The 71420-nt window shown below is 52.3% G+C and overlaps 5 protein-coding genes across 5 annotated transcripts; 2 read left to right on the top strand and 3 right to left on the bottom strand.

The window, feature by feature from the left end:
* Positions 1 to 39130: 39130 nt before the first annotated feature.
* On the bottom strand, positions 39131 to 40457 carry IUM83_15680 (endonuclease exonuclease phosphatase family protein; the record flags this gene model as incomplete). Its single annotated transcript, XM_067940514.1, has 2 exons — positions 39131 to 39517; positions 39579 to 40457. The coding sequence occupies 2 exons, from the start codon at positions 40455 to 40457 to the stop codon at positions 39131 to 39133; spliced, it is 1266 nt and encodes a 421-aa protein (XP_067790621.1).
* Positions 40458 to 43115: 2658 nt separating this feature from the next.
* Positions 43116 to 47150, bottom strand: IUM83_15679 (Pleiotropic drug resistance protein ABC Superfamily; the record flags this gene model as incomplete). Its single annotated transcript, XM_067940513.1, has 1 exon — positions 43116 to 47150. One exon carries the CDS (start codon positions 47148 to 47150, stop codon positions 43116 to 43118), a length of 4035 nt encoding a protein of 1344 aa, XP_067790670.1.
* Positions 47151 to 48508: 1358 nt separating this feature from the next.
* IUM83_15678 (Pleiotropic drug resistance protein ABC Superfamily) lies at positions 48509 to 50664 on the top strand (the record flags this gene model as incomplete). The annotated part of the gene is made up of 2 exons (XM_067940512.1): positions 48509 to 49333; positions 49402 to 50664. The coding sequence occupies 2 exons, from the start codon at positions 48509 to 48511 to the stop codon at positions 50662 to 50664; spliced, it is 2088 nt and encodes a 695-aa protein (XP_067790588.1).
* Positions 50665 to 51070: 406 nt separating this feature from the next.
* On the bottom strand, positions 51071 to 53525 carry IUM83_15677 (Pol protein; the record flags this gene model as incomplete). Its single annotated transcript, XM_067940511.1, has 4 exons — positions 51071 to 51746; positions 51927 to 52557; positions 52628 to 52774; positions 53342 to 53525. The coding sequence occupies 4 exons, from the start codon at positions 53523 to 53525 to the stop codon at positions 51071 to 51073; spliced, it is 1638 nt and encodes a 545-aa protein (XP_067790666.1).
* A 419-nt stretch (positions 53526 to 53944) lies between these two features.
* Positions 53945 to 54286, top strand: IUM83_15676 (pleiotropic drug resistance protein ABC superfamily; the record flags this gene model as incomplete). The annotated part of the gene is made up of 1 exon (XM_067940510.1): positions 53945 to 54286. One exon carries the CDS (start codon positions 53945 to 53947, stop codon positions 54284 to 54286), a length of 342 nt encoding a protein of 113 aa, XP_067790587.1.
* Positions 54287 to 71420: the final 17134 nt, after the last annotated feature.

Genomic DNA, 71420 nt, shown 5'->3' with positions numbered 1-71420 from the left:
TACCGTCCTGGGACCTACAGCCATTAACAAGCCGAAATACACGACTTGTTCCAGAAAGTGCAAAAGGCGCTGGGACTGTTGTGAGATACCCTAACAGCTACACAATCCGTTCCTGCCGAAAATCTGTCAAAATCATCCAAAATGGATCGAGATGCTGCTCTCAGACCAGCTCGCGTCGCGAACAACAATTCTTAAGGTAATCGTCATGTGGTGAGCTGTTTTCCGCCTGCCCGTGCATTCTTACGATGTCTGCAAGAATCAGCATCGAGGTGCCCAAAGTACGGCCTCTGCACACTATCTCCATCTACGCTCGAAGACCTACGATGGTTTCAAACCGTTTTACGAAACCCAAACACTTCAACTCTATACCCGTCGTTCATTTCGCAGAGCTATCGGAGCTCAATTCCACGTATTCATGGACGCTAGTGGGGACGGTCACTGTGTGCTAGAACCAGCTCTAAAATGCTACATCCGACAACAATTCTCCGAAGGCGAGATACAAGCAGATTCCACTAACATTCGAAAACTTCGCAGTGCCGTTCTCGCAGCACTACATTGGAGGCCCTGCTGGGCTTCGTTCGGTGGATCGACACGCACGCACGTCCAATTTCACATTGATAATATGAGTGCAGTGTCGCGTTGGGCCCGAAGAGTGTTTGTCGTTGAAGTGGGTGCGAGTGTTGGTCCTGTCGAGAAGCGCGGTAGTTGTGGTCGATGTGCGGGGTAGACGGTTTATTTAATACTGAATTGCTACTGCTAGCCTAACATGCATGCCTCGCTGTGCTCCTACGCGAGCACAGGGCTCTCTTTGCGTATTTCTGGGGTTTTCCTTGACTGTGTACTACCCTGCGTCTTTTTGTTTTCTTTTCATTTCTTTTCTACTAAATGCATGTTCCATGTTTCTTTTTCATGTTTTTCCTACAAAATGCATGTTCACTGTGACGGCTGACCCTCTCGGGTAGCTGCCACAGGAACTTCAAGCCTCTGGCCGCGAGCAAGCAAGCCAGAGTCTTTGCGCCGCATTGCTCTGGCTTGCTTGCTCAGGGGCCAGAGGTGGGCCTGACATGCAGTCTCTTGGGCAAATCGCCGATCGAGCTGCAATATCGTGGCAAAAATGTACAACGTGCTGCTTTCGTTCGCCGAATTCCAGTACAACACATTGCCAGGAAACTCAATGTGATGGTCGATGACGGGTCTCGTGTGTGGACTGCTGACCACTCTCTCTCCGACGTATGGACTATCATGCCGTCGTCATGGACACAGGTTCCACTAGAAGAGCCCTTCAACGATCTATCGGTCGTCTGGGATCTATGCTCCGTCAAAATGCCTTGGCAGACACTACCTCTACCGCGTACACTAGACACTGGGACCAATGGTGTCGATTCGTAAGACAGATGAACAGGTCCAAATGGTTAGAACCATCGACTGCATCAAGACGCCTGGGATACTTCGCGACTTACTGCTGGGCGGCAGGATGGAACTCCCACCGCATCGGAGGCAATCACTCCACAGTCAAGTTAAAACTCGCCAGCATCCGCTCGTAACATCGCCGCTACAAGAATGTATTACTTCCAACGATACCAAAACTCGAACTACTCCTGCAAGGGATTAAACGTCATTCGTCGCCTCGTCGAAAGAAGCAACCGCTGACGCCTCCATTCTTACGCTTGCTTTACCGATCCTTGGATCTCTCAAAACCAATACAGCGCCTTCTCTGGGGAAGCATCATCATCGGCTACTTCTTCCTCCAGCGTCGATCGGAATTTCTCATGGTCGGCAAGACCCGTCGCTTCTTCTGCCTCAAAACCGCTAATACATTCTTCTCGTACAACAACGGCAGGCGCGTAACGCGGAACAAAGCGACCTCCGTAACTATTGGTCTCGAAGGAGCAAAGAATGACCAATTTGGTCAAGGGGCCTGGTCCACCAAGAATGCATCCGGGGAGAAACTACTCTGCCCATTCAAAGGCCTGCATCACGTCCTACGGGCAAGGAAACTACTAAGTAGTGAAGACCATCAACACTTGTGCGCATCACTCACCGCCCGCGAAGTGGTGAAAGCAATCAAGAATACAGCTCGAAGGATCGGTGTTCCACCGTCCAGCTATCCATCACATTCAATCAGAAGTGGGGGGGGGTCACGTGATCTGTAGAACGGAGTCTTGCGGAGGACTTGAGATAGAGTAGGAAAATTGAAGACTGATCGATTGAATGAAGCAAATGAAAGGAGCTCTGGGCTACGGCTGTTACCTGGCTCCAGAGGGAGCTTGCGTGTGCCTGTCAGTCCGTTGGGAAACGGACGCTGCTAGTGTTGGTTTCAGGTTGCTGGATGCAGGTTGTTGCAAGTTGGTAGGCAGACTGGCGATGCATCATCGTCACAGTTCCTCCCTTAGACGCGCAGTAGCGCGAGTTTTCGGTAATGTGTCGAGGTAGCGGCGAATAAGCCCGATGACTTGACTCAGATTTTGAACCGGATCCCATGAAGGGCTGATCGTAGAATCCTGCCATCGTACGAAGTATTGCGTCTGGCCGTGGCGCCTCCGATGCTTGGTGATCGCGGCAACGAGGTGACCCACGGCTCCATCAGCTGTAAGCACGGGTTGAACTCGGTTGATCCTACTGGCGGAGGCGTCATGATGATATGGCCGAAGCATGGAGACGTGAAATTCGGGAAAAAGTCGGAGCCCGGGTGGTAAATCGAGTTTATAGCGATCGGGGCCCGTGATGCTTGTCACGCGGTAGGGTCCGATGAATCTTGCGTCAAATTTTCGCGCACCATCCGTACCGACGTGGTCCAATTCGAGGTTGCGAGTGTTTAGTAGTACATCATCGCCAACGCTGTAGGTGGTGTGAGGTCGGTTTTTGTCGTAGTTACGCTGCCAATTGGCCTGAGCCGCAGCAATAGCGTCGCGAGCTTGACCGAGAATTGTCTGTTGATGCTCGAGAAATGAAGTTGCCTGCCGCTGCTTCGGGGTTGGACGTGGGATGACGCAGTCTGCCACCGACCGAGGTTAGTAGCCTAAATCCGCCATGAATGGTGACATCCCGATAGACTCGTGGTTGCGGGAGTTGTAGGCGAATTCAGCAAGAGGTAGTAGCTCGTCCCAATTGCTCTGATGCGGGTTCACGAAGTGGCGAAGATATTCAGACAGCACCTTATTGGTGACCTCCGACTGCCCATCGGTGGAGGATTTAAATGCTGTACTGAGGTTCAGCCTGGTACTTTGAAGGTCCATGATGTTTTTCCACAGGCTAGAAGTAAATTTTGCGTCACGATCAGAGACGATAGACATGGGTAATCCGTGGAGCCGCTGGTAAAAGTCTCGAAAGAGCTTTGCCGTCTCGCGAGTTGTCGCGTTTGATTTGGTAGGCAGGAAGTGAGCCCTCTTCGTAAGTCGGTCCACAATAACGAAAATTGCATCGAAACCCGTATCGGTCTGGGGCAAATTCGTCATGAAATCCATGCTGATGTCGGTCCAGCGCTGCTCGGGAACCTCCAAAGGGTGAAGATGCCCGGTTGGTTTGCCGCGAATGTACTTGTTCCGCTGACAAAGTTCGCATGTCTCGACATAGGAGCGGATAGACTTCACCATGCCAGGCCAATAGTATTTAGACGCGACGAGTAGTTGTGTCTTGGCCTGTCCAGGATGACCGCGAGTCGGTGTGTCATGCTCTTCGTGTATGATGGTATTTATCAGCGCAGTGTCGGCTGGAACACACACTCGAGCCGGCGCGCCAGGTCGAATCCGAAAGAAAAGCAGACCATCTAAGAGCTCGAAGCGCTGATATTTGCGCGGCCGAGTTGAATTCGTCGTGAGTGAACTCCAAATTGGCCCAAAATATTTGTCCGAAGGGTAAAGGCGACTGCATTCCGCCGAGATATCGACCGGTGTTGAAGTTGAGTGGGCAAATAGTGCTTCTTCGTCGGTTGGTTCTGGACCAGTAAGCGACTTTAACAAAGCCGAAAGGCTAACTGCTCGGCTGGTACCGTCGTTCCAGCTCGGATTTCGCGAGATTGTGTCAGCCACCACGTTTGTTGCACCCGGGACCCACTTGAATTGAGGTTGAAAAAGTGCGAGCTCGTTCAGCCATCTAGCAAGTCTCTGAGAGCACGTCTGCTGTTGTAAGATGCCTTCGATCGTGCGGTGGTCAGTATTTATGAAGAATGGTCGGTCGATCAGATAGACCTTCCAAACTCGCATCGCGTGTAGCGCAGCTAACAATTCCTTTTCGCGAGTAGGATAAATGAGTTCCGCCCTTGAAAGCTTACGCCCATTGAAAGCGATGATCCGCTCGCGACCGGAATCGTCGTACTGGAAAAGGTACCCCCCGATTGCGAAGTCTGAAGCGTCCATACTGACGTGAAATGGTTTTGAGAAATCTGGGTGCGCGAGGACTGGTGGGGAAGCCAGCTTACGCTTGAGCTCATCAAATGCGTGCTGCTCCTTCTCGCCGAAGGTGATTGGGTCGCGGCGGCTCTTGCCTTTTGTCAGTTCGGTGAGCGGGGCCATCAGGTCGCCGAAGCCATCGCAGTACTTCATCACATAGACGCAGGTACCGAGAAAAGACTGCAGCTCTTGCTTCGTGCGAGGTGTCGGCCAGTCTTTTATCACTTGAATTTTGCTGGGGTCCATTCGAATGCCATCCTTTCCGACAAAATCACCGAGACATGGGATCTCAGTGGCACAAAATGTGCACTTCTCGATCTTGATGTAGAGATGTTGCTCAGCGCACCTTGTTAGCACTTTCTCCAAGGCGACGAGGTGGTCATCGATCGAGTCGGAGGAGGTGAACACGAAAAGGTCGTCGAAGTACGTCTGGCAGCAGGACTGGAGATCCGAGAATACCGCTTGCACGAGGCGGTTAAACGATGACGGGCTGCTGGAAATGCCCATCGGAGTCACTAAGTACTCGAAGAGGCCGTCTGGGGTAGCGAATGCAGTAAAGGGTATCGATTCTTCGACCAGCTTGACTTGAAAAAATCCCCACAGCAAGTCCATTGCGGAAAACAGCTTGCCCTTGGCCATCGCGCGCAGAATATCGTCCTTCCGTGGGATTGGATTCGCTGGAACGCGAATTTTTGTGTTCAGCCCCCTGAAATCATGAACTATTCGCCATTCCCCGGTACGCTTCTTGACACAGAAGGTTGGGGCGCAGTACGGTGAAGTGGAGGGCCTGATCATCTTGGCGTCCAGCATCTCAGCCGTCCACGCACGGATAGCCTCACGTTGCTCGGCAGAAACCGGGAATTGTTTGCGGTGAATAGGAACGTCGTCTTCTAGCTCGATCTTGGCGTTCGTACCAGCTTGGTGGGTGGGGGGAACGGCTGGAAGATGACTGCGAAAAACTTTATCGCGGAATTTGATCACAAGCGGGTAAGCAGGAGACGTTTTCAGCTTTTCCCACGCCAGGTCTGCCTTGCTGGGTTCATCACTGGGGTTCACAAAGAAGCAGAACTCGTTGTCGCATTCACGAAGGAGGCGACGTAGGTGACGAGGTCGAACTAGCCTCGTAGTTCCAACATCCGAGTGATGCCCATGTAAATAGTAATAGTTGAGAAGTGCTTCGTCATCCGATTGGTCGGTACGTCGGGTGCTGCCGCGACGTTGCCCTGCAATACATCGCGCAGGCTGTACTGGGACGCACGGGTGAAAAGCAAGTGCAGATAGTCGGTCGCGTGGTCGGACAGTTTTGAGCTTCCAATCAATATCGGGGTTGGTGTCCACTAGCCACGGCATACCGAGGAGAATATCCTTTCCTTCAGGAATATCCAGTACAAAAGCTTTGGAGCTGTAAGGAGGGAATCCGTCCAAAGCAAACTTGAGCGTGACGACTCGTCTTGGAATAATCGTGGTTGAGCCGCTCCCCAAGCGAATTATAAGGGGTTTAGAGTAGTCTCGAACAGGCAACTGCAGAGACTCAACGAGTCGTGGTGATACCGCGTTGAACGAAGCACCACTATCGATAAATGTAGATGCAGCATGGCTACCGACACGGCCATGCTGCTCTAGGTAGCCATAAATTTTGTTGGAGGTCGATCTGAAGACCGCTTCGTCAGTGCCATAGTTGAAGCTCTGAGAGGCGATATGAGACCGAACCTTGGCTTGACGGCTTGCAGTCGCATGGCGGGCGGCTAAAAGCGTCAGACTCGGTGGGGCGCCAGCCCACCGAGTCACCTAGTTTTTTGGCTTGCCACCACCAACTTGCTGCCGATCTGGGCAGGCAGGTGCGATGTGGCCCTCCACACCGCAGTGGTGACAAATGGGTACAAAACCAGTCACTTTAGGTTGACTAGCCCCCGAGGCGGGTTTGCTCTTCCGGAAACTGGGCTTAGTCGAACCGGCAGCGTCAAGTCGAGTCGAAGCCGAAGTTGAAGTTGACCCCGAACCCTTCTGATTCTGATTCTGGGGTTGATTCTGGCGGAACTTCGAGGGCTTGCGCGCGTCTTCAAAGCGCTGCGCGTGGTCGATAGTTTCTTGCAGTGTCAACGGGATGTTCTGGGAGATGTGGCTCGAGGTATCTGGGCGCAGATTCTCTTGGTACAGCCAGCGCTTAACCATTTCTGGCAGTTCCAGCGATGATTGGGACAGCAGCAGCATGAATTTGGATGTATATTCGTGCTGCGTGCCCGTCACCTGGAGATCGTGCAATTTTGAGAGTAGTTTGAACTCGAAATCGCTTTCACGAAAGCGAACACGAATCTGCTGTTTAAAGAGGAACCAAGTCCGAGGCTGGTCACCGAGGATGTTCTTGAGCTCCCGGTACCAGGACATGGCATCCGGTCCCAGAAACGGGACGACCATGTCGACAAATCGCGAGTCGCAGCTGTCGCGCTCGACAGCAAAGCTGCTCAGGTGTTCTTCGATAGAAAAGAGCCATAGTTCTAGGTCCTCGCCAGCTCGCCCGTAGAACTTCTGAGGGTCGGTTTTGTGCTTCTGGCGAGTAGCACGAGACTGTTGCTCAAACATCTCGCGCTGAAAGTTGCTTTGTTGCTCCATGAAGGATTGAAATTGCTGTTGTTGCAGCTGCATGGCCTGTTGCTGCATGGTCATCATGTGCAGCAGCTGACCCAGAAATGCGTCACTAGTGCCCACCCCGGGCTGTGGCATGGCCGCACCGGGAAATGGCGGGGGTGGTGACGTTGAAGATGATGCACTCGGGCCTTGCGGCGCCGGTGTGCGAGTTGAATTAGTAGCAGGCTGCCCTGGCGTCGGAGATTGATCCATGTCGTTGTCGCCGGTCCTTGGTTGCTGGCGCGGTCTCAGGTTCGGCGATGTATCTTCAGTAGCGCGGGGAGTCTTGGGTCTTGGCATGCAGTTAAATCGCACTTAGTCGGGTATACACGGTAGTGCCTCGAATACGGTCGTACAGAGTTTTCACTCCTAATTTCGAAATTGTCACGTGATCTGTAGAACGGAGTCTTGCGGAGGACTTGAGATAGAGTAGGAAAATTGAAGACTGATCGATTGAATGAAGCAAATGAAAGGAGCTCTGGGCTACGGCTGTTACCTGGCTCCAGAGGGAGCTTGCGTGTGCCTGTCAGTCCGTTGGGAAACGGACGCTGCTAGTGTTGGTTTCAGGTTGCTGGATGCAGGTTGCTGCAAGTTGGTAGGCAGACTGGCGATGCATCATCGTCACAGGGGGGGGGGCACGGCTCTAGCAATAGACGGAGCGGATAAGTTATCCATAAAATTCCTCAGTCGATGGTTATCAACTGCTATGAAGAATATCCGAGGATGGCAGCTACGGAGTCAAAGGGTCTGTCTCGACAAATGGTGCAGTACACCAAGTCGTCACGCGCGGCGAACAAGTAATAATGGTATTGGAGCCGCTCACCACGCCCTCCGACTCAGCCCGCTCCAAACAACACGAATTTATTTGCCCCACGTGACTTGCGTGAAGGAAAGTGGAAGTGTCCTGGAAGGATACTCCTATTTCCGGGAGGATAAGGAACGGAAGACGTGCTGCTCGATCGCAGCCTGAGACAAGGTCGCTAGGTCTAGTTTAGGCAGAGCGGTAGCCGTCATAGCTCACTTTCGATTTTTCTCGATTCGAATCCGCCTCACCACGCCCTCGGACTCATCCCGCAGCAAACAACACGAATTTATTTACCCCATGTGACTTGCGTTGAAGGAAATCGCATTTGTTCAAAGCCGCGCAGTTACAAGAAACTCCGTATCGAGGAGCACGTAGCTGAAACCATGTGGTCGGCTATACTACATCACGGCAACCCTTGTGTATTGATTCCTGTCGACTTCGACAATTCTCGCTGGTGCAGTTTCATTGTCTTCACCGAGCTGGAGCGTATCTTTTACTACAATCCGCTCGGTATGAAGAGTTATTTGATGGAGCTACAGGAGATCACTGCGAGTGTTTTGTTACGTGCGCTCAAAGACAAAGAATTCATTGCGTTGGTGTTGAATAATCCAACCCAATTTGACTAGTTTAGTGGAATTTTCGTGTGGTGAAGTTTCATCCGCTATGTAGTCCCAGACGCCACACCCGACATGACAGCAACACCACTGACACGTCGACGTTTTGAGCTCTTCTTTACATATTTACCGAGTGCCGCGACATTTTGTCTCGCGGACAGGTAACCAGCTTGCCCGATCTTGTGTGGATTATCTAGTCCTTCACCTAAGCAATTCAAAGCAACGAACGTTTTCTCCGATATTACTTGCCTCTTGATACAGTGAATAGTGTCTTGATCCATCGGTTGGACTTTGGCGCACCATAATTAAAATGATGGGTGACCACCGGGTTGGATTTTTTGCAGCATCCTCAGATTCCTGGTTTACGCCTGGACCGCGAAGTGGACCTATTAGGTATCACAGACTATTAATTGTACCCCCTTCCGTTATTGACGCAGAATACTTCATCTTCTATGTTACACCGCAATTTACCTTCCTCTGGGTGGTTTTCCTTTTTCTCGCTCTCATCACCATGTCAGACTGTCACTCGTGCATGCCGCACCAGTTCGGTAGGTCGCGACCGTACTTTGTGTGCACCACGTACAAGCGTTTCTCGTAGTGTCTCGAGCACGTCTCCCTGAAAGCGACCGCGCTTCCACGCAGAGGCTCCGCGGCCTCACGGACGTGAGACGCCGTCTAAATCGCAGTCCGGCTAATTAAATGTCATGGTGGTTCTGCCCAAGCCGAGCTCCGTTTTCCCAGACTCCGCCAAGTAAATTGTAGTACAACAATCGAGACGTGTGGTAAGTTATGATGTTCATTGCTGTTACGCTATATCTAGTCTAACTTATATCGCTCCCTCTTGTTAAGCGCCACATTCCTGGTGGACAACGCATCCTATCCCCTGCCCGTCTGTGATGCGTGATTACCATGGCTGGACGGGTGGGGTCGATATCCACGATCAGCTCAGGCTACAACGCTACTCGTGTCAACGTGTTGTGCGTTGTCGCATGTTCTACAATACCATCTCCTTGGACCTGGTCGATATGGCCGTAACCAACCCTTTCATCGTCTATCGAGAAGTTCAAAAGCTGCGCCAAGAAGCTCCTGCGGATCACGCTGAATTTCTTACGGTGCCTCAAGCGCAGCTTCCGAAGACTACGGATGCTGACTTCGTCGACGAGGAATATACAACATGTTTACAGATGGACATGTCGTACATCAAATTGATGGTGTATATTCGCTAACGCATTGTTTGATTCACAGAACCCGTCACCCAGACAAAGAACACCAACAAGAGGGTCCACAAGGAATGCGGATGACCACAAGCTGATTGAACTCCCTGAGCGGGAGCAGATCCGCGAGGGTTTTTGGAAGATACCTAAACACCATTTGAACGTGTTCTCTATCCGGAAGACAAAAATTGGCCAGCCGAGTGCTACCCGGTTATACTGTGAGGCCTGCAGCAACGGCAGCAAGCGGTGCGTTCAAGTGCCATGTGCTGCATCCTCGCTTAATTCGATTCCATCTGAGCCGTAACAGCATGGTGCACCACGGTACGTCGTCTACCCTCCGCGTCGCCCAACACAAACTTCAATCGCATTGCTGTCCAGTGACCTCCGCGTAGATGGAATGAAATGAAATCAACGCCATGATATCGTAAGTATTCCCCTGCTTGATCATCACAGACCAGATAAGCACACGGGACCTATCTCAGGGCTATTCACTGATGAGCTGGACTACAGAACACTCCTGGATCCGTCTTCAGGTCGTGCTGGGTAAGCCTGGCTACACCTTCAGGTCAAACTCTCCAGACAGACAGCGACTTCCAACTGTACCAATCCTGTTAGTTTGTGCAATGTGTATTCAGTTGTCACCGCGAGTCTATCAAGCGACTGCATGTGACTTTCAACGGGAGATCTCCTCACTTGAGCTCTTTGACTACAATTCTCAACTAACGCGCCCTTGACTTCGTCGCGTAGCGACCCCTCACAGTCTCCTGCAACACGCTCGCCTCGATGGCGCCTGCACCAGTAGTTACTGCAACCTCGGGTCTTCGTGCGACCTAGCAAGGTCTTGTACCCACCGACTCCACGTTGGCGTTTTAAACAACTGCTCTGAGTAGCCATGCAGAACAGGCTTACTCGCCATTCCCGGAAGTGCCGTCCTCGGCACTTGACTTTGGTGATGCAAAAAAATAAGAGCGACTCCAAATTACCGGTTATTCGCCATTCTCATCAATGCCGGCACTAGCGAGCGGATCTGGTTCGTCGTCCTCAGGATCTTCGATATTATCGGCCACCCGCAGCTGCTGGTAATCCCGCGTGGACAGCCACCTGGTGTCGCGTACTTGCTTATTTCTGCCGAGAAAGTCAACCTCGAACTGTAGTACATTGGGACCAGTTCGCTTACGCCGCCGTCGTTCCCTCAATTTACAACCATGTGGAGTGATCCGTGTCCGCTGTCAAGGGGGTGCCGTGGCAATAGCAAGGGTGTATACGGTTTCATTCACGTCAACGGTTGTCGTAGTTTCATGATGCTGTAATCTTGGCCCCACCATCGTTCGTAATCGTTTGAGGTCATTGTCAGTGGACGACGAACACACACGCTTACGTCCGGCACGGCGGTTGCTGGGTACATTCTGCTGATTGGAGTGGCCTGAATGCTGGGCTACCTTTTTTGTATTTTTCATTTCGTCGGTGAGTACTTCTGGCGACGTCTAGCGACATTTGTACGTGTTCATGCTCCACTAACGAAAAACCACATGCTAAGCTGGCACGTTCCTCATCTAGTACGTCCTCCATGACTTGTTCAGCTGCTTCTCCCAATAAGTGTGTCGGGTAGAAATAACTTAACAAAAACGAGCACTGTGCAACTATTTCGGCACGCGTATTTAATCTAAGTGAAAGTTGTCGAATCCAGCATCCTCTAGCATTTTCGCCGGGCCTACTCATCGGTGACAGTTTGGTGATCCCCTTCCCTCTCGGAGGTTTGTATATCCATACTAACATTCCAACTTTGAAATGGTCGTTTCTGCGGACATGATTTTGTCGTAATACATAGCTTGGCGGGCCTGCACTTGAGCAATGACAACACCAGCTAATTTGCGAGCTCAAGCCATTTGCTCAACCAACGGCTTGTGGTAAGCATCATAATTGTCAATTGAGGTAACCCGATTTTGAGGAGCAACTCAATTGGTGAGCGAAACTGGCGGCCCATCATGATCTCGTTGGGGCTAAACTTGGTTGTCGAATGTTTCGATCCGTTGTAAGCATACAGCGCAGCGGGCAACTAATCGTCCCAGTCGTATTGCACTGCCTCACAGTATGTACGGACCATATCCTTCCATGTGCGATGCCACCTCTCAACTAGGCTGAACAATGCTGGTCGATATAGTACCGGAGTAATCAGTTCGGCCTCCAGTAACTCGGCTAATGCTCTTATTACACTGTCATTTAGTTCAGGGGAACTATCCATAACTAATTCACGACATGGACCAAACTTAAGACGACACTCTCCATGAGTAACCATGCAACATCTTTGACCGTGAGAGTTCCGACGGCACGCGCCACAGCATATCACTGCTGCGCGTTCCAAGTCGGTTGTGGAATACTTCAATCCTGCAAAACGGTTGACCTTACTGGCATATGCCACGGGTTTTAAACCCTTTCCAAAATCCTGCATTAAGACAGCTCCAAGTCCAATCATGTCCGCATCAGTCTCTAAAGTGAAGGACTTCGAGAAATCAGGGTAAGCGAGCAGAGGGCGCTCTGTTAAATCTCTCTTGATATTATCAAACGCGGAAATTTGCTCAGGACCCCAGTTCCATTGTATGGCCTTACGAAGCAGGCGGGTTAAATGCGACACCTTCGCTGCAAAATTTCTGATAAACCTCCTGTAATATCCGGCGAGATGAACAAACCTCACAGAATCAATATCACTAGGAGCAGGAAAATCACAAACAGCATTAACCATGCTTTCCATAGGTCGTGTGCCCTCTTTCGTTAGCTCATGACCCAAGTATTCGAGTCGGTGCTTGACAAACGAGCATTTTTGCGGGTTAAGGGTCATTCCCGCGTTTGCTAATCGCTTCAACGCCGCTGCGACTTCTAAAAGATGGCGCTCAAACGAACCTTTACTAAAAATGAGTATATCGTCAAGATAAGCCATGCAGCATTGCCAGTTTAAGCCACGTAGGACAGCATCCATAAGTCGTTGAAATGTACCCGGTGCATTTGCAAGACCAAACGGCATCCGCACGAATCGAAATAGCCCCTTCCGTGTGTAGAGTGGCGGTTTTATCTTTATCTTCGTCAGCGACGGGAACTGGCCCATAGCCAGAGTCCAAATCTAGCGTTGTAAAACCCTCAGTGCCTTTAAAATGATCCAATGTCTCATTAAGTCGAGGGAGGCGGTATACATCCTTCACCGTGAGTGCGTTCAGCGCGCGATAGTCTGCACAAAAACGAATAGATCCGTGTTATTTTTCCTTGACGAGAACAAATGGAAACCCCCAAGGATCGTTGTTCGGTTCGATGACGCCGCCACTTAACATTTTACCGATATGCTCATCAATAACAGCTAACCCCGAATGAGCGTAGCGACACGAACGACACCGAAACGCAGGATGAGTTCCAGTATTGATGTGATGCTGTACATTCGTTGTAGTCACAGGAGGAGATGACGGTCGTTTAGCCAAAAGTACCGAGTTGTTTATGAATAGCATTAGCATCATCTCGCGTTGATCCGGATTGAGTCCCTGCTCAATATCTAGCTCAGCTTCACCTTCGAGATGGTTATCAGCTCGATAGTTTGCAAATTCTTTCATCCAAGATTTTACCTTGTGTGGGTGGAGTGCTCCGCTCACTTCTAGAATCTCCATATCATTTTCTTCCGGGGTCCATGTTCCAAACGCGGTATGTTTTGGAAGCTTGCGCTTGTTTCCAAGGATGTTTATTACAGTGATTCGCACCACATCCTCGGCGACCTCCGTGACAGTAGAAGTTCCGACATCTTCGGAATCGTCTTGGGAATGAATACACACTCCGTTCCTTCTTTGGCAGCAACAGGCATGCTCAGCGTCCTTCGTGAGTGGGTGCGTAACTTTGCAGCACGCGCTAGCCTTACTTTACAGCTAGGCGGCCGATCACGAAGTACACGTTGCCTCTGGGGTCCAGCTCCTGTGAAGGGAATGATAACACGAGTATCACCATTGTAAATTACGAGTTCTGACGTAACTAAATCAAGTTTAGCTCCAACATCGTACATCCAGTCTTCTCCAATTAAGATTGGGGCCGATTTATCGCTAACGATCATTGCGTCCATCACAAGGTTTCGATTATATTTAGTGATCACCACGAAACACCACATTCCCGGCACTGTGGTTTCTCCTCGGCCATACCTTCGACAATATCAGCAGGCGGCAGCTGATCGAGCTTTGTGCCAAAACGACGCCAATTAGCACCGGCCACATCGAACCGAGTGCATGTGTCTAACTTCCCACGCCTTACTTCAGCTTTGCACCGCATCATTGCCGTTGGTAGATGGTCATTCTACAATGTAGCCCCAACAGCACGTAAAGCCAATACTCGTTGAGTCGGTTCTTGTTGCTGGTTTATGGTAGACAACGAGGGGGTATACATTAGAGGTTTGGTAATCCTCTACGCGCGGTCTTTCGATAGTGAGTCGTTGCTAGCATAACGGGCCCGCTGACATGCAATTGTTCATCGGAAGCTTCATCAATCTGTTGTGAGTGGTACTGTGAGCGCAAATTCATAGCTCGATCACGTAACTTTGAATTGTGCACACACATCCGGCGGTCGTTTCTTGGTCGAGGCATATCGTTCTCGTGTAAGTTGCGAATGACGAACCGCAGCCCGATGTCGGACTAATTCAAGTTGAGTAATCGTCTTGCGTTTAAGACACCTTGAATCCCGCGAGTCATCTAAAACGTGTAGACGATCAGTAAAATACTTGAGGAGGTTATTGCTGTTGCCGTGTCTCACAGTGTTGGGCTTGACTGTCAGCTAGGGTATTTGCAGAATCTGCAGCCACAGTATCGGAACAACACGACACGCCATTCCTAGATTTTGACGGTACCTGCAGTAGTGGCGGGGACGTAGCAATTACTAGGCTTTCTGGTGGAAAGGTTTGCGAAGCAGTAGAATCACCACGATCCGGCTGTAGAGCTGGAATAGTTGAGTCTGCCAGAGTTGTTCGAGTTCGTCTGCGCGCCATTACCAGCGACAGGGCCCGTAAAAAAATGGATTTAGCAGCAACTTTGTCGCGTTCACTCATATCAATATGTAGACATGATATGTGATATACTAGCGTGGGAACCAGTGGTGTTAGCTGGCGGTTGGTGTTGTCTCGCAGTTCGAAGGGATTCCCAATGCCATTCGCGCTCCATCGCCTTTGAAAATTTAGTTTCTTCGAGACCACGCTTGACTATTGGGTGGGATGTAGACGTAGACCCTTCCTCGATTGATTGCTCACTCAAAGAAGGATGGCTTCCAATCGAGATAGTGGTCTCTGGTAATTTGGTAAGCGCTTGGTATTTCGCGAGAAGAATAATTGTCCAAATGAAAAGAATCACACGGCGCGTATTTGTGTTTGTCGTTCGTAGCACATGGCGGCAGTGATCCACCACACATTTGTTGCTTGGGTTGAAAGTAATTTGAAATACACACGACAAACGAGCGTGTTCCATCGGCTCAGGCGCTGCCGCGTTCACCCCACCGCTCGTTCCAGCCTCGACTAAGCACCCCGCTAAGTTTCGGTCAGTGGAGCGTAGACCCGGGGTGACTACGGGCCGTTGGCGTTTCCCGCAGCCGGTGGAGCTTGCGTTGTAGCTGCAGCTTGGTCCTCCTTTCTCAACGCGCATTCATACACTAAATGCCCTTCGTAACCATAGTAAAAACAGCGTCGTGACTTATCAGTTCGTCGAGGTGGACGTTAGCGTTGGCGCTCCTCAAAACTTGTCTGATTAGCTAGTCGTTCTTCGCGAGTCGTCAGCGGATATTGCGGAGCAGTTCGAGGAGCGGATGTATTTGTGTTCCTGCTTTTTACGCTGTTGGACGCCTCAAGTTGTTAAGAGCCGTACGGTTTTGCAGCTGCCGCTGGTCATGACCGGTCATTGTAGCGTCCAGCGATTGAGGAATTTGTTGAACGCGTTGTTGAGAGTTGAGGTTTGTTGGAGGCGGTTGAATCGTCGAAGGCACTGTCGGTAACACTTGTTGCTGCGTGTTTGGAACGGAGGCTGGCGTCGGTTGAGGAATAATAGTACCAGTAAGAGGAGGTACTGGAAAATACTCTTGCTTCACCCCCGTCAGCATGTTGCCTCTGGGAAAACGACGGCACCGCCATCGTTGGTCAAACTACCCCTGCTGATGCAGGCGTGCGGAGCACTGTCGATGCGTTCGAGTAATCTAAGAGACATCGTCCTTCTGCGTCATACCGCGGTGGTCTGGAAGCACCAAGCGAAAAGTTGGCACAAACGTTCGCTTGGCAGCAACAGAAGGAGGTAGTAGCTGTGCACCACTAGATGCCAGCGGAGCTGAATCAGCCGGTATTGGAGTGGTTACTGGTCGGGGCACTCCCCCACCGCCAAAACTACGACTCATACCCGTGTTTCGTGAGTGTTGCGAGCATGCCTCCTCCCAGCCCACATGACTACCTTCGCCGTACGCCCCGCCATCTCGGATGGACATTTTCGTGGCTTGAAGGAGGTCGTGTGGATGTTGAGCTTTGATGAGCTGTGACATCGCCTGGTTATCCATGCCGTTGGGGAACGAGCTGACATACCAGGTATCATCAATGTGTTTATCACCGCCGAGTTCAAGTAACGCGCTAAAATAGTAAAGACAAACTTTCACCAGGCATTTGCTTCCGTTCAGGTATGTGGTTCATCACTTCCGTTGCATCGAGACGATTGCCGTACTTCGCTTGGAGTAAGGTGGTGAGATTCTCGAGAGTTTCTTCGTCGGGACGAGCAGTTCCGCTGATTCTGTGGAACCACTCGGCTGCTTCCTCATGTAGTTTTACCGATACTTCGAGATAGAGATCACTGGTGGACCATCTCCGCCCAAATTTTGTCTCACTGCGCCGAATAGCTAGATGCACTTGGGATAACCACGACGATAATGATATCCGCCCATCTCTCCCTCGGAACGCTTTGAGATCGAGTCGTTTTTTCTTCATTTTGAGATTCCGTTCGTCGGCATTTTATACGGGTATTGCCTCGGGGAAAATACGTATTGGACGGATTGTGGAGGCACATTTCCGAAGGTAGTTGCCATGAGGAGCAGACAGCCGTACTGAGAATGGTGTAGCTATACCATACGTAGGAAATTGTCCTTGTGCAAACGAATTGGGGTCATTGGGGCCACTGTGGCCTTGAACAGGAAGCTTAGAATGATTTCCGCTGTTTACACGAATTGCCGCGGTTTCCTGATTGTGTGTCGTCGCATCCATCCGTTGCTGGGTATCGGCCTCGTGCGAGTCCAGTTCATTTTCAGTTCGTGACCAATTGCCATCATTACTCGAAGGTACCTGTGGTACCATTACTTGTCGTGGCACGACCACCGGTGTTTCGGGCGCAGGAGCATCCGCGGCTTCTGCGCAGCCCTCCGAGAGTATTCCCCTGCTTGATCATCACAGACCAAATAAGTACACGTGACCAATCTCCAGGCTATTCACTGATGAGCTGGACTACAGAACACTCCTGGATCCGTCTTCAGGTCGTGCTGAGTAAGCCTGGCTACATCTTCAGGTCAAACTCTCCAGACAGACAGCGACTTCCAACTGTACCAATCCTGTTAGTTTGTGCAATGTGTATTCAGTTGTCACCGCGAGTCTATCAAGCGACTGCATGTGACTTTCAACGGGAGATCTCCTCACTTGAGCTCTTTGACTACAACTGGCCGATCGCCGCCGCTTCGCGGCGGTGTGTGTGTGGTTAGTCATAGACGGTTACGCTCGCTGTGCCAGCTCGCTCCACTATTTGCCATAGCCCCCTCTGCTTCGCTCCGGTGGGTGTACCGTTCGTCTCAACCCGTTCCGCTCGCTGTTTCAGCTCGCTCCACTACATGACCTACCGTTCGTCCTAACCAGTTGCGCTCGCTGTACCAGCTCGCTCCACTACTGAACATACCGTTCGTCTCAACTCGTTACGCTCGCTGTGCCAGCTCGCATCCCTACTTGGCCTACCGTTCGTTGCAACCCGTCCCGTTCGCTGTGTCAGCTCGATTCACTACGTTGCCTACCGTTCGTCCCAACCCGTTCCGCTCGCTGTGCCAGCTCGCTCCACTACTTGACTTCCTCTTGGTCGCAACCCGTTACGCTCGCTGTTCTAGCTCGCCTCACTACTGAATATACTGTTCATCCCAACCCGTTACGCTCGATGTCCCAGCTCGCTCCACTACTTGACTTCCTCTTGGTCGCAACCCGTTACGCTCGCTGTTCCGGCTCGCTCCACTACTGAACATACCGTTCGTTGCAACCCGTTGCCTACTATTCGTCCCAACCCGTTCCGCTCGCTGTTCCAGCTCGCTCCACTACTTGACATACCGGTCGTCGCAACCCGTTACGCTCGCTGTGCCAGCTCGCCCCAATACTGAATATACCGTTCATCCCAACCCGTTCCGCTCGCTGTGCCAGCTCGCTCTACCGTTCGTTGCAAACCGTTGCCTACTATTCGTCCCAACCCGTTCCGCTCGCTGTGCAAGTTCGCTCCACTATTTGACCTACAGTACATCGCAACCCGTTACGCTCGCTGTGCCAGCTCGCTTCACTACTTGCCATACCGTTCGTCCCAACCCGTTCCGCTCGCTGTGCCGGCTCGCTCCTCTACTTTGCCTACCGTTTGTCACAACCCGTTACGCTTGTTGTGACAGCTCGCTCCACTACTTAACTTCCTGTTGGTCGCAACCCGTTTCGCTCGCTGTGCCAGCTCGCTCCTCTACTTTGCCTACTATTCGTCCCAACCCGTTCCGCTCGCTGTGCCACCTCGCTCCACTACTGGACTTCCAGTTGGTCGCAACCCGTTACACTCGCTGTTCCAGCTCGCTCCACTACTTGACATACCGTTCGCTGCAACCCGTTACACTCGCTGTTCCAGCTCGCTCCACTACTTGACATACCGGTCGTCGCAACCCGTTACGCTCGCTGTGCCAGCTCGCTCCACTACTGGACTTCCTGTTGGTCGCAACCCGTTACGTTCGCTGTTCCAGCTCGCTCCACTACTGAATATACCGTTCGTCCCAACCCGTTACGCTCGCTGTTCCAGCTCGCTTCACTACTTGGTCTACCGTATGTCCCAACCCGTTCCGCTCGCTGTTCCAGCTCGCTCCACTACTATGCGATCGCGCGAGGTGCTTGAAGGTCCTGCGGGCTTGAAGGTCCGACGTGCTTGAAGGTCCGAAGTGCTTGAAGGCCCAGCGTTCTTGGAGGTCCGGCAGGTCGCGCTTGAAGGTCGGATGGATTTGAAGGTCGAGGGGAGGTGCTTGAAGTTCCTGTATGACGTGCTTGGAGGTATAGTATGAAGAGGTGCTTGAAGGTCCGGGTTCACCCCTGTCCAGCGCACGTCTTGTATTTCGCGCGCTGTATCGCGAAATGTGTGTGGCACCCCGAATAGCAATATATTCTAACAGGGAGGGTTTCGGCCAATCAGAGAGCAGTAATAATATATTATGTATTTATCAAGTCAACGCTCAGGCCCAGAAGGTTGTCGTCTATTAACTTTATTGACTTTAGGGCGCATGTACAGGCTACTATGTCGCGCACGCAGCGCACCGTCGTCGCTGTGCGGCGCTCGCGGACGGTGGGGCTCGCAGCGGCGCCCGACGTCCGAGCGCTGCGTCGCTTCGCCGCGCGCGAATTCGAATTCAAAAAAGAAATTTTAGCGCAGAGCCCAAATCGGCCAATCACAGGACGAATAGATATCACGCAAAAATAAGCCAGTCCGGAAGATGGTGAGATGCCATAGGGCAGGTTACTAATGCGTTAATGCAGGGCGGTAGGACGATGCTCTACGGTAGGCTAAGGCCCGAAGACAGAGAACGGACGGACTGACGGACAAACACACCGAAGACTCTGTTAGTTGTAGTAGACTAGCCGATAGCCGCCCCTTCGCGGCGGTGGGTATGTGGTTAGTCGGAGCCGGTTACGCTCGCTGTTCCAGCTCGCTCCACTATTTGCCATAGCCCCCTCTGCTTCGCTCCGGTGGGTGTACCGTTCGTCTCAACCCGTTCCGCTCGCTGTTCCAGCTCGCTCCACTACTTGACTTCCTGTTGGTCGCAACCCGTTACGTTCGCTGTTCCAGCTTGCTTCACTACTGGATATACCGTTCGTCCCAACCCGTTACGCTAGCTGTTCCAGCTCGCTCCACTACTACGCGATCGCGCTCGGTGCTTGAAGGTCCAGCGTGCTTGAAGGTCCGCCGTGCTGGAAGGTCGTGTGGGAGGTGCTTGAAGGTCTGAGTTCACCCCTGTCCAGCGCACGTCTTGTATTTCGCACGCTGTATCGCGAAATGTGTGTGGCACGCCGAATAGCAATATATTCTAACAGAGAGGTTTTCGGCCAATCACAGAGCAGTAATAATATAATATGTATTTAGCTCACGCACAGACGGTCGTCGTCTATTTACTTTATAGCGCTATCGCGCACATGCACAGGTTGCTATGTCGCGCACGCAGCGCACCGTCGTCGCTGTGCGGCGCTCGTGTCCTGTGGGGCTCGCAGCGGCGTCCGACGTCCGCGCGCTGCGTCGCTTCGCCGCACCCGAATTCGAATTCAAAAACGGAATTTTTAGCGGGGAGGCAAAATCGGCCAATCACAGGACGAATAGATATCACGCATGGCTATGCGTTGTAATTTCGGGCAAAGACAAGGCAGTCGGGAAGATGGTGAGATGCCATAGGGCAGGCTACTAATGCGCTAATGCAGGGCGGTAGGACGATGCTCTATGGCAGGCTGATGTCCCAAGGGCGGAATACGACGGACACCAGACAAACACACCGGAGACTCGGTTAGTTGTAGGGGACTAGCCGATCGCCGCCGCTTCGCGGCGGTGTGTGTGTGGTTAGTCATAGGCGGTTACGCTCGCTGTTCCAGCTCGCTCCACTATTTGTCATAGCCCCCTGCGCTACGCTCCGGCGAGTGTACAGTTCGTCTTAACCCGTTACGCTCGCTGTTCCAGCTCGCTCCACTACTGAACATACCATTCATCCCAACCCGTTACGCTCGCTGTTCCAGCTCGCTCCGCTAATTGTCATAGCCCCCCTCCGCTTCGCTCCGGCGGGTGTACAGTTCGGCGCAACCCGTTACGCTACTTGGCAAACCTTTCGTCTCAACCAGTTACGCTCGCTGTGCCAGCTTGCTCCACTACTGAATATACCGTTCGTCCAAATCTGTTACGCTCGCTGTGCCAGCTCGCTCCACTACTTGACTTCCTGTTGGTCGCAACCCGTTACGCTCGCTGTTCCAGCTCGCTCCACTACTACGCGATCGCGCTCGGTACTTGTAGGTCCTTGAAGGTCCTGCGGCCTTGCAGGTCCGACGTGCATGAAGGTCCGGCGTAGTTGAACGACCATTTATCGCAACCCGTTCCGCTCGCTGTTCCAGCTCTCGTCACTACTTGACTTCCTGTTCGTCGCAGCCCGTTACGCTCGCTGTTCCAGCTCGCTCCACTACTTGGCCTACTGTTTGTCTCAACCCGTTACGCTCGCTGTGCCAGCTCGCTCCACTACTTGCCATACCGTTCATCCCAACCCGTTACGCTCGCTGTTCCAGCTCGCTCCACTACTATGCGATCGCGCTCGGTGCTTGAAGGTCCAGCGGGCTTGGTCCAGCGTTCTCGAATCTCCGGCGTGCTTGAAGGTCCGGCAGGTCGCACTTGAAGGACCATTCATCGTAACCCGTTACGCTCGCTGTGCCAGCTCGCTCCACTTCTTGACCTACCGTTCGTCCTACCCCGTTACGCTCGCTGTGCCAGCTCGCTCCACTACTTGATATACTGTTCGTCCCAACCCGTTACGCTCGCTGTTCCAGCTCGCTTCACTACTGGATATACCGTTCGTCCCAACCCGTTCCGCTCGCTGTGCCAGCTCGCTCCACTACTTGACTTCCTGTTCGTCCCAACCCGTTACGCTCGCTGTGCCAGCTCGCTTCACTACTTGACTTCCTGTTCGTCCCAACCCGTTACGCTCGCTGTGCCAGCTCGCTCCACTACTACGCGATCGCGTTCGGTGCCTGAATGTCCAGCATGCTCGAACGTCGGGCGGGATGTGCTTGAAGGTCCTGCAAGTCGCGTTTGAAGGTCCGGACTTACCCCTGTCCAGCGCACGTCTTGTATTTCGCGCGCTGTATCGCGAAATGTGTGTGACACCCCCGAATAACAATGTATTCTAACAGGGAGGGTTTCGGCCAATCACAGAGCAGTAATAATATATTATGTATTTAGCTCACGCCCAGAAGGTCGTCGTCTATTTACGTTAGGGCGCATGTACGGGTTGCTATACCTTGTACGCAGCGCACCGTCGTCGCTGTGCGGCGCTCGCGTCCTGTGGGGCTCGCAGCGGCGCCCGCCGTCCGAGCGCTTCCTCGCTCCGCCGCGCGCGGAATTCAAAAAAGGAAATGTGAAAGCTGACGCAAAATCGGCCAATCACAGGACGAATAAAAATAACGCATGACTATGCGTTGTAATATCGGGCAAAGATAAGCCAGTCCGGAAGATGGTGGGATGCCATAGGGCAGGTTACTAATGCGTTAATGCAGGGCGGTAGGACGATGCGCTACGGCAGGCTGATGCCGCAAGGGCGGGATACGACGAACAGGAGACAGACACACCGAAGACTCTGTTAGTTGTAGGGGATTCTCAACTAACGCGCCCTTGACTTCGTCGCGTAGCGACCCCTCACAGTCTCCTGCAACACGCTCGCCTCGATGGCGCCTGCACCAGTAGTTACTGCAACCTCGGGTCTTCGTGCGACCTATCAAGGTCTTGTACCCACCGACTCCACGTTGGCGTTTTAAACAACTGCTCTGAGTAGCCATACAGAACAGGCTTTCTATATGCACGCTTTCGATACGCTGGGATATGATACAGAACGCGACTAGATGAACCTTGCAAGCGCGATCCGAAATGTGCATTACCAGAACTGGACAGCCGACTTGAGCAAGCGTAATTGTTTCGTCAGTGCGGAAAATAAAAGTGTCGAGGTCATGATCCAGACGCGTAAGCAATTTTGTAGTAGTGATCCCCACAGCAAAAAGTTCCTCGTCAGACCCATCTCCAACAATAAGTTGACTATCCATGGTCTTGCCATACGTAAATAAAATCGGTATCGAATCCTTTGCGCCAGCATTGTAGGCCATGCCACGTACGATGACTTCAATATTTGCGGCTCGTCATTGCAACCGAGTTGTGCCTCGGATTACTAGTTGACAAACGTTTGAAGTGTACGTAAGCGAAGAATCTTACCGCCTGGCAAACGAAACTCAACCCAAAGTGCGTTCCGGATCCGGGCAGGCTTCATACATTGTGTTGTGAACTCCTGGCAAAACCGTTTCTGTTGGCAGGTTAATCCGGCCTTGCGAGGAGATCTCACATTCGAAAAATGGCCACCTGTCTCAACGACAGCGACACGACGTGTCAAAGAATAGGTGAGCACTTTTCCCCGCCACCCACAGCTCCGTTGATGACATGCATCCATGCACGACCTTGATTTGCATTGAAGGAGCTGGTACTTCATCGTGTACATGGCAGGGCCCGAGCAGCTTGACAACACGCTAGTATTAGTCTTGGTGACCCGCACAGACTGTCCCGAGTCGAGTAACGTATTTCCGTCTGCTTCCGAGAGAGCGAACGCTACCTCTCTCCAATCTATCTTCTTCGGCATGCGGTCCACAAACGAGGGGGGGGGGGGGCTTTCACGAGAGTTGCTGTTACGCTATCGAGGTGTTCAAAATGGCTGGTTCACTGAAAGCCAGCATGGCAAGCCCTTTTCTGTGTTTGTGTGGAAGTACCCACTTTTGATGTGGTTGTTGATAAAGTGATGTGCAATTCTGTATTTCGATAGGTTTTCTAGTAAAACTATGTGTTATTCTTATTTTGCGGAGTTTTTCGGTGAATTTAAGTAGTTACCGTACTGTAATAAGCAAGTTACACGTGTACACCAATCAAATTAACAAAGTGATCAGCTTACACCGTTATACCCGACGCTTAGTAAATTATAGTAGATACTGTATGTAAGCGACACTTGTTAGTTGCCCACAATCCGCTCTTTCTCGACCGAATAAAACTTGCACTTGTCTACTTTCAATTGTTAAAATCGCGGAAGCTAAAGAAACGAAGGCACTGCGCCAAGCGACCACCATACTCATCACTCGCTTACAGTCCTTCAGGACGGGTCTTAACAGCTGTCATGGCATGCCATGCCATGGCACTTGTGCTCCGTGCGATGGCACCGTGGAACGACTCGATAAGAATGAAAATTTGCCAATGCTGCCACAAACTGACATACGACAATATTTACGGAAACGATTTTTATCATCGGAAAGGAAACATTCCAAGATGAGCGGAACGGCAAGCAAGCGCGCCGTACGGGATTGCTTGCCTCAATAAAAACTACTGATGCTAATTTATTTAGCTTGTACTCCATCAACCACTACTCGTTTTCCTTCTCTTCTCTAGCTCGCCAGGTCCGATAACGCCGAGGGCGAATAATAGCACTGCGCTCAACTAGCTTAACGATAGCATTGCGAACCCACTCCGAGCGGCTGTACGTCTCTGTGCCGATATCTAGGTCTGAGGATTGATATAGGCATCGATAGCGCGACATACCTTGCGGAGATACGGTTGAATCGGCTACAGCATCACCTGCGTGAACCTCTTCCACTCCTTCAATCATATCTTCATCATTTTCAACTCTGTAATTGCCATTTTCGCGAAGACGCTGATTAATACGCCAGTTGTGCAAAATACAAGCCGCGATTATTACCTGCGGCACTCGCTCAAACCCAATCTTCGGCGGCGCCTTGAAAACTAGCAGCTTGCAAACCAACAGACCAAACGTCATTTCCATCCTAATGCGAAGCTAACTGAGATGAAAATTGTAGCTCTCGTGGGATGCCGAAGCGATTTGACGTCTCGGGAACGGGGTCAATAGCTGGTTTGTATTGGTGTATCCGTTATCACCAACGACATACAGTCCATTCGGGAGTTCATTTACCACACGCGAAAGCTTTCACTTGAGAAATGCTACTGCGTCCTCGGTTCCACCAGGACTCGAGCACGCCACAGCTGTGAACCGGTTCAGCTGATCACAACACGCCTGTACATTGACACCATAACGCAGGTAGTGACCGGAGAAGAATGACCGCACCCTTGAGACTTCATTCATTTGCGGGAACTGAATCGAACCATCTATCAACGGCGCCAACACATCCCCTCATCACGCGTAAGTTGCTTAGCTGTTCAAACGCCTTCGCAGCGTGTCGTTGGGCTTGCACGGAAGTAGGAAATTGCAAATTGAGCTCTGGATGAGCGAGTTTAGCATCCATCACCTCATGAATCGAACTGTAGAACGCTGAAACACTCATACCGCCAATTTCACGCACGTCACGGTAGGACCCGCCACTTAGCTAGCCCAATTACATCTGTAGCTTGTTGCAATGTGTTACTGGATCAGTCCCGGCCCGGTTACGCGACTCCCTCGCGTCGACCGGCAGGTACGGCTCAAGTTTCGAGGCAAGCGTCATGAAGTACAAGCACGGCATCTTATAGCACTTCTGAAATTGACCACCGTCAACTAAGCGCTGAGCGTATGTCTCCCAGTCGATACGCTCGCGTTGACGGTACTTTCGGCGCATGTCGACGGGAAGCGCGACGAGAAGCACCAACAGTAGTAGTAGCACGAGAAATACATGAAGCCTGACCTCCATGGTATGCGATCGATCGAGAAGCGAATCTTGACGCCAGGAAGAGGGGAAACTACGCGTCGAGGAAGATACTTGACGTTTTGCCGAGCGTGGCACGGTGGCAATGGCAACTTTCGTGGCATCATGGTTTTTGCCATCGATGGCATCACTACCCTAACCACAAATTTGGTGGTTCAACCAAATGGCGGAGATTTATGTCATGGCGTGGCATGGCGTGGTTAAGGATGACCGAACCGGTCGAGCTATCCAGCCCACAATTGCCAAATTTGGCTTGGATTTGGCTACAGTTGTCGCCAACGGTATTGCCAAATGCCAAACAAAAAATAGCTTTCCGATCCCAGAGCTATTTCTGCGGCCAAATTTGGCCGTGAAAATAGTTTTGGGTAGCGTGAGTAACGTCGGCTCACAATCAAAATGAGCGGCCCACATGAGGACCAAACTGTCGGATATCTGGAGATAAAGCTCTCTATGAGGCCTGGATAGAAGTTATCAGTGACGGTGGCACAGACATCACGTTGGCGGGGAGAGGGGGCGGGTAGAAGTGGCTACATGAGCCTTGGTGGCGGGCGCCGTCGTCGATGGGGCTCTTGCGATGTAGGCGCAGCAGTCTAACGTCCGGCAGGGGCTCTGGACTTGTTTGGCGCCCGGTCACGTCTTGATCTCCCCGGAAGTGAAGGTACGTCCATACCACGAGGTGTTCGTTCAATGGATGCGATTTCGTCTTCATCATGCAAATTGCGTCAGTGCGGTAAGTTTGCAACCATCCGCACGGTTTGCAGCGTCAACTCCCGGAGTCGACACGCCTTTGTCACCTCGACGCCATTCATTGGCGGAGCCCCTCATTACCGAGGGTGCGTCGACTCCGGGAGTCGCACTTCCTCGGCACTCCGGGACAGCAGCATTAAGCGCTATCTCGACGGGTAAGCCGCGCGCACCTGCTGGTGCGTGCGCTGCGGTAACAGGTCCATCGCTCTCTGTTCCGCAGTCGCGGCCGAAGCGCACGAGCGTGCGCTTCTTCCAGTCTATTACCGGATTATGCCGTGCAAGCCACGGCATGCCCATTGCCACGTCGAACTTATCGTCCAGGTCCAGGACGATAAAGTGTTCGACAAACACTCGTTGTTTGTACGAGAAGCGCACGTTCACGACGCGCTTCTCGGTCTTCACGATGGCACCTGTTGCCAATCGCACTTCTAGAAAACTTTGGGGTACATGTACCTCCTCGGAGTCAAGTCTCGTCAGGCTTCGTAGTTGAGCAAAGTTGTTCGACGCGCCTGAATCTACCAAAGCTCGAAGAGAGTCACTCGCTCTCTTCGAGTAAACCTTCAAGATGACTAGGTTCGGCCTGTCATCTTGTTTCTTGCAGTGAGAGGTGGTCTCACTGGGGGCTGCAGTCCTCAGTGTCGCGTGCCCGATGTCTGCACGGGTGACTGCATTACCAGTAGGGCACCCAGCGCCTACTGGATGTTCGCGATTTTTGTTAGTCCGCGTCGATGCTTAGCATCGCCGCGATGGCCACCTCCAGGGGGCATGGGAGCTGTGCACTCCCGTGCAAAGTGACCGATCCTTCCGCAACGGAAGCATCGCACGCTACCTCCCTGCTGCTGGTAACCAGCAGTTGTTGCGTTCGAGAGGTCCATTGGCTCCGGACCTCCCGTCCTCGCTACCGGGCGCGGTTGCGGCCTCGGTACGTTTACATGGAGTTTAGCCTGCCGCAGGCTAAACTCTTCTTGCATGGCAAGAGTAAGCGCAGCTTCGAGAGTACTCGGGTACTCTCGGAAGAGATAGGTCTTCACAGGCCCATCCCTAAGCCCCTTCATGAACGTGACGACCTTAGTCGCCTCGTCAATCGGGTTAGTCACGATATTTGAGACCAAATATCGTGCGCGCTGCGCGTAAGCATGGACGTCATGCTTACCCTGCTGAAGGTCGAGGAACTCCGCCCTCGACCGGAACTCGTTTTGCGGGGGCTCAAACGCTTGTCTGAGCTCCTCTTTGAACACTTCGTACGTGCTGAAGCACGTACGATCGGAGAGTCGGCGTCCATACGCCCAACCCCTTGCCCGTCCGCCAAGGCAGGACATGGCGAATGCGACCTTCGACAGCGGGTCGACGATGCGTCGAGCCGCTATGGCTGTGTCGAGCTCGACAAGCCACCGGAGAAGAGGCTCGCCCTCTCTTCCCACGTAATTGCTTACGGTCAATTTTAGTGATTGAGCACGCGGTGTCGTCCCTGACGACGCCGTCATTGAGGAAGCAGCATCACGCTGCTCCTTCATGATGAATCCTAGAGCAACACCATGTTGCTCCGTCGGCGATAGCGTACGCAGCATCGTAGCTATCGCCGCTTCTCCCATGACTGTTGACAGTCGTTGAAGGGCTTCCCACTCTAGGTCAGATAGGTGGAGGCAGTCGGCGCGTGCAACATGCGTTGCAGGCGTGTTGGAGCTCTCCATGGGCACCTCCGTGCTCATCTGGTTCTCGGCTCCGCGTTCGTACACCTCGCACGAACGTCAAGCAGTCGGTCGTTGGACGGACTACAAAGTGCTACCAGATGTAGTGGGTCTAACTTGACTCACTACTTTAGCTTACACGTTGCGCTACGTGTATGAGGAAGCGTAGGTACTTAGTAATTACTTAGGTTAATTATACTTGAGTACACAAGGATAATATAAATCAATTAAGACTCCAAGCAGCTTAGTTAAGGTAAAATGAGAACTGTATTGTTTGTAAATTGATCTTCCTCCTAAATCTGCTAAAACTGTTTATCATCTATGAAAGGGGTTGACAGCGGCTGGCTGTCAGAGCCCCGCCAATATGCATGCCTCTAATTGGTAGAAAGATGCTGCTTTCTACCAATAGGATCTTTGGGTATGTGTGGACCACTCACTGTGGTGGTCCACTTCAATGTATTCATTGGTGTGACTTACACCAAGGTGAGGAAGTATCTAAAACTTTTTACAGATATTTTATCGGTTAAATTTACAAGTGGCTTGTAGCCACTTGTGTGTGTAACCCCGTTACGCTGAGCACAATGCACACACACACGCGACAGATGTCAATTGAGGGGGAATCCACTAGGAGGGACTGTCATCCGAGTGGGTTAATGCCTCGCCAGATACACTGCACGCAAGCCTGATATTTTCGATAACCTTAATACATTCCCGACCAAATTAATCCGACCACGCACACTTTGAAGCGTAACGCACTCAATTTTTACGATCTGCCGCTGTGCTTTGGCTATGTTGTTCCTGATGTATGTATTAGTACGGGGTTGTTTGTGCTAACAACGCAGTTTTTGCGGTTTGAGGGGTAACTCCCATACAATAAACCGATTTGGCAAAGTGGCCCAAACTTCCGGCCACTATCGCCATAGTTAAACCAAGAAAAATGTACGGAAATGATTGTATTGGTAGTGTGTTTTACCTACTTCCTCTCAATCACTTCGATGTAGCGTCGCGGCATCGATTCAACCAACTTCACTAGCGTCGCATTTCGATGCAATTCCACGCAGCTAAGATAGCAGTAGTTAGCTCAGCAACATTCGAGTACTGCCGTCTATTTGGGTGCACCGTCCGGGCCAACAACGCCCATAGATTTTCTATATGATTCAGGTTGTGTGAGAGGGCAGGCCACTCGAGCAAGTTGATCTCCTGCTCCTCGAAAAACTCCATGGTCTCTTTAGACGTATGGATCGATGCGTTGTCTTGTTACAAAGTCTGTACCGTAGTTTAGATGGGCGTAGGGCAACAAAAACTCTGATACCGTGTAGATGTAGTGTGCCGAAGCTTGCCTGCTGGTCAGCACCACCAGCTGAGACTTGCCCTTGGCACTAAAGGCGCCCCAAACCATCACCGAACTGCCGCCGTTTTGTCGCCGCACCGCCGTCCTTGGCGGTCGCCGTACGTCGTGCCAATAACTCTGAAGTCCATCCGGCCCGTCTAGATTGAACTTTTTCCCATCGGAATTTTTTTTCCACTCCGCCTGCGCGCGTGACGACCATGCGCTTCGCCCACTGGAGCCGATGCATCTTATGCGCCTCAGTGAGCGCCAATGTGTTCTCCATTTTGGTGTAGACTAACCAGTCTACACCTGAAAGGATGCGCCGAATCGAGCGAACCGAGCACTCGCACTTGTACTCGACCTTGAGCTGGGCAGCGTTGAAATCACCGCTGGCTGCTTTCCGCAGCAGCAGTCGAGCCAGCCTTTCCGACACGATCGGCTTGCCGCCTGGCTAGCGGCGGTGTCGACGTGGTGCTGCTAGCGCTCGCTCGACCGCGTCGCGGGATCGCGTTACTGTCCTTGCAATGGCTCTTATTGAGAGCCCGCCTTCCCTCAGCCCGCAGATACGCCCTCTCTCCTCGTCGCTCAGCCACGCTGGCATACCCGGGAATAACTGCGAATGAAGACTACTAACAGCAACGATGCTATCGTCCATTAATTCCGTGGTTGGACGACAACGCAGTTACATAGCTACAACCATTTCAGTACGTTTTTCTTGGTTTAACTATGACGATAGTGGCCGGAAGTTTGGGCCACTTTGCCAAATCGGTTTATTGTATGGGAGCTACCCCTCAAACCGCAAACACTGCGTTGTTAGCACAAACAACCCCGTACTAATACATACATCAGGAACAACATAGCCAAAGCACAGCGCCAGATCGTAAAAATTGAGTGCGTTACGCTTCAAAGTGTGGGTGGCCGGATTAATTTGGCCGGGAGTGTACAAGTGTTTGATCCTTAGAGTCCATTTTGGATTGTTCCCATGGATGTTTCGCTTGCTAACAAGTTGCGCTGGGACCTGACAGTTAAGGCTGGAAGGCCTTTCGAGCGCTGCCGCAATAAAATGGTCGCTCTGGCGTTAGACATAAATGTATCTGAAGGGCCAGGGTGAACGTCACGTAGCATGGAGCGCCGGATGCTGCGTTCATCAATTTGAAATATTGCCCCCACCATTTCAGAATCCACACCGTATATGTAGACTAGGATAACTACCCTCCATCGCAGATCGTCAGAGCAGGTCATTTTAAAGACAGCTATTCTCCGAATGGCAAGGAAATTCACCGCAAACCGAGGCGGTGGGCTTATTCCGGAAGACAATCACCGCAGCAATACCTTTTGATTGGTCCAGCTAATCCCATGTTGCCTTAATCGTCCTTAGGCTTCTTTCCCTGAAACAATGTTTTGTTTTAGCCAATCAAACGAGTCACATGTAGAAATGATGTTAAGCCAATCAAAATCCGATTCACACAGATGTCCTCAGTCGTAGAAAAAGGTTGGAAATGGCGGAGGGTGACATCCCCCCCCAAGGCGGCGTGCGCTACGTGCTCCAAGGTGGTTTCGAAGTCAAACATGGCAAAGCACCGCAAGGTGTGCGGCAAGAAAAAGCCCCCAAAGACACGCAAGGCGATCAATCGAGACTCCTACCTTCGCAATCGAGAGGACATTCTCAGGGGAGTAACGCGTGTACGAGCAATTTCGTCGTCTAGAAAGTAAGTAAGTTAAAATTAACATTATTGTCACAAAAAATAACTTCTTTTACAGAGGCGCGCAGCGAACGGCGCAGCCCCTGGACGTGGAACCCGCAGAGGAAACGTATTGGCAGCCGCTGTCTGACAAGAACCTTCTCTATGCTGTCTGCAAGGATCCGCACCTGTTCAATTATGTTATTTCCGAATTGAGCGCAAAATGTGAATCGAAATTTGGACAGGACCTAACCGAGGTGACAACCAAGTATCGCTACCGGATGGCGATTTTCGTGCTGGATCCGGACAAACTACACACTGCGCAGGACAAGTTTGGAGATCGTTTGGAGAAAGCTTTCGCGTATGGGTGTGATACTGGAAAGGCCTTTAATGTGTTCTGGGACGGTATGACTGTTGATACGAAGTGGAAACCCTAGCATGAACTAGACATGATGACCGATGTGGAGTATAACAACGAACGTTTCGCGTGAAAAGGGCCAGAGAGGCAAAAGACAAAGCAGAGGCTGATCATACCAAGTTCAAGGCGCGTTTCCCATGTATTGCAGGAAAGTGGCGCGTTACATGAGGTCTACGGAACGCCGCATGCAAGCATTCAAGCAGCGAAAAGAAAAGGCCCAACAACTTTGAGATGAGCAAGTTGCCAAATTGAAGCAGGACATCGCAAAAGTCGAAAGTGTTGGAGCGTGCCCTACCTTCGAGGGATTCAAAGAGTCCACCAAGAAGCGCGAAGAAGGTTCCACTAGGGTTCAACACATGGAGGTGCAACCAACCTGAAATTGATGAATACTACGACTTTTTCATCGGTATTTTAACAAAACACAGCAACTTAGTCATGCCAAAAAGTATGAGTTCATACCAAACGGTACGAGTTCATATCAAAAAGTACGAGTTCATACCAAAAGATACGTCATTTTTCATTCCAAAATATACGTTATGGTCATACAAAAAAATACGTGGTCATACAAAAATGTACGAGTTCATACCGAAATGTACGAAAATACCCCTAAAGGTATGCCGAGAACGGAGGAAGTTCTTTCGCTGGACACGACGCATTAGAGCGTTGTCGACGATCTTGGCTGATGAATGCCGCTAGCATTGAGATGGTTAGGGTATGTCCACCCTCATCGCCACTTCCGCAATGCTTGGTGCAGCAACTGCGGAACATAGGCAATACATGCTTTTTCCAGAGCGATTTCTCGGATTCCCCCATCAATTTTGCAAAGATTTCGAGGTTTTCGCCGAGCGGTTTGGTAATGCTATACCAGCTTCGCTTGATTCCCGCTTGATTACGGTCTGACTTCGTCCACTCAGATAGTGGTTTGAATAGATGCAATGGAGTGTCTGGAAGCGACTACATCAGGCAATGTTGGGACCAATCCTTAACCGTAGGGATCACAGAAGAAGCGCATTCGTCGTACGCTTCGGTCGTATTGAATACCGATGCTGTGAATTCATTGCATTCAGCACCTTGCAATTTTCCCATGTGTAAATCCTTTAACTCCGTGATCTGGGACTTTGTTTCCAGGAGCAACATATCAAGCTGTCGCAGTCGCTTCAGAATGGGACCTCCTTCGGTATTTTTGCTGGCTTCATACGGAGCACTTGGACACCCATGAAGATACGACTTGTCCGGCGCCAGACAATCCGCCAGCTCACTCTCCTCGCTCTGAACAGTGATATCAAGTAGATACCTCACTAGTGTCTCGGTTGACTCCGAGATGTTCCATCTTGCCCACCATTTTATCATCCGTAAAGACCACCGGCGAGCTGGCTTCGCGTTCACGAAACGATACTGAGCTCCAGCACGTCGGAAGGTATGCGAAGTGAGCCAACTGTTGGACCAGTGTTTCGCAACATAACCAGAAACAGAGCTGCCATTTCGGTTTAAAGCGCGCAATGCAGTTTAGCAACGTGATGAAGCCCTGCTCCCACATTGTTTTGCCCCACCCAATCGCGACGTTCACACAGCCTGAAGCGTCATCATCACTTTTGAGAGCCTTTTGCTCAAACTAGTTAAGGCAGGAAAAACGTAGTTATCACCGCTCCTTTTGTGCCCTCGCTTTTTGGTTGCGTAGTCCACCCAGTTACAAAGGTGTACGTACGTATTACTTGGATCTCCTTCGGAGAGAAGGTTGTGCAAGTTGTACGACCGGCCTTCTGCAACATCAGTTTTTCGATTGAACAATGTGTACGTCCCGAACTCTATCGTGTCACCAGGGGAGCTGAGACTTGGTCGACACTGGTACAGCGTGACACCTCTCCACGTCATTAGCACCTCGTGAATTCGGCACATAGCATACAAGGCAAACGACGATACAGCTTTGAACCAAATCGTGCAGTCATCACTGAAGCTTTCCGAAAAACGCGGAGATTTCAGAAAAGAATGTAGCACATCAATCATCTGCAAAGAGATCGGGACTGCTTTTGCTTGCACATACTCAGCTGCCTTTCTCTTCTTGAGACCACACATGAACTGACGTACGAATGGATCCCGAGCTGGATTACCGTATCCACGCATACAGACTTGCTCGTCTTCACGCACACCCCACTTATTCACGTCCGTGCCATCGCTGTTCTCGTAAGACGAAAAGTAGCTAGTGACCGCAGATCTTACTTTCTCCGCTGTTTGCAACGATACCGAAGAAGTCGCGGAAATGCTTTGCGGGTACGCCACTAACACAACTGGCAACTCGTGATGGCGCTCCTTATATGGGTCTGGATATTCATTGGTAATGCAGAACTCGGCAAACATATTGAAATTTTCCTCGTAGACGGTTTGCGTCGCCTTCTTGATCACTTCTTTCGCAGTTTTCTGGCCTTCTTTAGCAAGCTCTTGGACTCCCATCGCTCTTGGAACAGAAATGCTAGAGGGAGCACGTGGCGCACAGACTCACTGAAGTCGCACCTAAGCAGAACTGGTCGTACATTTCGGTATGACCCATACATTTTAGTATGACTAGTAGATTTCAGTATGACTCGTACATTTCTGTATGATCTAGATCATCCAAATGTCGAAATGAGTTTTAGAGTGGTTTTTATTTTATCTGAAAAAATTGTAGATGACGATTATTTCGTACTTAGAATTCTTGATTTTCATTGGCCATATAACACCAAACGACGCCAAATGTTGTTTCAAGCAAGAGGAAGCGATCTAACCATATACTGAAACCAAGTGACCTGGAAGTTGCTTCCTCGTACGGAATCAACAACCGAGGGCGCGCGAAAATGATTCTATAGGGTTAGGTCATTTTACATACAAATAACAAGATGCTGCCCAGTAGAGGCCACTATTCGAGTGTTGTTTCAGGCAGAGTAAGCTCTATTGTGAAAACCGGCGATTTTGTCACTCCGTATAGCTCTGTAGATCAGGGCTGTGAGCAAAAACAATACGTGGTAATTTGTACTGAATAGGAAGTTAATGTGGGTACTAATCTGAGTAAGTCGGCTTAAATAGGAGTTGGGAACTGGGCTCTAAAGCCATCTTGTCAGAACAGTAGTGAGGGAGAGTGACAGCGGAGACACGATGTATGCCGCAGAATTTCGATGGAGAGCTGTGGTTAAATCCACCCAGCCCTGCTGAGTGGCGCCTTGACTTGGCTTAGCGTAGAGATTAGTATTAGGGCGCAACGTTCTAATATCGAAAGCAACTAGCGCGGCTACGATGCGCTCTTCCGCTCTCGCGTAGAGGTCATCAAATTAAGTTACCCTCTGGGTCGAAGCAAAACTCCGCGTCCTCGACACGGACGCTGGTTCTACTCGTCCTGTTGATTCCTCCTATTTTGACTGATATTTTGGCCAGTGTTTGCATAGCCGCTTGCTCGGTGGATTTATTTGTGCGGACTTCCTCGGAATGCCGAGTTTGGAGCTGACATTTCAGCCTATTTAGAGACCAAATCGATTACGACTCTAAAATAGCTTTGACGCGATGCTCCATAAGACCGATTATAATTAGGGATACCCAGTTTTAAATAAGGGATGGATCGAAATAAATAAGGGTTCCCGTCTCTAAATAAGGCACTAAATCAGCCGATTTACTATCCGATTAGACATTCTGAGTGCTTTTCACAATACATGTACTTCCCTTAATACGAGTCAGTTTACTTACAGTATCCCCATGGCCTGCTGGTTTGCTACTTGGAGTATAAGAGTCCGATTTGGACAATCTGACTGAAAGGCACAATACAGACGAGGGCATGAATAAGGAACGCCTGATATATAACAACTTTCAAGTGGTATGAGCCAATTAGAGGGCATAAATTGCCATTGATGGGACAAAATACTTGGTTTAGTTAATTATGTCACTAATCTGTGTCCGGTCGACGTATACTCCGGCGTGGCGCCAACAAGACTTGATGGTGTCGGCGTCCAGCGCATTACACGCGTTGGTGCACCACGTGACTGCGTCCGATGTCTCGATTACAAGGGGTCCAGCTCGCAGCACAGTCTCCAGACTACCTCTTCGCCGCAGTCCTGCAGTACACGCCGCTTGATCCACGCGATCACACCTTGGTCGCTTGAGCGAGCTCTCGTTGTCCAGGATCCTCTTGACGGACGATTTGCCCGGCGCCTTGTCCAGCGCAAACTTCTCCCGAGCCCATTCTCCTAGCGTCGCGAGGCTCCACGTTGGCTCGCGGGTGCGCCTTGCACAGAGGTCGAGCTGTTGCTGCTTGGCTAGGCGCATTCTCCGTGCTCGCCGCTCCATCTTGTTCGTGTCAAATTCGAATTTCCCGCCCAGATTCAAAACGCAGCACTGCTTCAAGCTCTTCCCTCTAGAATTGCATAATATTAGTTTTTAAGGTTATAGGATGACACCCGTTCCTTATTCACGCCCCCGTCTGTACTGTACCATAATCTACTACAATCTATTATACAGTAATGCATATGTTATTACATGTAATACAGGTGTCCCCGCTGAATCTGCAAAGGTGGGACCAAAAAATACTGCGAGGTTACAATATCTGCACAGGTTGCGCATAGAAGCTAATGTACTGCTTTTATAGACGCTAATGTATTGCCCAGTCAGCAAGTGCGTGGATGCTGAAAGATCGGTTGCCGGTCTGCTTGTGCGCCATCTCGCACACCATGACCTTCTCACCCAGCGTCAGGCGCACGTATGCCTTCTTGTTAACTTTGGACTGGTTCGTCATGAGGACTTTAGGTAAATGGAGTTGGTTGTTGTGCACACTGCATGTCCTGCAAGATATAATGTTCATTGTGGGCCTTTCATTTTCTACCGTGATCTAGCAACTCGATGTTTCACGCAGAGAGACATTGTCCCGCAATGATCTTACTAATTCAGTACATCTCACCAGACAGCTGTGGCAAATCTTGTGCACTGGCAAACTCCCGCACACTCTGTGTTCGCGGTAGATAGCCGATGGCAGTTGCAGATTCAGCGGGGACACCTGTACATGTAACGCCGTTAATAACGGCCTACAGCGCAGCGTCCGCACGTTGACTATCCTGTTCGGGTTGGTGACTCCGAGGGAGTCACCAACCCACTGCGCCACTCGGCGGAAGACGCGGCGCCCCCTGTTCTACAGCGGACAAAAATGTAGAGGCCACTGGTCTCCGAGCTGAGAACCTGGCAGGACACAGCTCGGCTACCGACGCGGACGAACCAAGGACGCTCAGTGTTCAGCCGTCGACTTCCAGCGGTCTCATGACAGCATCGCGCAGGGAGATGCTTTGACGGCGAGGCGCAAGCATATCTGGGGGGGGAAAGAGACTTTTCCCTTAGGGAAGGAGATCAAAGGCTACTAGCCAGCGGGGGGAGCCGAAGCAGAAGACGCGCAGCCTCCAAGGCCGACATGTCGTCCATGCAGGGGGAGCCATTCATTTCGTACTGATGCGAACGCACGAGGAAGCCTGTGGGAGCTCGAATACATGGTACTACTGTACAAAGTACTGTACTGTAGACTCTGTATACATGTACACAGCACGTGCAATATCTGCTTCCGCGAAGACCCATATCATGCGTTCATTCATGTGTGATCTTGAACGCGATCTGCTGCTAGAGACACGCCGCGAACCAACAACAGAAATGGTACACATCATTTTGTTAAGATATGTACATATGAGACCACCCAGAACGAAATGATACAGGTGTCCTCGCTGAATCTGCAACTGCCATCGGCTATCTACCGCGAACACAGAGTGTGCGGGAGTTTGCCAGTGCACAAGATTTGCCACAGCTGTCTGGTGAGATGTACTGAATTAGTAAGAACATTGCGGGGAAATGTCTCTCTGCGGGAAACATCGAGTTGCTAGATCGGTAGAAAATGAAAGGCCCACAATGAACATTACATGTATATCTTAGATCAGGGTATCATTGCGTGCATCAAGAGTCACTTCACGCGCATTAAGGTCGAGGATAGCATTGATCGGTATATAGTATGGCTGCCGCAGGAGAAGATCTCAATCTACACAGCCTTAAGTTGGGCGTCACAGGCTTGGAATGCTGTAACTCCTGCCACTATCAGGAACTGCTGGATGCATTCGGGCATCGTATCTAGCGCAAACTCAGCTATGTCGATCCGTAACATTCTTCATTAAAAAGCAGTACATTAGCGTCTATGCGCAACCTGTGCAGATATTGTAACCTAGCACTTTTTTTTGGTCCCACCTTTGCAGATTCAGCGGGGACTCCTGTACTAATGCATACACCAGGAACAACATAGCCAAAGTACCGCGCCAGATCGTAAAAATTGTTTGAGTTACGCTTCAACTGCCATCGGCTATCTACCGCGAACACAGAACATAGCCAAAACACAGCGCCAGATCGTAAAAAGTGTGTGAGTTACGCTTCAAACCGGATCAATTTGGCCAGGAGTGTACTGTACGACAGTGGTACGAATGACTGGACGGACATAGAGTGTATGTACATTCGGTGCCCATCTGGTCACGACGATCTGGGAATGCAATCCTCACTTCGCAACTGGCTCAGAAGCCTCCCAATCGAGAGCACATGCGGTTGTGCTGCATAATTTTGTTGGTGGTCTGCCTTCTCAGTGTGGTGGCCAATTCATCAGCTATTGTCCACCCAGGCCAAGCCAGTATCGCTGCCCACAACCTACGTCACTCGAACACCGTGCTCGAGAGGAGGGCGTTAAAGTCGTATGTGGACGAGATCGACAGTGAGGGTAACCAAGGCAACAACGAGAGAGCTTACATCCCTGGGCTATCGCCGATAGCAGGGACATTATTGAAAATCAGTCCGTCTTCTCAGAAGCTCGCGAACAAGTTGTGGCTGAAATCGAAGACGAACCCGGAACAAGTTTTCAACACCTTACGCCTTGGAAAGGCTAGCGTGAAGCTCGAAGATAACCCGCGGTTCCTCCAGTGGCTCAATTACGTGGATATGTACTCAAATCTGAGAAATCGCTTGTTTACCGACAACGACGTTTTGAAGTTACTGCAAAAGTCCAACTCAGCCGAGGAGTTGGTGGCACTTTTTCAGTCGCTTAGAAAAATCCCGAACAGGAAGCCGTCAGCTGAATACATGCAGATACTCCTATTTGAGGAGTCGGCATCTTCGCGCAAGCTCCTAAACGAGGCGTGGCTGAAGTCTGGAGATACTCCGGAGGAGGTTTTCAACATCCTGCGTCTGCAAAAAACGAAAATTACATCGTTCAAACTGGAATACAACTCGATATTCCTGCCGTGGTTTAAGTACACCAAAATGTACCACGGGACATCGGCAGTGGGCGATTTGCAAACGTATAAGTTCCTGCGGAGCAGGTACGCCACTTCGGAATTCGAACTTGCACCACTCTTCCAATTACTCAAGCAGACGCGGGGTATGGATGCGCTTGGAGAAAACCTGCAGAGTTTCTTGTTCCTGAGTTGGACGGAAAAAGGCTTCAAACCCAAGTTTGTCCAGAACCAGATGTCGGCTTCGTGGGGGGGAGCTATTTTCGAGTTGCCGAAGGATCACGTCTTTTACAGAGCCCTGGAAGAGTATACGATATTCTACACGGCACGGCGGGGTGGAGAGCAAGTTATAAAGACTGTGCGAGGTTTGTTTGCCAATAATAAGCTTGACAAAGCCCTTGCCGCCGCGTCGAAAGTTTAGAAGTTAACTGACGTGCATCAGTGTCGAGAATTTCAGTAGCTTCCGCAATAAAACATGCCTGAACCGTACCATGTTTTCCGGTAATACAATTTGTTCTTCCTCTTAACACACACTTTACCACTATGACAAGTGGAACTCAACTTGGCTCAGCATGTTCTACAGTTTCGTTGTTCCGTTGTTGTTGTTGCCGCAGCAATTAACACTGCATGAGCCTCCGCGACTCAGTCAATTGAAATCGGCGATTGCTTCGAACCAGCTAGCAAATCCGATGTTGTTTGGCGCGTCTTCTTCTTTCCACCACCCATAGCTGACCCACTCTCCTCATTTTCTCCACGAATCGTGAATGTACTAAGCAACCCAAAGTGGTCGGACGACCACAAACCATCGGCGATCTTTTGTTGGCCGACGATCACGATCTCATCGAAGGTGCACATCGCTGCTTCTTCATTTGGTGCAGGGTAGAAGTACATGCGATCCAGTCGACTGCGGAAGGATCGGTTCATCACCAGCAAGTTACGCGTGCCGTCAAACGTGTACCCGTTCTCCTCCGTATTACCAGGCACGGACAGCCAGAGATCCTTCCAACCGCCTGGAAGACCTGCCGTCGCCTGCACCACCAAAAATGTCAGCTCACAATATAACCCACCGCCATCAAAATCTCAAGCGTACCAAATCCACTCCGTCTCCATCCCCCTGTTCCACTTGCTCTCCACGGAGCTCCTTCCCCTTCCGTCTCGCCAACTTCTTCTCATCTTCCGTCGCCCCGTCACCCCCCACAAAGCAATTCTCATGGAACCACTCGCGTATCTCCAGCACCTTCCCTCCGGCCACCTTGTCCTTCGCCATCTTCCCTACGCGAACCGCGTCCTTCTCAATCTTGCCCCCACATCGGCGGCACTTGGATCTGCCACTCTTGGCCAGCTCCACGTCCACATTGGCGACTGCCGCCAGTCGCCGGTCCAGCAGCTTCATGTCCGCGGGCAGCAGATTCGTGTCCCCCATGAACACCGCCCCCAGACACACTCTACCACCACCACCACTACCACTACTTTGACCAAAACCTCGTTTCCGGCCAACCACCACCGCCTCCTCATCACTGTCACCCTCTGCATTGTTCACTCTGTCCCTTAACAAGTTGAGACTCTCCTTCAATTGGGCCACCCGAGGGCCTGCGAACTGAGGCAGACTTTCGAGGTGGGACGTCCCCACGAACAGGGAAAGGCCCGGCACGGGCTCCACCTGCATGAGCACCAGCTCCCGGCCCATCCCCGTGTTGGAGAACGGGTGCGTCTCTAGGGACGTCACGGGCAATGCACTGAATAGGGCCACGAAATAGGCCTCCTGGAAGGGCGGGGCCGTGTCCACGCTGCAGTCGTAGAACCGCGCCCAGCTCTGCGCCTTCAGCAGCGCCAGCGACTCGCGCGTGACCTCCTGGAAGCCAATGACGGCGGGCCGCGCGCGCTCCACCAGCCGCCCGATGGCCTTCATGCGCGCGGAGCGGGCCACCTCGTCGAAGAAGACGTTGAACGTCAGGATGCGCAGCTTCATGCTGGTAAAAAAAAAATTCTCTCGGTTTTTGTTTTGGGGAAAATTAAGTTCGAATTGATGCGAACTTAACGCGAGTTATTTTAATAAGCGATAAATTGAAGAAAATAATACCGTGCAAAATGAAATTTATTCCGATGTGGTTAAATGAAATTTATTCCGATGTGGTTAAATAGATTACCGCTTCTGGGTGGTTGATGAAGCGCAGTGTCAGGATCGATCCAGGCGCCAACGTACCTGCAGTTGGGCCAGGTTTCGCTGTGCGTGACCCAGGAGGTCTCGTCTAGGTATTCATGCACCGTGATGCCATCCGGCAGCACGGGATGCGTGCCAGCACTTGGTACCCGGGCCCGTTCGCACGGTCGCACGCAGCGAAAAATATCGCCGTCAAGCTCGCGGAGGTGTACTTGTTTGTTGACCTGGTACAGCCAAACGTAGCCTCGAGGGAGCGAGTTGGCCGGACGATTCATGCCGGTGAACAAGATGCTGACCGTGTTGATAAACTGCGAAGCGACGGACGGTACCTGCACGCTCGGAAGACTATAGGTCAAGAGCTGTCCGTAGGAAGCTTGTAGAAGAACGAGCGGCAATAAACAGAACCAGTACGCGAAGAACTCCCATAACCATTGGGTAGAACACTGCCACGAAGACCAGCGCAGTCAAAAGCAGTACGGGATTTCGAGGAGAACAGCGCCAGTCAAATATGACAAGACACTGTACGTCTCGGCCGCTCGTTCACGATAAAATGCCGCTCGGTACTTAAATAGAGCAGGGATGACTCCACTGAAGGTAAAGAACGTAATATACGAGGCTGCCACGAAGATCATACCCATTCCTGATTTGATGCCTTGGTACGAAGTGCACTCGACTCCCACGTCGGCGACTCCAAACACGAGTCCAAGAACCATCGACATGTTAAATCTCGTGCAAAGGGTGCTTCTCAGCCCTTCACCGCGCTACATGTACAGTATATAGGAAGTACTCGCAGGACTGAGAAAGAAATTACGTCCAATACCTTCAAGATGATTCACTGTCGGCATATGCCTCGATAGGCTTTATTTACCAGCACTAAACTCAAGTATTTCGTGTGCTGACCCCAGCGCTCGTAGACATCCACTTCCTGTTGTAGAGCAACAACTGGAGGACTAAAAGTCAATCGCAGTTAGGACTCGCAACTTTCCTGATGAGGGTATTAGCCATGTATTCTTCCGTCGACGCATAGATACGATCATGACTCTCTAACACCTGGGAACTGCGAATCCCCGGGGCCTCTCGGTCTGGGTACCCCAATTGACTTGAGTATACTGCCACGTCGAAAACTTTTGAAAGCCAACATTTAAAATCTGGAAGTTATTATTGTTTTCGTCGCCAACGGCGGATGTCCGTTAGCCTCTACACTTTCGTCCCGCGGTAAGGGCTTTGTAAGGCCTGTACGTCAGCAAACAGACCTCGCACAGTCTTTTGAACTTGTTGCCCACCCCGTACTGCCGTGTAATACAAATTTCAGATTTGAGAACGAATCCATGCACTTCAGTCATTGGAGAAAACTTCACGCCAGCCTTTCCGAGATGTACATAGTTGAAAACCTTTTCCGGGTCCGTTCCTGACTTTAGCCACAGCTTGTTAGCGGGACCTTGTGCTGATGGACTGATCTTCGATAGGCCCACTGCTACGGATGACAACCCAGATATGTAATCCCTCTCAGCATCTTCGTCGTCATTGGGCCTCAACCGTCTTGCCGAGGTTGCCTTGTTCACGCTGCGGAAGTCGGCAGAGATACTGGCTTGGTTCAAGAGGGTAAGGCCTGGCATATTCATGATCACGGTGCTTAGAAGGCAGTTTGCAAACAAACAGCGCAGTACAAACGTATTATCACGAAGTGGGGAAGTTGCGGAGTGAGGTTCTAACAAAGTAAGCGTTCTAGTAACGTCGCTGATTCGCAGTGGATCTTACTGCAGTATTACGAATCCCCCCACCCACCCACCCACCCACACGCAGCAGTAAGATGGCCACCATACATTTTATCCTGGTGCGGATTACGAACGAATTATCTTGGGCACTGTTGCCGACAGCAACTGGTAATGGCGATGCTGGGTATACTCCGCCAAGATCGATTTCTGCATGCCCAGAATCTGTCTAAGCTATTGAAGAAAGAGTACAAGGTCTACCCCCGGCGTTGTCTTGCTCGATAGCGCCAACATATCGCGGTCCGAGAACGAGAACCGTGTGCATATGCCCGTGATACCACACCACGGATTCGTCGAGGTAAATTCTTCAATTTTCAAGCGTTCCTCCGTGAACACGTTTGAGGTAAAAGGCGACAGTTCTTAGAGCGTCGAAGGCATGCCTCGCAACGAGTGTCGCAGTGATTCGATGCGAGGCAGTCCCCGGGAGTGGCGTGGTGGGTGCTGAAAACTCGGGTAGCGAGTTGGCCTGAGTGCAAGCTGAGAGCTAAGAACGGTGCCCCCTAAACTAAAACGAAGCTGGCTACAATTCTGTTGGCTAGGCAGGCCTAGTGCAAAGCCGTGGCGTGTCGTGATGTAGAGTTTGGCTTGAGACAGATGCTTGAAAAACATGGCTCACTTCATTGGTCGAAAACACCGCTTTCAGCATTGAAAAAAATCAAACATCACATTCCAATATTTTTATCGCCCAGAGATTTTACTTTGTCTGGTGGTTCACGTACCTTAATGCCAGCAGCGAGAGCAACCGAAGCACGGCGATCCACAGAAGAAGGACCCCAACGTTTCTCCAAATGTCACTGTGCTTGATGAGGAACATTGTTTCCAGATAATCCTTCAAAGTGATCCCTTGAGGCAAGCTTGGAGGAGTCCCAGTCATAGACCGGCAACCACGTTCACTGTCATCCCCATCGCTTGGACAATCACCAAACACAATGGCGGCCAAACTTGCAAATGCGTACTTGTTTGGAACGATGTGGTAGATCCACTTGTAGCCGCTGGGAATAGCGATCGCAGGTGGATTAAAACCGGTGAACAGGGTGCAAACGATATTGACAATCACCATGAAGACTGACGCGACCTCGAGGCTTGGCAACAAGAAAGCTAGAAACTGCCCGAAGTAGGACATCAGCAGGACAATGAGCGACAAGCTGAGCCAGAACGTAAAGAAAGCAGGTACACCCGTGAAATCGGCCATTGGGTAGAATATCGCCATGAACAGCAGCGTCGTCCCAAAGCAATACGGGATTTCGACGAGTGTAGCACCAACGAAGTACCAAAACGCGTTGTATGATTCAGAAGCTCGCTCGCGGTAGAACGCTGTCTGCTCCTTGCACGTAATTGGGAGCGAGCCGTTAAAAGTGATAATCGTCATATTCACTGCCGCCATGTAGACCATACCCATACCAGAGTTGACCCCTTGGTACGAGACGTACTCCGTATCCAAGTAAGAAACTCCAAGCGAGATCGCGAGGACCATTGACACAACGATACGAGTCAGGTTGAATGACGGTGTCCGCCAGTACAGATCGAACCAGCGCTTCGTCAAGAACGTCGCCTGCACCCAATTACTCGCGGCGCGCTTGCGCTTGAACTCCAAAGGAGGCAACGAAGGCGAAGGCCGCGCTACACCCTCCCGGTCCATGTTCGATTCGAGCTGGCGGTACTGTTCGCTCGACTTGAACAGTGACACGAAATCCGTCTTCGGCCCGTTTTCGTTGCCTACACCCGCGCCGATAACATCCAGCATCCACGTCGCCGGGTTATAGTCCTTCTCGAGTTTCCCCACACCGTCAATCGACTCGAAGTACTTGATCAGGTTCACCGCCTTCTCACCCAGATCCCCAAAGAACACCATCTCACCACCGCGCTTCAGCAGCAAGAGACTGTCGAACACTTCGAACACCATCGCCGACGGCTGGTGGATCGTGCACACGATGGTGCGACCCGTGTCCGCCACCTTACGCACGCCGTCCATGATGAGCTTGGCCGATCGAGCGTCGAGACCACTCGTCGGCTCATCCAGGAACAATACGCTGGGTTGCGCCGCCAGCTCCACTCCGATCGTCAGGCGCTTCATCTGCTCCGTGGAGCTGCCGCGGATGATCTGGTCGGCGATCGGGTGCAAGTCCAGCAGCTCCAGGCACTCGTTAATGGAGTCGTACTTCTGGCTGTCAGGGATATCAGCACCTTGGCGTAGGAACGCACTAAATGTCAACGCCTCACGGAATGTAGACGCGTCCGAGTGGATGTCCATCTGCTCGCAGTACCCCGTAGCGCGCCGGATAGCAAGATCGGTGGCCGGGTGTCCATTGAGCATGATGTCGCCACGAATTTCACCTCCAGTCTTGCGTCCTGCAATGACGTCCATGAGCGTGGTCTTGCCTGCTCCGGAGGACCCCATGAGTGCGGTGATAGTGCCGGGCAGCGCGAAGCCGCTGACGCCCTTGAGCAGGTCGATGGTGGCTTTGGGGTGCGTTGGGTCTGGCACTGAGTACCACAAGTCCCGGAATGCCAGTGTGACAGGAATGAAGTTTCTCTCGGTTTGCTGGGTCATTGGGATTGAAATATCGCTATCGGATAACTTCCCCGCTTTGGCTGGTCTTGGCGTGGCTATGGCAGTATAGTCCATTGACGCCGGCGAACTGCGTGCGTCTTTGGGCACATTTAACTTAAAATTCGTGGGTTCTTCGGTACGATGGAATTCCAGGACGGCCCAAGCAACTGTCATGAAGACAATGTACATGCCGGTCAAATAAGCGATTCCCAGCCACAGCCACATTCGCCGCGTTGGAACATCAAACGAATTCAAGGAGTACTCGCTCATCGTCATGCCAAACTTCTCGCAGTAGTCGACGCCTTCATACACACAGACATCGAAGCGAGAATCCGTGTACTGGTTCACTGTCGATGCTCGAAGACTCCAAGCTTGAGGACTGATCCAGTACATCCAAATCAAATAGCCGGGCATCTGCCTTCTCGTGATCACGAAGCCACAGAACAACGTTGAGAAAAACAGCGACAGTTGACTGAGTGGCCCCGCCACGTTCATGTCTGGTAGCACGGCCGCGAGGAAGAAAAACCAAGCTGCGAACATCATACTCGTCAGAAACAAGACCAGCTCGAACAAAAGGAAGCCTGCAGCTGTCGATACAAACCCGCACATCCAGTAGATGATGGAGCCAAAAAGCAGCGTTTCCATGAAAGCCAGCGGAATTTGGCTCACGGATGTGGCCAAAACAAAGGACGAAGTGCGGAAGAAGTTCGCTCCGCGTTGCTTGTTGAACACATCACGAAGGTTCATGAATGTCGGCATTTGAGCCGACTGACCGACCGTCACAAAATTAATTGCCACGTACACCATGCCGATAACCACTTGGGTGTCCGCTTCATCGAACTGAAAAAAAGTGCTGCCGTTCAACAGACCCAGCATCACAGACATCAAGAATCGGCTCTTCAGTAGCGCCGTATTGCGCAAAGTGACTGTCATTTGACGCCGTATCAACGTGAGCGTGCCGTCCCAGAAGTTCTGGTGGAACTCGGGTCGAACCTCCATGAACTTGGAGGTGTCAGACAGTAGCGACCGATCCAGCGGCGTGTTCAATGCAGCCGTCATGTCGTCTCGGACAGATGAGGTCTCAAACGCGTGGGCGAACTCGCACGCACTGGCGGGGCATGCTCCCACTTCGTACTGCCGCTGCTTGCTCGTGCCCAGATCCAACAGAAAATCGGCCACGTCGCGGGTGGCAGGACAGCGGAAGCCCAAACGCTCGAAGTACCCCAGCGCCTCCGACCGAGGACCATGGTACATCACGTACCCGTCGTTGAGCAGAATCACGTCGTCAAACAGAGCGAACACCTCCGGGGACGGCTGCAGCAGCGAGATGACCACCGTTTTGCGCAACGCCTTGGCCAGGCTGCGCTGCGTCGAGATGATGTCGAACGTCGCGGCGCTGTCGAGGCCCGTGCTGATCTCGTCCATGAGCAGCACGAACTTGTTACCGAACGCCATCTCGCCGGTCGTCACGCGCTTGCGCTCGCCGCCCGACACGCCGCGCAGCATGGCATCGCCCAGGATGGTGTTCTGACAGGCTTCTAAACCGAGTTGCCGGATCACCACGTCCGGGTAGTGCTGGTACGTGGCTCGGAGTACGTCGAGAGCCTGTTGGTTCTGCTCGGGCGTGCCGCGCGAGAACAACTTCTCCTCGTGCTTGGACAGCTTGCCGCCCGTGCACGCGTTGGCGAACTCGAGCGTCTCCTTGACGGTGAGCGTCGACAAGTGCTTGTCGTGCTGGTCCACGAAGGACACGAACTGCGGCAGTCGCGCGCGCAGCTCGCCTTGCGCAATGCCGTTGTACGTCACCTCACCGTCCACGCGCAGCGTGCGCATGTCGGTGGACAGTCTGCCGCCCAGCATCTTGAGGAGTGAGGACTTGCCGGAGCCGGGCTGGCCCAGCACGAGCGTCATGGTGCCGGGCTTCAGCACGCCGCTCACGTTGCGGAGGATGTCTTTCGTCACGATGTGCTTCTTGGCGTTCATGCGGATGGCCGCCATCTTGACGGTGTTGGTGAGCGTGGGCAGCTCGGTCTTGAGGTTGGTCTCGTCCTTGACGACGACGTCGGCGGAGATGGAGACGTTGTGGAACCGCACCTCCATCTGCGGGAGCGGTTGTCCGAGCGCGGCCTGCATGCGCGTGGAAATGTGCTCGTGCAGAGCGAGTGGGCCTTGGGCCATGAGAGCTTCCCCACTGTCGTGCCCGACGGATGGGTGTGCATTGTCAAAGAAATTGCATGTACTAATGGTTGCCATTGCAAGTTGTGGCGGTGAAGGCGTGTTGAAGTTACACTGTGCAAGTTGGTAAGTGAACTGCGTATCGAGTCAACGTGCTCAACACACCTGGTTTTGGCACGGGGTACTGCATAAACAATTGGCATTGTAATCGTCCGCACACGTGAGGGACGAAGCTGCGCAAGGTCAGCCCGTCAGAGTGCATTCCTTGCCTGCCGAGCTCCCGTCCGGCCTGGCCTGTACATGGTCGGTCTGCTCGCTGTGTTCATGTACGGTCTGTTCGTAGGAAGAATCAGAAGAGTGTAACTTCTGAAAATTGTTAATGAATTAGAAGCTCTATTATATTTCCACCTTAGAACTAAATCTAGAGAATATATGATTATTCTATTTTCTAGAATTATGGTATTTTCTGTTTTGTTGATGGGTGAGCCGTTGCTCAGTTGTCTCATTCTGTTGGCTCGATACGTGTTGGTTGAATTTGTTGCGATTTAGTCGGTACAACCCGAAGACGCGCCGTGTTGGTAGTCTCCTCACTACACATAGAGCTGTTGGGTCCGTCGACCAAGTCTGGTGCTTATGGCACTTACGGTCGGAACAGCTCAGCTCTCGCGTTCAGAGCTGTATCTTTCCGAAGTACATTTGGGGGATGTTATTTCCTACACATGCCTAATAGACGAGCAGTCAATGTGTTCGTCTACCGGATTTGTTCGACCGTGGTGCCTCATTGAAAACAGCCAGTCACCTTCGTCCAGGGACATTGGGCACATGGTGAGGGTGCATGTGAAAGTATTTTTTTATGACTAAGCAAAGTCCACTGTGCAGTACATGTGTCGCATCAGTGTTGTCTTGCCGACTGGTGTGGTTCAGTGTGGATAGCTCACGTCATCCCGACGTCTGAAGTATAGGTGGGACCTTTGGTCCCTACAGGGCAGGAATTCAAGTTGATATACTTGGTTGGTACTACACTTGGGTCCCTTCAAGTTGTGGACTACAACACTAGATGGAACAAATGGGCGCTCGAGGTCATCACTCCCTCGATAGGTTTAGTATCACAACTGTAGCTTGACGTGCATTTTTGATGTCGACCGGTGCCTACATCTACCATTCAAGTAGATTATCAACATTACTCGCTACATAATCCTCAACGTTAGTGCCGCGAAAGCGATTATGAGCACAATTGTGCTGTGTTCCCAAGTACATCATCTTCCGAGTTGGCAATTACCAGCACAAAAATGCACCCCGCCACCCCGCAGACGCCATTTCCCAATTTCCTCACATTCGCTTACTCGGAGACTGCGCTAAGCATGGGTCCTTTGATCCCCAAGAACGACGATAAGGGCCTGGCCAAAGTCCCACCCATCGGGCACGACAGTGGGGAAGCTCTCATGGCCCAAGGCCCACTCGCTCTGCACGAGCACATTTCCACGCGCATGCAGGCCGCGCTCGGACAACCGCTCCCGCAGATGGAGGTGCGGTTCCACAACGTCTCCATCTCCGCCGACGTCGTCGTCAAGGACGAGACCAACCTCAAGACCGAGCTGCCCACGCTCACCAACACCGTCAAGATGGCGGCCATCCGCATGAACGCCAAGAAGCACATCGTGACGAAAGACATCCTCCGCAACGTGAGCGGCGTGCTGAAGCCCGGCACCATGACACTCGTGCTGGGCCAGCCCGGCTCCGGCAAGTCCTCACTCCTCAAGATGCTGGGCGGCAGACTGTCCACCGACATGCGCACGCTGCGCGTGGACGGTGAGGTGACGTACAACGGCATTGCGCAAGGCGAGCTGCGCGCGCGACTGCCGCAGTTCGTGTCCTTCGTGGACCAGCACGACAAGCACTTGCCGACGCTCACCGTCAAGGAGACGCTCGAGTTCGCCAACACGTGCACGGGCGGCAAGCTGTCCAAGCACGAGGAGAAGTTGTTCTCGCGCGGCACGCCCGAGCAGAACCAACAGGCGCTCGACGTACTCCGAGCCACGTACCAGCACTACCCGGACGTGGTGATCCGGCAACTCGGTTTAGAAGCCTGTCAGAACACCATCCTGGGCGATGCCATGCTGCGCGGCGTGTCGGGCGGCGAGCGCAAGCGCGTGACGACCGGCGAGATGGCGTTCGGTAACAAGTTCGTGCTGCTCATGGACGAGATCAGCACGGGCCTCGACGCGCTGCGACGTTCGACATCATCTCGACGCAGCGCAGCCTGGCCAAGGCGTTGCGCAAAACGGTGGTCATCTCGCTGCTGCAGCCGTCCCCGGAGGTGTTCGCTCTGTTTGACGACGTGATTCTGCTCAACGACGGGTACGTGATGTACCATGGTCCTCGGTCGGAGGCGCTGGGGTACTTCGAGCGTTTGGGCTTCCGCTGTCCTGCCACCCGCGACGTGGCCGATTTTCTGTTGGATCTGGGCACGAGCAAGCAGCGGCAGTACGAAGTGGGAGCATGCCCCGCCAGTGCGTGCGAGTTCGCCCACGCGTTTGAGACCTCATCTGTCCGAGACGACATGACGGCTGCATTGAACACGCCGCTGGATCGGTCGCTACTGTCTGACACCTCCAAGTTCATGGAGGTTCGACCCGAGTTCCACCAGAACTTCTGGGACGGCACGCTCACGTTGATACGGCGTCAAATGACAGTCACTTTGCGCAATACGGCGCTACTGAAGAGCCGATTCTTGATGTCTGTGATGCTGGGTCTGTTGAACGGCAGCACTTTTTTTCAGTTCGATGAAGCGGACACCCAAGTGGTTATCGGCATGGTGTACGTGGCAATTAATTTTGTGACGGTCGGTCAGTCGGCTCAAATGCCGACATTCATGAACCTTCGTGATGTGTTCAACAAGCAACGCGGAGCGAACTTCTTCCGCACTTCGTCCTTTGTTTTGGCCACATCCGTGAGCCAAATTCCGCTGGCTTTCATGGAAACGCTGCTTTTTGGCTCCATCATCTACTGGATGTGCGGGTTTGTATCGACAGCTGCAGGCTTCCTTTTGTTCGAGCTGGTCTTGTTTCTGACGAGTATGATGTTCGCAGCTTGGTTTTTCTTCCTCGCGGCCGTGCTACCAGACATGAACGTGGCGGGGCCACTCAGTCAACTGTCGCTGTTTTTCTCAACGTTGTTCTGTGGCTTCGTGATCACGAGAAGGCAGATGCCCGGCTATTTGATTTGGATGTACTGGATCAGTCCTCAAGCTTGGAGTCTTCGAGCATCGACAGTGAACCAGTACACGGATTCTCGCTTCGATGTCTGTGTGTATGAAGGCGTCGACTACTGCGAGAAGTTTGGCATGACGATGAGCGAGTACTCCTTGAACTCGTTTGATGTTCCAACGCGGCGAATGTGGCTGTGGCTGGGAATCGCTTATTTGACCGGCATGTACATTGTCTTCATGACAGTTGCTTGGGCCGTCCTGGAATTCCATCGTACCGAAGAACCCACGAATTTTAAGTTAACCCCTTGAACGCGAAGCCTTTTCAGCGCTCCCATCGGTCGAATTATCGTGTTTGTCAAGGGGTGCGGTTACTATAATGAAACCAAGATGTTTTGGTATCGTGTATATTGGATAGGCACACCGTAAACCTACTCCTACAAATCCGGCTCCTCGCTTATCATTTATCGCCATGATATTACCCGCTAATGATACGCGTTTAACGTGTAACTTGTATGTACCAAAACAAAATAAGTCCATTTCGGCGATAAAACCAGGATGGACAGGAACAAAGCTGTACCAAAGCTGTGCAAAGTCGCAATAACAATACCCAGATGTTTGCACCGGACGTTGTGACAGAGCAATATGTATTGAAAAGGGACAGAATCAAGGACATACTCTTTGCTTACTCCGCGGTGCTAGCAGTGCGTGCTCGCTTTTACTGGTGGGGGCCGCCCGTTGTCGACCCTTCGTCGGAAGCCGCATCCTCTTCTTCTGCAGCGCCCTCAACAGACAGCACCGCCGGCGTCCGAGCTCGAATGTTGCGCTTCCTCGCTCTCTTCGACAGAAGGGTTCCGTTCCGCCACGCTTTATGCCATATCTCGAAGCACGACATGGCTGCTCCGTTGTGCTTGTGGCGAACTTTATCGCAGAGGAACACGCGCCAAGCCATCGGCTTCTTCGAGGAGGTCTTCAACTTGCAGTCGCTGCAATAGAGCGACGAGTCGCCGCCTTTTGCGTCATCGGTGCCCTTCAGCAACGAGCACACCTTGCAAGCTCGCGTCCGCCGCTTTCGGCCTGCTTGGCTGTTGCCTGGGCGCCACTCGTCATTTGGAACAGGAACATGTCCTCCATTTCGTGGCTGCGCTGGGGCCTTCGACGGCGTTGCTTGGGCGTCCTCAGCACTTAACACCCCCTCCCAGTCGTCCTCCGTCAGCTGACAGAGTTCCAAGTGCAGCTTCTTCAGGAACTTGACGTGGCTCATCTTCTTCAATCCGTCCGCCGCTCGCCGCGCGTTGTACACAATGTAGGCGTTGATTATAGCGAGATCTACGAGCCCCAAGAAAAGAGACTTGTAATACTTCTTGTATTTGATGGCAAGCTGCAATGAATACCTGTTTGGCATGTACATACACGATTAGCATATTTGATAAGATGTACATACAGGATATCAGTAGTTGCCGCTGCAGACGAAGTTGATCGTGCACGTCCACGCCGCCCATTAGTGTTTGGTAATCCTTCAGCACTCGTGGACAAGCAACATCGGATTGTTGGCCAGATAGTTTGTCACACACAGGTCTCGGGCAGTGATGTCTTCAGTCTTTTGGAGCTCTTCTCTTATCTGGTCTTGTGTCTTCGGCTTGAAGTCGGGGTGCTTCTTCTTGCGGGCTTCCTGCTTAGCGCATTTGCCTTCAATCCTTTCCTCCATCTTCTCCCTAAAGTAGCCGTTGCTCGTAGTTGCTATGTCCTCCCAAAGCGTTGGCTGAGCAAAGAAAAAGAACGCACCAGACGGTGTAGATGCAGCTATCAACGGTCGAGAAGTAGGTCCATATTCTCCATCATACAGCCTAGGGTAGTATGTCTGCATTGAGTTGGCTGGGCGGGGCTCGTATGGCTCCATGAGATAGTCGTACGGGGTTTGCTGGATGAGCGGCTTCCGGCCACGTTTGGTAATCGTCTCGAGCAGCTCCTTGGGCACATTACTACCAGCAAGCTGATCAGCACCTCCGGCAGCTATAAGGAGCTCCGGGTCAAACATGATAGCTGGGTCGTACCGCAGTTCTGGTTGTGCAGGGCCGTCCTCGTCAAGATTCACACACGGTTCGCCGTCTTCAGTAAGCGCATCATCACCCCAGCCAGTGCCTTCGTCGTTTTCACCGACCGAGTCGAGTGTTGAGTACTTCACATGGCCGTCTGTTTCGCTCTCTGTCGGTTTGTTAGCATGTATATACATATTAGCAACGTCACTTATCGTGTATATACATCTTCGGCTCACCTCGCTCAACCTCAACTTCTTCTTTCATTTCCTCATCAAGTATGATCGCTCGTTCATCGAAGCGAGGAGTAACATCACTCTCAGCAACAGTCGCGACTGCACCAACGAATTCGTCGTCCAAGCGGCGGCGGGTTTGAAGCGATGCGGCTACACGATAACAAAGAAATACAAGATAATTAGACACACTGAGCCTCAATAACGTGTATGCACAGCGTCATACCGTGTAAGCTCGTCCGGGAAGAATCATCGCCCGAGCTGGACTCGTCCCCGTCATTGTTACAGGATATGTCACGCGGTGATACGCCAGAGAAAGCTTCGTCACGAGCAGCCAGAGGTGTCATCGTTGCTGCATCTCCATCAGGCTCCGCCGAATCAGTACAAGATTCTAGCGTAGTACAGGTTAAGCGATAATCAAAACATGTATCATACAATGCCGTTGTCGGACCTTCGCTGGCTTCAGAGCTGCTTGCTTCGACGCTTGCCCGCCGCTGTTGCTTGCTTCTTTTGATCCGCTTTCGTTTCCCGGTGCTTCTCCTGGACTTTTTCGGGGGTGGGCTTTTCGTGTTGGTCGCCGTGGTTGCTGAAGTATCACTCGAGCCGTGAGGAAGTCCCGTGGGTGAAGCAACATCTTGGGCCTTTGCAGCTAGTTCTAGGACATGCACGACAGGGAGGACGTTAGGAAGCGCTGTAACATGCAGGGCCGCGCAAACTTACCCCAGTCAATACGGTCGAGATAATTCATTAGTTCCTCCTCGCCCACGACGTAGTCCTGCCCGCGCACGCCCCCCTTCTTCTTCTTCCCAGACACGACGCACGTGAAGCTGTCCGATAAGCCGGTGGCCTTGCTGCTTCTCCAGCCAGCTTTGGTGAGCTGGCGCCATCGTGCCTGAAATGCCATCTCTGCTGCAGCCGACGATTCTGAAACTGAGGGAGACAAATGAGTGGCGGCTGAACTCACCTCTGAGAAGAAATAAAGATGAGCATGCACCATCACTGTACCTGTTGTTTCTTATACTTGAAGTTCGTACTATCTATGCCAAACCGTAGTACTCGTCGGGAGGGAAAGGGTACGCCACCTACCCCACATTGACTTAAAATTTGTATACGGGCTTACTAATTTCAAGTCAAAAATCCTTAACGTGGACCGTACACGTTAAGGATTTTCTGGTAACATGTACGGTCCAGGCTGTCGCGTTTAAGGGGTTAAATGTGCCCAAAGACGCACGCAGTTCGCCGGCGTCAATGGACTATACTGCCATAGCCACGCCAAGACCAGCCAAAGCGGGGAAGTTATCCGATAGCGATATTTCAATCCCAATGACCCAGCCAACCGAGAGAAACTTCATTCCCGTCACACTAGCGTTCCGGGACTTGTGGTACTCAGTGCCAGACCCAACGCACCCCAAAGCCACCATCGACCTGCTCAAGGGCGTCAGCGGTTTCGCGCTGCCCGGCACTATCACCGCACTCATGGGGTCCTCCGGAGCAGGTAAGATCACGCTCATGGACGTCATTGCAGGATGCAAGCCTGGATGTGAAATCCGTGGCGACATCATGCTCAATGGACACCCGGCCACCGATCTTGCTATCCGGCGCGCTACGGGGTACTGCGAGCAGATGGACATTGTCGCGTTGGGCCCGAAGAGTGTTTGTCGCTGAAGTGTGTGCGAGTGTTGGTCCTGTCGAGAAGCGCGGTAGTTGTGGTCGATGTGCGGGGTAGACGGTTTATTTAATACTGAATTGCTACTGCTAGCCTAACATGCATGCCTCGCTGTGCTCCTACGCGAGCACAGGGCTCTCTTCGCATATTTCTGGGGTTTTCCTTGACTATGTGCTACCCTGCGTCTTTTTGTTTTCTTTTCATTTTTTTCCTACAAAATGCATGTTCACTGTTTCTTTTTCATGTTTTTTTCCCTACAAAATGCATGTTCACTGTGACGGCTGACCCTCTCGGGTAGTTGTCACAGGAACTTCAAGCCTCTGGCCCCGAGCAAGCAAAGCAGATCCTTTGGGCCGCATCGCTCTGGCTTGCTTGCTCAGCAGGCCAGAGGTGGGCCTGGCATCTCCCCCTGGTTGACTTCGCGTTGGCGGAGTCGATACTCATCCCGGAGTTGACGCCAATGCGAAACGTGCTTGATCTGCGCTTCGCTTTCCCAGGTTGCATCATGCTCCGGCAACCCATGCCACTTCACGAGCCATTGACATTTGCGATGTCTAGTTCGTTTCTTGAGCAGCTTCTCCACTGTAACGGGGTTACACGTACAAGTGGCTGCAAGCCACTTGTGAATTTAACAGATAGGTTATCTGTTAAACGTTTTGGATACTTCCTCACATTGGTGTAAGACACACCGATGGATACATTGAAGTGGACCACCACAGTGAGTGGTCCACACACACCCAAAAGATCCTATTGGTAGAAAGCAGCATCTTTCTACCAATCAGAGACATGCATATTAGCGGGGCTCTGACAGCCAGCCGCTGCCAACCCTTTCATAGATGATAAACAGTTTTTAGCAGATTTTAGAGGAAGATCAATTTACAAACAATACAGTTCTCATTTTACCTAATCTAAGTCCTTTTGTTACTTAACTTATATTTGTGTATTCAAATATAATTAACCTAAGTAATTACTAAGTACTTACGCTTCCTCATACACGTTGCGCAACGTGTAAGCTAAAGTAGTGAGTCAAGTTAGACCCACTACACCTGGTAGCACTTTGTAGTCCGTCCAACGACCGACTGCTTGACGTTCGTACGCGGCGTACGAACGCGGAGCCGAGAACCACATGAGCACGGAGGTGCCCATGGAGAACTCCAACACGCCTGCAACGCATGTTGCACGCGCTGACTGCCCCCACCTGTCTGACCCAGAGTGGGAGGCCCTCCAACGACTGTCAACAGTCATTGGAGAAGCGGCGATAGCTACAATGCTGCGTACGCTATCGCCGACGGAGCAACATGGTGTTGCTCTGGGCTTCATCATGAAGGAGCAGCGTGATGCTGCTTCCTCAGTGACGGCGTCGTCAGGGACGACACCGCGTGCTCAACCATTAAAGTTGAGCGTAAGCAATTATGTGGGAAGAGAGGGCGAGCCTCTCCTCCGATGGCTTGTCGAACTCGACACAGCCATAGCGGCTCGACGCATCGTCGACCCGCTGTCGAAGGTCGCGTTCGCCATGTCCTGCCTTGGCGGACGCGCAAGGAGTTGGGCGTATGGACGCCGACTCTCCGATCCTACGTGCTTCAGCACGTACGAAGTGTTCAAAGAGGAGCTCAAACAAGCGTTTGAGCCCCCGCAAACGAGTTCCGGTCGAGGGCGGAGTTCCTCGACCTTCAGCAGGGTAAGCATGACGTTCATGCTTACGCGCAGCGCGCACGGTATTTGGTATCAAATATCGTGACTAACCCGATTGACGAGGCGACCAAGGTCGTCACGTTCATGAAGGGCTTAGAGATGGGCCTGTGAAGACCTATCTCTTCCGAGAGTACCCGAGTACTCTCGAAGCTGCAATCACTCTTGCCATGCAAGAAGAGTTTAGCCTGCGGCAGGCTAAACTCCATGTAAACGTACCGAGGCCGCAACCGCGCCCGGTAGCGAGGACGGGAGGTCCGGAGCCAATGGACCTCTCGAACGCAACAACTGCTGGTTACCAGCAGCAGGGAGGTAACGTGCGATGCTTCCGTTGCGGAAGGATCGGTCACTTTGCACGGGAGTGCACAGCTCCCATGCCCCCTGGAGGTGGCCGTCGTGGCGATGCTAGGCATCGCCGCGGACCAACAAAAAACGCGAACATCCAGTAGGCGCGGGGCGCCCTACTGGTAATGCAGTCGCGCGTGCCGACATCGGGCACGCGACACTGAGGACTGCAGCCCCCAGTGAGACCAGCTCTCACTGCAAGAAACAAGATGACAGGCCAAACCTAGTCATCTTGAAGGTTTACTCGAAGAGAGCGAGTGACTCTCTTCGAGCATTGGTAGACTCAGGCGCGTCGAACAACTTTGTTCGACTACGAAGCCTGTCAAGACTTGACTTCGAGGAGGTAGATACACCTCGAAGTCTTCTGGAGGTACGACTGGCAACAGGTGCCATCGTGAAGACCGAGAAGCGCGTCGTGAACGTGCGCTTCTCGTACAAACAACGAGTGTTTGTCGAACACTTTATCGTCCTGGACCTGGACGATAAATTCGACGTAGTAATGGGCATGCCGTGGCTTGCACGGCATGATCCGGTAATAGACTGGAAGAAGCGCACGCTCGTGCGCTTCGGACGCGATAGCGGAACAGAGAGCGATGGCCCTGTTACCGCAGCGCGCGCACAAGTGAAACCCACGTCGGCAATGCTGCCGACGTCGGAAGAAAAAGATGTGTTGGTTCCGGGAACCAACACCCACGTTCAAGCGTGTAAGGGACAGTCCCTGACCCGAAGCGGTCAGGTCGACAACGACGCGTCGGCTCCGGGAGCCGACGCACCCTCGGTCATGAGGGCTCCGCCAATGATTGGCGTCGAGGTGACGAAGGCGTGTCAACTCCGGGAGTTGACGCTGCAAACAGTGCGGACGGTTGCAAACGTACCGCACTGACGCAATTTAACATGCTGTCGTGCAGCCGGGCTGCACGACGAAGCGCTATGCGATCAAGCCGGGCTTGATATCGCGCGCCCGCAGACAGGGTCTGCCGGCGAAGGACATTACCGTGCAGCCGGGCTGCACGAAGAAAAATGCGGTCAAGCCGGGCTTGATACCGCGCGCCCGCGGACAGGGTCCGCCGGCGAACGACTGTCCACGGCCGGGCCTGGACAAGAAGAACAACTGTGCGGAGCCGGGCTCCGCACAACAAGAAGACGGCGCAAGCGAAAACGCTGCGCAAGTCTCGGTCCGGGACCGAGACGCAACAAGAGCAGTCTGCTGGGCAGACTGCGGCGGTGACGCCGAATGTCAAGACGCTAAGCGTCTTGACGCGCACCGATACTGGATTCCAGTATCGTGACATGGAACTCGCTAGTCCTCCGACGACGGCGTCGGAGTTGACTTCGCTTCCAGCCATGAGCTGGAAGCGCTTCACGCGCGACTTGCACGATGGACGCATCGAGCAAGTCTGCGTTCTTCGGACAGCGAAAGAACGACGAGCGAGAGCGAAGAGCTGAGGCAGTTCTTCATGGGAAGTACCACTGAGAGTGAAGACACTCTCAGTGCGAAGACGAAGCGAGAGCGCTTCGAGGAACAAGGTTGGGACTCGCTGAAGTCGAGTCCCTATTACGAATTATTGAGGGAGTACAAAGACGTACTCCCGGAAGACATTCCTGCGGAGCTTCCGCAGGATAAGGGCATTCAGCACGAGATTGATCTCGTGCCGGGCACGAAATACTGTGTCACGCGGCAGTGGCCACTGCCGCGAGAGCAAGTGAAAGCGATCGACGACTTCTTTGAAAGTCGTCGTAAAGCAGGACAAGTGCGGGAATCAAAGTCCCCGCACAGTGCTCCGACGTTCTGTGTCAAAAAGCCACAGGGCGGATGGCGCATCGTTCATGCCTACAACAAGCTGAACGATGCGACGGTACCGGCGCAGACGCCGATACCACGAAAAGATGTTATCATCGATTCGATGGCCGGGAGCACCGTTTACAGTGCTCTCGACTTGCGAGATGGATTTTATCAAATCCTAATGCGTGAGAGCGATATCCCTCTCACGGCAGTGAGCACGCCAAGCGGCATGCTCTGGGAATGGCTAGTAATGCCACAGGGGCTTAAAAATGCCCCTGCGACTTTCAACAGGTGCGTGACGCACTTGTTGCGCTCGGTGCGCGACTTCGCACCGAGCTACTTCGATGATGTATTCATCCACAGCCGGGCTGTGGACGGGAAGACTCGACGTAGAGATGCACAGGGTGCATCTCCGGCATACTTGAGCTTATGCGAAAGCATAAGCTCTACGCAAACCTGAAGAAGTGTATCTTCGGGGCGAGCGAGATACCCGTCCTCGGGTGTCTCGTAGGGAAGAATGGTGTCCGCCCTGACCCAGAAAAGGTCAGAGTGATTAACGAATGGCCAACGCCTTCAAGTGTCAAGGAACTGAGGCAGTTCCTTGGCCACGTACTTGTGCAAGTACGTGGAGGACTATGCGGGCAAGATCCGCCCGCTGTCACAGCTTCTTAAGAAAGAAGCTGTGTGGAATTGGACACCCGATTGCCAAAAGGCATTCGATACAGTCAAGCGGGGCTTGACTGAGGCGCCGATCTTGGCAGTGGCTGACCAAGATCGCCCATTTCACGTAGTGTGTGACGCATCCGATTTCGCGATCGGATGCGCGTTATGCAGCACGATCACGAGGGCCGTGATCGTGTCGTCTACCAATCGCGTCAGCTGAAGCCAGCTGAGCGCAACTATCCGGTGCATGACAAGGAACTCCTTGCCATGAAGTATGCACTCGCAAAGTTCCGAGTGTATTTGCTTGGAAGTAGACCATTTGTGGTCTACACCGACCATGCTTCACTGCGCACCGCAGTGAAGTCGCCACACATTTCACAAAGAATGGCGAGATGGCTCTCATTCTTTGCGGAGTATAACTTCCGGGTCGAATACAAACCCGGAAGATTGAACGTGGTGGCCGACGCGTTATCACGTCGGCCAGACTATGCAGAAGCTGTTGACGTCAATGCCATTGACGCCATGCGATCGAGCAAACCCACATCATCTCTGTTGGATGATGTGAAGGCCGCGTACGCGCACGACGCGGACGCGAAGCTCTTGCTGGCCTATGGCACAGCGCCTTCTGACAAGTCCCGTCAGAAGCTGCCCAAGCACCTTCGAGCGCGTGCACACCGCTTTCGTGTGCACGACGGACTGCTACTCTACAACGCAGTCGACGACAACGCGGATCGCGTTGTCGTGCCAAATGACCATGACCTGCGACTCAGGATCATGTACGAGTATCATGATGCCCCGACTGCGGGACATCTCGGACGTGAGAAGACTTACGTCCTTCTCACGCGCGACTTCTACTGGCACCACCAGTATAGAGTGGGTGCGCAAGTACATCCGTGCTTGCGAGGTATGCCAACGCGTGAAGCCTGCGCCATTCGCGCAGGCTCCACTGTAATCACTACCGACTCCGTCGGAGTGTTGGAAGTCCATGTCTTTGGACTTCATCTTTGGTCTTCCCCGGACAGCGGAGGGAACACCGGTGTTGTGGTCTTTGTAGACCGTTTCAGCAAGATGGTACATCTTGCTGCGGTGCCAGCAGAGGTGACCGCGAAGCAGACAGCCCGTCTGCTCGTCGACATGGTGTTCAAACACCATGGCATGCCGTCCGACATCGTGTCGGACAGAGACCCGCGCTTCACAGCGCATCTGTGGCAAGAAGTGTTTACACTTCTTGGGAGCCAGCTTTCCATGTCGACTGCGGATCATCCGCAGACGGACGGTCAAACCGAGCGCGTGAATCGCGTGCTCGTCGATATGTTAAAGAGCTACGCTCACTCGTTCCAATACTGGAGCGAGTGTTTATCGATGGCAGAGTTTGCCATCAATAACTCAGTGCATGCCTCGACCGGGCATACACCGTTCTACGTGAATGCCATGCGGCATCCACGCCTCCCGAGTTTACTCGGAGTGATGGCTCCCACTTTAAGTGGGGGAGGATCTACGACTGCAATACAGCAGCCGCAGAAAACCGCTGACACTTGCACAGTGTCAGCTGCAACAATGGACAAACCACATGAGTCTGCGCAGGGCGCAGACTCCCTAACAACATGACCAACGACCACGGGTCTGCGCAGGGCGCAGACACCGCAAGAAACCACGCAGAGGCCGGGCCTCTAGCGGAGAGCGAGCTGAATGACTTCAGCTCGGATGCAATCAGTTTCATCACCAAAAGACAAGCCGTGATTCGGTTTGTCCAAGACACAATAGCAGCTTCTGTTGATCAACAGAAGCTGAACGCAGACAATGCGGGCAGAGGCAACACAAATGAATTTAAAGTTGGTTCATTAGTTTTGTTAGCTACACAAAACCTGCCTAGACATGCAGTTTCGGATTTCGGAGCAAGCAAGCTTGCTCCGCGCTTCATCGGGCCGTTCACTGTGTTGGCACGGCACGGCAACGCATACACGCTAGACATACCGTCTAGCATGCGCCTCCATCCGACCTTTTACGTCGGACGGCTGAAGCCATACCGGCAGCACGAGCCATCTAGCTCGGCTGACCCGAAGCCTCGGCAGGAGCCGAGGCAGCAGCGGAGACTTGGCCTCGGCGACGAGCAACCTCTCCTCCAGCGCGCGGACGCGCTGGAGCAACCCTTCATCTGGGTCCCCAGCTCGACCTGGATATTCGAGGCGGTCTGCGAGACCGCCGCGACTTGGGCCTTCTGGTTCGCCAGCTCCTGTTTTAGGGCGGCGAACTCAGCGCCTACAGACGCTCCACGACGGTCACCCGGTCGTGGAGAGGCGCATACTGATCAGCCCGGGGCTGATCATACCCGGGGCGTGTTCCCACCCCCGCCACCGCCGATCCGTGACGCCCGCGGCTCAACCCGCTGGATTGTTGAGCGGATTGTTGACCACAGTATCCCGAAAACGAACCCTCAAGGGGCTCGTTTTCGTATTCGTTGGAGAGGATTTCCTCCCCATCGAGATACATGGGAGCCGCGGAACGTCTTGCTGGAGGACGTTCCGGAAATGGTGAGGGCGTACGAAGAGCAGTACGCGCTGGCACAGCGGAGGTAGAGCGAGCGCTGCGATCATCGCCAGCGCCCGAACCCTCACGTGCTAAGAACTTAGCACGGAGCTCTTTGAGACTCTCGGGCACACGGAACGACGTGTACCCGTTCAGGTCGCGGTCGCTCAAGCGGACCGCGCCTGGGAAGCACTTCGTGCACTGAAAGCCCTCGGGCACAGCGCACGGCACATTTGCCTCCTCAGCAGCAACATGAAGTTGCTCCAGCTTTCCACGCTTCGAGTACGTCTCGAAGCGATCACGCGCTTGCTTAATCCGATCACGGTAAGCACTCGGCCTCTTGTTGAAGTTCTCAACAAAGGCGTTCCAGCTTTGACAAAGTGCCTGCCATTCGGGCACTTTGCTGCGAGAAGAGGTCTTCTTGCTTTGAAACCATCGGAGCTCATGAAAGAGTCCGATGTAGTAATCGCGCCTTTGATGCGTTTCCGCATCAAAGTGCAGCTCGGCAGCCACAGCGTCATCTTTGATGGCGCTGCATACGTACAGCGGCACCTCATTCGGAGGTACCGAGTTCCCAAACCGGTCCGCGATCTCGGACGCGGACGGCATCCATGGATCGCGCGCTGCAGGCGCAGCGCGCGGAGAGCCTTGAGCTTTAACATCACGCGCTGCAGCAGCAGCGCGCGGAGTACTGAGAGCCCCAGCTGAAGCGAGTGGGGTATCACTCTCAGTACGCGAACGCTTCGAACTCGAAGCGTCCGATTCGTCCCCTTCACGCGGGCGAATGTTCTTGGCATGAGGGTCGAGCGATTCGCTCGACACTGATTCTTTGCGCTTAGAGGGCGAGTCCTCCTCGCCCTCCATGTCTTCATCGTCGTCGTCGAAGTCGACGACGTCACCGTACTTCGCCTTCTGGCGTTCGAAGTAGTCGTCGATGGAGAGATGACTCCCCATCGACTTTGCGGACTTCTTCTGAGGCGCGCTCATCGTTGAATGAGCGCGGATTTCTTCTCCAAACGCGGAGAATTGACGAATGGTCAATTCCAAAGATTGACGTGCGGAGACCCCGCGCGTCTAACCTTAAGGGGGGGATGGTGTAACGGGGTTACACGTACAAGTGGCTGCAAGCCACTTGTGAATTTAACAGATAGGTTATCTGTTAAACGTTTTGGATACTTCCTCACATTGGTGTAAGACACACCGATGGATACATTGAAGTGGACCACCACAGTGAGTGGTCCACACACACCCAAAAGATCCTATTGGTAGAAAGCAGCATCTTTCTACCAATCAGAGACATGCATATTAGCGGGGCTCTGACAGCCAGCCGCTGCCAACCCTTTCATAGATGATAAACAGTTTTTAGCAGATTTTAGAGGAAGATCAATTTACAAACAATACAGTTCTCATTTTACCTAATCTAAGTCACTTGGAATCCTTTTGTTACTTAACTTATATTTGTGTATTCAAATATAATTAACCTAAGTAATTACTAAGTACTTACGCTTCCTCATACACGTTGCGCAACGTGTAAGCTAAAGTAGTGAGTCAAGTTAGACCCACTACATCCACAATGTAGAGTTCTTCCCCAGTGTCCTCGTCCAAGATTAGAGGTACAGCCTTCGGAATCGGTCGATTCGGAAAATCCTCACGATTCGTTTGGTAATGGGTCAGCAACTCCACGTTGAATGTCGGATTAAGACGTTTCATCGTGCGCGGAAGTATCAACTTCGCCACGTTGTCGTTCACCATACGTTCAATCACGAACGGTCCAACCTTCTTAGCCGCTAATTCCGCTTTCTTCAATTCCGTGTTCTTGTTTACGGTTTTCAGCGGTAAGTTCATCGTGTCGAGCAGCACGAAGTCACCTCTTTTAAAGACAACTTGTCTGCGCTTGCGATCGTAGTACTCCTTTTGTCTTGCTTGAGCTTCTTCCAAATTCTTCTGAGCACGTTCTACGATCTCCTGTCGCTCCTTCGCAAAGTTCTTCGCGAACTCCGCGAGCGTCACATCATTCTCCGATTGCAGCAGGTCTTTCATCTCCTCTGCCACAATGTTTGACACCTTACGTCCTGTGTCAAGTTCGAATGGCGCGAACTTCGTAGACGCGTTGACGAGGGTCGAATGCGCATATTCGATAGTCCCTAGGTGCTTAACCCAATCGTCACCGTGATACGAGATCATACATCTCAATGCATCTTCGAGCACGAGGTTCCGGCGCTCTGTCTGGCCATCTGCCTGAGCTCGGTGCGCAGTTGTCATGCTGAGTTTGATACCCATCAACTTCATCAATGACTTCCAGAAGTCCGAGATGAACTTCGAGTCGCGATCACTGATGATGACCTTCGGCAATCCGTGATGCCGAACAACTGCATCAAAGAACGCTTTTGCCGTGTCCTTCGCGTCAGCTGTCGAATACGTTAGTGTAAATTCGCTCGCTTGGACAACTTGTCCACTGCAACTAGTATTGCATCAAACCCTTCCGACACTATCAAACCCGTGATGAAATCCATTGACACCACTTCCCAGCATTCCTTTGGCACTGGTATCGGCATCAGTAGTCCTTTTTTCTTCTGGCTGCTGGACTTCCATCGTGCACAAGTCTCACATGTGGGAACGTATTCCCTTACGTCGCGGTCCATAGTCGGCCAGTAGTACCATTGCGCTGCTTTCAGGTACGTACGTCGACTTCCAGGTTGCGCGGACGTCTTTCCATCATGAAATTCGATCATGACATTTGTGCGAAGCTCTTTTACCTTCGGCACACAAAGTCGGTAGACAGTTTCGCCTTTCGTCTGTTTGAAAAACAGAAGCCCATTGTGCTTGACGAACTTCTCCTTTCCTGCTCCATTAGACCACTGTTGCTTGAAAGCAGGGTCTGATTCGTATCCTTCCTGAAACGCTCTTTTCGTCTCAGGGGCCAAGTGCGGACTTACAAAATGATAGTCGACGCTGTTGACTTGCTGCTCTGCTACACCAATCGGGCGACCCTCCCCCCGTAAGTCGACATCGTCGAGTAACAGGTGAGTATCATCCGTTGACAAGTTGCGCAACACTGCGGACTTAGTACGGTGGTCATGAACTGGTGCGGCATTCTTCGCGCATTCGTCGTCGCAGTCATGAACCGTATACGTCACATCCGGAAGAGGTGCCTCTTTCTCCTCTTCGTCTTCCAGTCCACCCGGTGGAGGCCGTGAGAGCGCATCCGCTACAACGTTCATCTTACCTCGCACATGATGCAAAGTAAATGTGTATTGCGAAAAGTGCGTCAAAAAGCGAGCCATCTTTGGTGACACTCGTGGGTAATGCAGCATCCACGAACACGCTGCGTTATCCCTATAGACGTCGAATGGGCGTCCATGCAGATAGTGTCTCCACTTCTCCGTAGCCACTTTGATAGCTGGTTGCTCCTTCTCATGCGTAGGGCATCCACACTCACGTTTATCCAACTTCTTCGAAGAGAAGGCAATCGGATGATCTGCTCCGTCAAACTTCTGTGACAGAACTCCACCAATACAATGTCCTGACGCGTCCGTCGTCACGATAAACGGTCGCTCAAAGTCCGGCAACTTCAGTGTAGGCGCTTGCTACAGTGCGAGCTTGCGATGCAATACGCGTCCTCCACAGGCTTCGTCCAATTCCATGGGACATCTCCCTTCGTCAAATCCCTCAACAGACGAGCAATCTCGGCAAAATCACAGATAAATCTGCAATAATATCCTGCCAAACCCAAGAAACTCATCAACTCCTTTCGATTCGTCGGAGTCGGATACTTGGCTATCGCTCCCGTTTTACGCGGATCAACGCTTACTCCTGCCTGCGAGACAACATGTCCTAGGAAAGCCACTTCGGACTGACCAAACGAACACTTTGCCATGTGCGCAAAAAGCTTTTCGCGACGCAGTACCATACAAACTGCACGCAGATGCTCCACATGCTCCTCCATACTCTTCGAGAAGACGCAGATGTCATCGAGATACACGACAACAAATTCGTACTTGTCGAACAGCTTGTGCATGAGCCTGGGCCATGTCCCTGGCATTCCAGCCACTCCCATGGGCGCTACACACCACTGATACGTTTCCTTGTGTGTTTGAAACGCAGTGTACGGACGACTTGACTTCACCACCAGCATTTGATGATATCCCTGCGCAAGGTCGATCAACGTGTAGATGACACAGCCTACCATCTTATCGAACAACTCATCGACTAATGGCAACGGGATCTTGGCAATGATAGTCACGCTGTTGAGATAGCGGTAGTCGAACACCCAACGCAACGGAATCTTCAAATTGCCGCTACGCAACCATTCAGCCCTTTTTGGCATTTGACCTGTGACTGGGTCCTTCTTCGGGACAGCAAAGATGTTCGAAACTCACGGCGAGTTCGACACTTCAATCGATCCATTCTTCAACTTGTCTTCGACAAATTCTTCGAAAGCATCCTGTTCCATCTTTGACATGCGGAACGGTGCACGATAGCTTGGTTGAGCTCCTTTCTTCAACGTCACTTCAAAGTCGATTTCACGCATCGGAGGCAATCCGTCTGGTAATTGCTCCGGAAACACATCCTTGAACTCCTTACCGACTACGTTGAAGATCGGTACTGGAATTCCTTCTGTAGTGGGTCTAACTCGACTCACTACTTTTGCTTACACGTTGCGCTACGTGTATGAGGAAGTGTAAGTACTTAGTAATTACTTGAGTTAATTGTATTTGAATACACAAATATAATTTAACTTAGATAAGACCCCAAGTAGCTTCGTTAAGGTAAAATGAGAACTGTATTGTTTGTAAATTGATCTTCCTCTAAAATCTGCTAAAAACTGTTTATCATCTATGAAAGGGTTGGCAGCGGCTGGCTGTCAGAGCCCCGCCAATAGGCGGGTCTCGAATTGGTAGAAAGATGCTGCTTTCTACAAATAGGATCTTTGGGTAGGTGTGGACCACTGATTGTGGTGGCCCACTTCAATGTATCCATTGGTGTGACTTACACCAAGGTGAGGAAGTATCTAAAACTTTTAACAGATAGGATATCTGTTAAAATCACAAGTGGCTTGTAGCCACTTGTGCGTGTAACCCCGTTACACCATCACCCGTTAAGGTTCGACGCGCGGGGTCCCCGCACGTCAATCTCTGAATTGACCATTCGTCAATTCTCCGCGTTTGGAGAAGAAACCCGCGCTCGTTCAACGATAAGCACGCCCCAAGAGAAGAAGAACCCGAAGTCGATGGAGCGTCATCTCTCCATCGATGACTACGTCGAGCGCCAGAAGGCGAAGTATGGCGACGTCGTCGTCGAAGACGACGATGATGAAGATATGGAGGGCGAGGAGGACTCGTCCTCAAAGCGCAAAGACTCAGTGTTGAGCGAGTCGCTCGACCCCCACGCTAAGAACGTTCGCCCGCGTGAGGGGGACAAATCGGACGCTTTGAGTTCGAAGCGTTCGCGTACTGAGAGTGATACCTCACTCGCTTCCGCTGGGGCTCTCAGTTCTCCGCGCGCTGTAACTGTAGCGCGTGATTCCAAAGCTCAAGGATCTCTGCAGGCGCAGCGCCCGATCCGTGGATGCCGTCCGCGTCCGAGATCTCGGACCGGTATGGGAACTCGGTACCTCCGAATGAGGTGCTGCTGTACGTATGCAGCGCCATCAAGGATGACGCTGTGGCTGCCGAGCTGCACTTTGATGCGGAAACGTATCAAAGGCGCGATTATTACATCGGACTCTTTCATGAGCTCCGATGGTTTCAAAGCAAGAAAACATCTTCTCGCAGCAAAGTGCCCGAGTGACAGGCACTTTGTCAAAATTGGAATGCTTTTGTTGAGAACTTCAACAAGAAGGCGAGTGCTTACCGTGACCGGATTAAGCAAGCGCGTGATCGCTTCGAGACGTACTCGAAGCGTGGAAAGTTGGAGCAACTCCATGTTGCTGCGGAGGAGGCTAATGTGCCGTGCGTTGTGCCCGAGGGCTTTCAGTGCACGAAGTGCTTCCCAGGCGCGGTCCGCTTGAGCGACCGCGACCTGAACGGGTACACATCGTTCCGTGTGCTCGAGAGTCTTAAAGAGCTCCGTGCTAAGTTCTTAGCACGTGAGGGTTCGGGCGCTAGCGATGACCGCAGCGTTCGCACTACTTCCGCTGCGCCAGCGCGTACTGCTCCTCGTACGCCCTCCCCATTTCCGGAACGTCCTCCAGCAAGACGTTCCGCGGCTCCCATGTATCTTGATGGGGAGGAAATCTTATCCAACGAATACGAAAACGATCCCCCTGAGGGTTCGTTTTCGGGATACTATGGTCAACAATCCGCTCAACAATCCAGCGGGTTGAGCCGCGGGCGTCACGGATCGGCGGTGGCGGGGGTGGGAACACGCCCCGGGTATGATCAGCTCCGGGCTGATCAGTATGCGCCTCTCCACGCCCGGGTGACCGCCGTGGAGCGTCTGCAGGGCGCTGAGTTCGCCGCCCTGAAGCAGGAGCTGGCGAACCAGAAGGCCCAGGTCGCGGCGGTTTCGCAGACCACCTCAAATCTCCAGGTCGAGTTGGGGACCCAGATGAAGGGGTTGCGCCAGCGCGTCCGCGCGCTGGAGGAGAGGTTGCTCGTCGCCGAGGCCAAGGCTACCGCTTCTGCCTCGGCTCCTGCCGAGGCTTCGGGTCAACCGAGCTAGATGGCTCGTGCTGCAGGTATGGCTTCAGCCGTCCGACGTAAAAGGTCGGATGGAGGCGCATGCTAGACGATATGTCTAGCGTGTAAGCGTTGCCGTGCCGTGCCAACACAGTAAACGGCCCGATGAAGCGCGGTGCAAGCATGCTTGCTCCGAAGTCCGAAACTGCATGTTTAGGCAGGTTTTGCGTAGCTAACAAAACCAATGAACTAACTTTGAATTCATTTGGGTTGCCTCTGCCCACATTGTCTGCGTTCAGCTTCTGTTGGTCAACAGAAGCTGCTATTGCATATTGGACAAACCGAATTACGGCTTGTCATTTGGTGATGAAGTTGATTGCATCCGAGCTGAAGTCATTCCGCTCGCTCTCCGCTAGAGGCCCGGCCTCTGCGTGGTGCCGCACTTCCAAGTCGCGCTGTCCCCTCAGGCGTTCACGCTCCAATGCATCCAGACGCTCCCGGGCCAGAAACTCGCGCTGCTCCTGTTCCATACGGGCTTGCCACTCTTGCTGTTGTCGCAAGACATTCAGCTCGATTTGGGCAGGCCCAGACCTCGCGGACACGGAAGAAGCTGACCCAAGACGCCTGGATTCACCCGATCGACTGGAGGCGGCCGACATCCTGGATTTCGCCGAGCGTCGAGAGGGCACCTCGCTCTTAGAGCTTCGGTGTTGACTCCGCTCATCACCGCTGACGTCGCCAGTGCCGACGGGCTCGGAGGAAGCTGGAATCCTGGGTGCGTAGCGCTTTGGAATCCTGACGTCGGGGTCAGAGTGCACGGACGGGGCCGTGACACATAGCGGCCCCAGATTTTCGCTGACGACGAACCGTCACTGGTTTGACTTGGAGTCTATATTGAGTTGTGATTGGTGGAGAGAGAGGATGCGGCGCGGCCGTACCCGTGTGACATGAGTGGCGACAGGGATGGGGCGTGTTCTTGTGGATGGAATCCCGCGCCTGACCGCAGATGGGCCCAACCGGCTGGAAGTGTGAAATCCTGGGCGTGCACACCCAGGATTCAACAAGTACATTCAGTCCAGCCACCGGACTTTCCCTTACGACGAGTGCCTAAAGGCTGGCGGAAAGTGTAACGGGGTTACACGTACAAGTGGCTGCAAGCCACTTGTGAATTTAACAGATAGGTTATCTGTTAAACGTTTTGGATACTTCCTCACATTGGTGTAAGACACACCGATGGATACATTGAAGTGGACCACCACAGTGAGTGGTCCACACACACCCAAAAGATCCTATTGGTAGAAAGCAGCATCTTTCTACCAATCAGAGACATGCATATTAGCGGGGCTCTGACAGCCAGCCGCTGCCAACCCTTTCATAGATGATAAACAGTTTTTAGCAGATTTTAGAGGAAGATCAATTTACAAACAATACAGTTCTCATTTTACCTAATCTAAGTCACTTGGAATCCTTTTGTTACTTAACTTATATTTGTGTATTCAAATATAATTAACCTAAGTAATTACTAAGTACTTACGCTTCCTCATACACGTTGCGCAACGTGTAAGCTAAAGTAGTGAGTCAAGTTAGACCCACTACACCTGGTAGCACTTTGTAGTCCGTCCAACGACCGACTGCTTGACGTTCGTACGCGGCGTACGAACGCGGAGCCGAGAACCACATGAGCACGGAGGTGCCCATGGAGAGCTCCAACACGCCTGCAACGCATGTTGCACGCGCTGACTGCCCCCACCTGTCTGACCCAGAGTGGGAGGCCCTCCAACGACTGTCAACAGTCATTGGAGAAGCGGCGATAGCTACAATGCTGCGTACGCTATCGCCGACGGAGCAACATGGTGTTGCTCTGGGCTTCATCATGAAGGAGCAGCGTGATGCTGCTTCCTCAGTGACGGCGTCGTCAGGGACGACACCGCGTGCTCAACCATTAAAGTTGAGCGTAAGCAATTATGTGGGAAGAGAGGGCGAGCCTCTCCTCCGATGGCTTGTCGAACTCGACACAGCCATAGCGGCTCGACGCATCGTCGACCCGCTGTCGAAGGTCGCGTTCGCCATGTCCTGCCTTGGCGGACGCGCAAGGAGTTGGGCGTATGGACGCCGACTCTCCGATCCTACGTGCTTCAGCACGTACGAAGTGTTCAAAGAGGAGCTCAAACAAGCGTTTGAGCCCCCGCAAACGAGTTCCGGTCGAGGGCGGAGTTCCTCGACCTTCAGCAGGGTAAGCATGACGTCCATGCTTACGCGCAGCGCGCACGATATTTGGTATCAAATATCGTGACTAACTCCGATTGACGAGGCGACCAAGGTCGTCACGTTCATGAAGGGGCTTAGAGATGGGCCTGTGAAGACCTATCTCTTCCGAGAGTACCCGAGTACTCTCGAAGCTGCAATCACTCTTGCCATGCAAGAAGAGTTTAGCCTGCGGCAGGCTAAACTCCATGTAAACGTACCGAGGCCGCAACCGCGCCCGGTAGCGAGGACGGGAGGTCCGGAGCCAATGGACCTCTCGAGCGCAACAACTGCTGGTTACCAGCAGCAGGGAGGTAACGTGCGATGCTTCCGTTGCGGAAGGATCGGTCACTTTGCACGGGAGTGCACAGCTCCCATGCCCCCTGGAGGTGGCCGTCGTGGCGATGCTAGGCATCGCCGCGGACCAACAAAAACGCGAACATCCAGTAGGCGCGGGGCGCCCTACTGGTAATGCAGTCGCGCGTGCCGACATCGGGCACGCGACACTGAGACTGCAGCCCCAGTGAGACCAGCTCTCACTGCAAGAAACAAGATGACAGGCCAAACCTAGTCATCTTGAAGGTTTACTCGAAGAGAGCGAGTGACTCTCTTCGAGCATTGGTAGACTCAGGCGCGTCGAACAACTTTGTTCGACTACGAAGCCTGTCAAGACTTGACTTCGAGGAGGTAGATACACCTCGAAGTCTTCTGGAGGTACGACTGGCAACAGGTGCCATCGTGAAGACCGAGAAGCGCGTCGTGAACGTGCGCTTCTCGTACAAACAACGAGTGTTTGTCGAACACTTTATCGTCCTGGACCTGGACGATAAATTCGACGTAGTAATGGGCATGCCGTGGCTTGCACGGCATGATCCGGTAATAGACTGGAAGAAGCGCACGCTCGTGCGCTTCGGACGCGATAGCGGAACAGAGAGCGATGGCCCTGTTACCGCAGCGCGCGCACCAGCAGGTGTGCGGCTCACCAGTCGAGACAGCGCTTTATGCTGCTGTCCCGGTCAGGAAGTGCGCGAGGGCGCGCACAAGTGAGACCCACGTCGGCAATGATGCCGACGTCGGAAGAAAAAAGATGTGTTGGTTCCGGGAACCAACACCCACGTTCAAGCGTGTAAGGGACAGTCCCTGACCCGAAGCGGTCAGGTCGACAACGACGCGTCGGCTCCGGGAGCCGACGCACCCTCGGTCATGAGGGCTCCGCCAATGACTGGCGTCGAGGTGACGAAGGCGTGTCAACTCCGGGAG

This window comes from Phytophthora cinnamomi, assembly GCF_018691715.1.
Source record: "Phytophthora cinnamomi strain GKB4 chromosome Unknown Contig45, whole genome shotgun sequence".
In the NCBI taxonomy this organism is placed as follows: Eukaryota; Oomycota; class Peronosporomycetes; order Peronosporales; family Peronosporaceae; genus Phytophthora; species Phytophthora cinnamomi.
Note: the sequence above shows the minus strand (reverse complement) of the source record. Positions and strands in the feature narration are given on the sequence as shown.